This window comes from Scomber scombrus, chromosome 22 (assembly GCF_963691925.1).
Source record: "Scomber scombrus chromosome 22, fScoSco1.1, whole genome shotgun sequence".
NCBI classification, from domain to species: Eukaryota; Metazoa; Chordata; class Actinopteri; order Scombriformes; family Scombridae; genus Scomber; species Scomber scombrus.
This window is the reverse complement of record NC_084991.1, coordinates 21,925,475-21,997,563: the sequence shown is the minus strand read 5'-3', so window position 1 is coordinate 21,997,563 and position 72,089 is coordinate 21,925,475. Positions and strand designations below refer to the sequence as shown.

The 72,089-nt window shown below is 39.5% G+C and overlaps 3 protein-coding genes across 3 annotated transcripts; 2 read left to right on the top strand and 1 right to left on the bottom strand.

The window, feature by feature from the left end:
- Positions 1 to 1,149: 1,149 nt before the first annotated feature.
- LOC134004343 (interferon gamma-like) lies at positions 1,150 to 5,553 on the top strand. Its single transcript, XM_062443575.1, has 4 exons — positions 1,150 to 1,344; positions 2,041 to 2,112; positions 4,162 to 4,446; positions 5,407 to 5,553. Exons 1-4 carry the CDS (start codon positions 1,225 to 1,227, stop codon positions 5,551 to 5,553), a joined length of 624 nt encoding a protein of 207 aa, XP_062299559.1. The 5' UTR covers positions 1,150 to 1,224.
- Positions 5,554 to 39,924: 34,371 nt separating this feature from the next.
- dyrk2 (dual-specificity tyrosine-(Y)-phosphorylation regulated kinase 2) lies at positions 39,925 to 60,424 on the bottom strand. The gene is made up of 7 exons (XM_062443701.1): positions 60,364 to 60,424; positions 51,140 to 51,243; positions 45,164 to 45,506; positions 44,129 to 44,292; positions 42,152 to 42,541; positions 41,962 to 42,052; positions 39,925 to 41,161 (listed from the first exon to the last, which is right to left on the bottom strand). The coding sequence occupies exons 1-7, from the start codon at positions 60,401 to 60,403 to the stop codon at positions 40,518 to 40,520; spliced, it is 1,776 nt and encodes a 591-aa protein (XP_062299685.1). The 5' UTR covers positions 60,404 to 60,424; the 3' UTR covers positions 39,925 to 40,517.
- Positions 60,425 to 64,399: 3,975 nt separating this feature from the next.
- On the top strand, positions 64,400 to 71,770 carry LOC134004342 (F-box only protein 15-like). Its single transcript, XM_062443574.1, has 9 exons — positions 64,400 to 64,611; positions 66,799 to 66,903; positions 67,503 to 67,739; positions 68,393 to 68,593; positions 68,679 to 68,802; positions 69,133 to 69,215; positions 69,764 to 69,909; positions 70,101 to 70,225; positions 71,504 to 71,770. Exons 1-9 carry the CDS (start codon positions 64,400 to 64,402, stop codon positions 71,768 to 71,770), a joined length of 1,500 nt encoding a protein of 499 aa, XP_062299558.1.
- Positions 71,771 to 72,089: the final 319 nt, after the last annotated feature.

The following is a 72,089-nucleotide window of genomic DNA, read 5'->3' as shown; positions in this document are numbered from 1 at the left end:
TGACTCATAACCACATTGCTGCTAAAATTACTTACTACACCAAAATGGCATCAATCCACTGCTGAAAATATAACCAAAAGATGCACTTTTCCCCCCTTTGGTTGGTGTGTGTTTTATAATTTAACTACATAATTGTTAATCTCCATAAACAGATATCTGCATACGTATACAAAATCTGTAGGCAACGGGGCAAGATTTGACAAGCATTGTAATTTCCCTTTGTAGACTGTTTGTATTGAGTATTATTGACCAATCATGTTTGACTGGGCTTTGGTTGCATGCAGGTAAACATATACACATGGAGAGCAGAAGAGGCATAACACATGCACCGAAATCTTGGAACCCTCATAAATTGAGCTTTTGATGGCTGATGGCTTTAATAGTACCTTAAAATGCTCTGATGTATACAAACCACCATCAGTTCCCAATTACAATTAGAATTTACATGTTCATTGAGAATAAATGTGCTGACAGTATTTCAGGGGTTTCGAATGGCCTCACTGACACCCTAAAATGCTCCGATGCCGGCACAAATCGTCATCACAAACCTTATGAGTTCCTAATGAAGCCACAGATGCAAAAGATTTGCAATAGTTTGTAGTGGTTTCCATTGCGTTTCTACAAGATCTTACGATTTCCAACGCAGGCTGCAACTTAACTGTTTCAGGCAAAGCGGTTTCCAATGACTTCAACTGCAACCTCAATACATTTGGGTTGCATGCACAAACAGGCCTCAACTAGAAACCATTAGAGCTCCCAGTACAACCATTTAAAAATAACCTTAAAACTTAGTTATTTGAAATTCAGCAGAAGCAGATGATTTGTGTTTGACATACGTGTGTAGGAGACCCCTCACCCACTTCTATGAAGTTTGGTGATTTAGAGGAAACAGCACAACCACATTTTCACACCTAGATCATCGCTGCATCACTCTCTCTCTCTCCTCTGTGTCTCTCTATGTGTCTCTGCCCCTTTTACTCGCTCTCTCTCTGAGTTATAAATATATGCTTTCATGACAAGTCAGTCAAACAGTTTGAGCCAACTTCAGGGCAAGAGACACACAGTTGTCAATCAGACAATCAGTAAGACAGGGCAGCTCGTCTCCGTTTTTTGGCAACGCTCTGACAGGAATTGAAATCCAGCAGTCACATCAGGCCCGGACAAGGCTTTGGAATCGAACCAGCAACTACAGTGCAAGGTGTATTACAAACATCAGCTGAGACCATGGTACACGCACTGAGAGCAGTGGTCTGTTTGTCTCTCTGGCTGTCTGTATGTCAAGTCAGAGGCTCTTACATCCCTCAAGAGATGAACAAAACCATCCAGAACCTCCTGCAGCACTATGTGAGTACAGTGAATACTACTACTTTTAGTCCTACTGATGCTGTTATACTGCTGCTGTATCACTGATACTGATACTACAGATACAAGCTCTCTGTTTCCTCCACCTGGGTCTCTCTCATTCTGATGCTTTCACTACAAACACATAGAAACACGAACACACACACACTTTGCATTTGTTGTATGTCTGAAGGACTATTCTGGTGTTTTCCTTTTCTTCACACTTCAGTCAGTTATATACAAATACATCACTATCATACATTAAAAGTTGTAAAATAAAGTGTAAATCATATTATACTGTGGTGATGCAGTGAAAAGCAGGGACGCTGTTCTTGATGGTGCATTCAAGGACAACCCGACATCTGATATTTTAGAGTCAGCTTTGACTATTTTTTCATTATTTGTTTGTTTTTGATTACCTGATAACACAGCTTGTCTCAGATGTCAGTCTGTCCATTAACGCACCACTAAGACAACAAAAACATTCACAAAGTTTTTGGTTGATTTTTTTCATTTTTTGTACAACATGTCTGCCTTTGGTGCTATACAGCAATTACATTGAAATCTCTGATGTCAGACTGTCATGAATGCACCAATAAGGACACATTTGTGTTTTGTGTCTTTTGCATTACATTTTGTTTTTAGATATATATTTTATATCAAACATGACCTGAACAAGCTTTGTCTTTGTCTTTGCAGAAAATTCCAGTGAGAGAGAGGTTTAACGGGAGGCCGGTCTTCTCCAGAGACCTACTGAATGGCAAAATGGAGGTAAATAGAAGTCAAGTTTATCATCTGACCAGTTTAGCTTCTGTACATCTACAACTCCAACCATGGTCTTAACAATAGCCTCAAAGGAACAGTTCAATATGTTTACTTGCTTTCTTGAGAGTTGGATAAGCAGATTGACATTAGTGACATGCCAGTGTGTTGAGTCTGTAGCTGGAGTCAGGACATGGTTCACCTGACTGGAAGCAGGGGGAAACAAAAATACACCCATTAACAACTCTAAAACTCATCGATTTTAACATGTAGTATTGCATAGTATTTCCAGTTTATATGCTAAGCTAATCTAACCACTGCAGTTCCATACTTGATACATGATATTGATATCAATCTTCTCATCTTATGCTCAGAAAGCATGTGAATAAGCACATTTCCCCAAATACTGAACTCTTCATTTAAGATGTGGTGCAGTTTATTGTTGGAGCAAAGCCTGGGAGACATTGCTCAGGGCAGAAAATAACAGCTTTCACAGAGCCCTACACATGAAGGTGCATTAGGTTTATTAGGTTAATTCAAAGTGTACTGGGAGGTATAAATGGGCTGTTGTGTACATTAACACACTGGACTGCTTCAGGATGAGATTCATGTTCTCCCATTAAGCTGATCACTGAGTCAGCAGCTTTTCCTCAGGTTTCTGTCTCACAGTGATGTCGGATGTGATCAGTTTCTTTATTGCATTCCAGTTTGTGTTGTGCTCTAGTTTTTTCACCCTGTCACCCTGTTGGCTCTGCATTGTGCAACCTTTGTGCAACTTTCACTCTTCCCTCACCAACATTGATGCAAAGCCACTTACTAAGTTTCGAGTACTGAGCACCAGAACAAGGAACTACTACTCGCAGATCAAAGTTGTTTAACATGTTAAATTCTACAGCAACTGAGTTGGTTGTTGCTATAAGTGAAGTTGTTTTGTGTGGTTAACAAGATAAGATAGAAATCAGTTCAGGTTTATCTCTAAAGATTTAAACCGGAAGGCCAATATGAGTTGTTTTATCTGTTGTTTTTAACCTTTTTTTACATTTAAGTCTTATAGTTTTCATTTCCATGACTAAGAAGTCAGTCAAAACCTCTCTAAACTCTGAGAAAGTGTTGTGAATATGGTTGAGTTGGACATATTGTGACTGTGTGTTGGCACAGCAGTCTGGGTCCTGGCATCAGACAACCAAACATGAGCTAACTCTAATGTGACAAGATTTTGTTGTTTTGTTGTTGATTTTCGACTTTTTAATCAAATTGCAGCATTTGGATCATATGACACATTTTCTTCTTTCTTTGTGTCCTAACAATTAAAAACATGAGCTTAAACAAGGTTGTTGTTCCAAAGCAAAGAGAGTGGTATATAGCAGGCTTCATTGCCACCCACCACACACTCCTCTTTGGGTTTTCCCATTTTGTTCTTCCCTCACCACAACAGCACAGGTTTACCATTTCATCATTTTGAATTTTTTCCAAATATTAAACACCTACATGACATTTATTTATGGTGAAATAACCTTTTTAGGCCATGATGTCCCACTCATATTGTCAGTGTTCAGTGAAAGATAATTTGGATGATTAAATGTTTCTCCCAGGCTCATACAACCCCTTCAAAACCACTGGAATATACAAATATACAGTTTCATCAGTTTTAACACCAGACTTGTTTTCTAGCTCCTAAAATCTGAGTACAGCATAGCTTGAATTCTTGCATCCAAACAAGATGAAACCTTTTTGTAATTCATGTATAACAGGCAAGTGACCTTCCCCTTTAAGGCCTACTCTAGTCTCAAATTAACTTGTGTGTGGGGGAAACCACAGAGTTTTTCCACTGTGTGAAAGGTTTTCAACACTTTGAGGCAGTTACAAGTCAAGCAGAGAGAAAAGCAGCTCATGTTTTATTTAAAGGACAATGAAATCATGTGCACTCTTGGGTTGATTCGCTACCTTTCAAGCAACACTTTGCTCATGTCTATTAAAATCCACTTGCAGAAACATGAAATTTGGTACAGAAACAGAATACTGTATTTGATACTATCTGTGTGTGTGTCTCTTTCTCAGACAAAGGTGGTGTTTATGGGTGCTGTTTTGGACACCTATAAAAAGCTGATTGAGCACATGATGAAGCAAGTGCCGAGTCCCCACATAGCTGGAACCCAGGTGCCCCCTGCCTCTGCTGTCGCCCCCGCTGTCCCCACCGCCGCCCCTGGCACTGCCAGTAATGCCGAGGCAGGTGGTCTCAGGAAGGAGCTAGGCTACATCCTGACGAAGATCAAATTCTTGAAAAGGCACTACAACGAGCAAGAAACGCTTCTGCACGGTCTGCAGAAACTCAGAGACATCAAGGTAGAGAGACATACACTTAGACTTAGGTATAAGGAGGGCCATTGTAGGTTTATGTAGGGCTCACCGATCACTTGTGTTGGGCATAAAGTAACGCTTACAGTTGATTATTTAGGACTTATGGAGATTTTATGAATTGCTTATGGAGGACTTAAAGTGTAGATTGTTACATGTTTATAAAGGTCCTACAGAGGGCTTAAAGTGAGGCTGATGGAATTCTATGCAGTAATGATGGAGGGCCAATGTATAGCCTGAAGTAAGACCTTTACAAGTTTTATGTAGGGATTTTGGAGGTTTTGTGTAGATCTTAAAGAGAGGTGTAAGGATGGGTTATTTAGGGTAAACAGAGGGCTTATGCAGAGCTTTAAGTGAAGCTTTACAAGGATCTAAGTAGGTCTTCAAGGGGTTTACACAGGACATGTAGAAAGGCTTAAATTAACAAGGACATACTGAGGGCCTATGAAGGCCTGAAAATAATGCTCATTTAGCATTTATGGAGGGCTTTAGGTTAGGCTGATGGTAGGGACTAAAGTTAAGCTTGTGGAAAGGTTGTACAGGGCATAAATCAAGGATTTTAGAAGCGGTATGTATAGCTTATACAGGATTTATGTAGGTCTTGAAGTAAAGTTTATGTAGAGTGTACAGAGGACTTATGAAGGGCCCTAATGAAAGGTTCATGCAGGACTCACTGAGGGCTTTAAGTTGGGTCAGGTTTGGTTTAAATAGGGTTTGTCGAGGACTTAAAGTAAGGCTTCTGGAGTGTTTTTGCAGGGTCTAAAGTCAGGCATTCACCTCCATACTGCCTTACTAAGGTCTTTGTAAGCCCATATAAGACTTCCATACGTCTTACTTATTCTACAACTTCATATAGGGCTTTCTTAGTTATTCACTATTTTGGTTGTGTACTGTAACCAGAACATTTTTTTAAATTAATTCAATGTGTTTTTCTCCCTGTCTTTCCAGATGGATGACATGGTCGTCCAGAGCAAAGCACTGTGGGAGCTCCCGTGGCTGTATGAGGAGGCGAGCACACTCATTACACGGAATAAGGAGCGAAGGAGGCGGAGACGGCAAACACGGAAGTTCAAAACACGCCCTCAATTACATTAATAATGACAAGAAACAGTAAAACAATGATGCAGAATATTTATGAAAATTGATTAAATAACATCATGAGAACCAATACATCAAGAAATAACTGCAGCCAATGTGCCTATTCTTAAAAACAACTTTGTTAAAATAAATTATTTAAGGTTTTATTTAATAGATTATGGAATATTTATTAACATGTAACAGTGAACCAGCAGCCTAAGCCTAGTAGATAATATAGTCTTGAAAATATGTATTTTTAGGGAAGTTTGGTACACAATACTTGAAACCAGCCTTGTGGTTTGATCCTGTAAATGAACGCCACTACAGGATCAAGAGAACTAACTACTAAATGTGCTGAACATGAAGTTTAAGATGTGGTATAGTCTTACCTGATTTCTATATTTGTTAAAAGTATAGATGATTTAATGCTCAGAAAATCTACCAGATAAAAAATGGTATTAATAATTGTTTTCATTATTAAAACAGACAATGAAAACAAATCAATAAAGAAGGAAAATGATCAGATACTGCAAGGCAAAAAGCCCGTTCATCGCTGCTTGCAGCTTTAATTATTATTATTATTTTTAATTTTTAAATGGAAATCCTCTGTGCGCTCTGATTGGACAGTGGTGGAGAGGTGGGTGGTGCCACACTGACATTTTCCTGGTAAATATGCACAAATGGAATTTATGATGTAAACCATTGGATTTTTTTAAAATGGAAAATTCTGAGAAAGTTTCATTGACTATTTTTGTCAATGGTAAAAATAGGACTGTCACTGCAGACCAACACCGACTTCTTCACTGTACCACCTCAACAAAATGATACTGATGATAATGATGATGTTTACAGTACATACAAAGTACACCATACTCAAATGTACTTCAGGTCCTCTGAACATTCAGGTACTGAAGTACTTCAAAGTCGTACTGCTACTGTAGTTTAAGTACTACTGTTCAGGGAATTTTATATTCTACTAACATTTTGTGATATTCTATATTTATTTTTGTATTTAAAATGTTAATTTAATACTGATATTATATTGTTGTGACTGGTTTTGTATTATTTATTTTGTATTTATTGATTGGCACATGAAACTGAATAAAAGAGAATGAACAACATGTCTACTAGTCTTTGCTATTGATTTGTTGTTGCAATGAAAGTTCAGCTCTGAGTCCGTGATTGAGAGAGCATGAGTATGAGTCGCTTTCTTTTTAATTGCCTTCTATCATATCAAAACTATCTTCATTAGCAGATGAGAGTTTGCACAGTTGTTGTACACATGTAGATGCCCAATTTCTTCCGGAGTACTTTCACAACATCATCCTTTAAGCCATCATGAATGAGAGGTACTTAAACTGCTGAGGCAGATATTTGAACGTTTACATTTCAATAACAGATGGGCAATCTTCCACTGCTGATGAAGACCATGTGATGTGATTGACAGCTCCACAATGCTACAACTAAATCTACCTTGAAGTGAAATTGACTTGATGACTGCTGTTGTCAACGGTCATAGACGGACTTTGAAACTGACTAACCGATTTGTTCAGTTCACAGGATCATAGTTTCTTGGCAACAGAGCAAAATACATTTGAGTGTCGTCTGCATAAAATATCACTTTAGATTTTATTGTGTGTTGTAATTTGTTTTGCACAATGAAAGCATGAAAGTGGGAACTCCACTAGCACTGTTAATTTGGAGAGTAGAATTAGATTAGATCCAGCTTTATTGTCATTGCATGCAGCTTGCGGGCGGCTGTGGCTCAGGAGGTAGAGCTCGTCGTCAATCAGAAGATTGGCGGTTCGATGTTAATGTGTCCTTGGGCAAGACACTTAACCCCAAATTGCTCCTGTTGCTGTGCCAAGTTTCCCTCTGATGAGCAGGTTGGCACCCTGCATGGTAGCCCCTGCCATCAGCTTATGAATGTGTGTGAATGGGTGAATGAGACGTAATGTAAAAGCGCTATATAAGTACAGTCCATTTTAGGTAACAGTAAAATGAAATGCAATAAGTATCCAACCAAATAAAGTAAACGGTAGCAAGTGCTTAGATAAAAGCAGATAAATAGGATAGACTAAACATAAACATACATAACCCAGCAGGAATCTCCATGTGGGCCACATAAGGGTCAAATTTGGGCTGCAGTTTTGGTCCCATGTGGGTTTGTCTCTAGTTTCCATGGTGACCCCACCTGTGTTTGCCCATATGGCCTTCAAGTGGGTTCTGGCTGGGTTTCAGGTGGGGCCCAACGAGGTGAGTTACACATTTTTCTAAAACAATATGGGGCCCATACAATTTGCCCTGTTTATGCCTGTGCCGGCTTATCCCACTTACATCCCTTATGGGGCTCATACAATCAGCCAATGTGGACTTTACATGTGGGGCCCATGTTACTGAAACCATGTGGGACCTGCAAAATGTGCCCAGTTCAAGCCTATGCCCACTTAGGACCCACGTAGCCAGCATTTAACCTATGTGGGGCACAGCTGAGAAATAACCTAAACAGAGTGTAACGTTAGATTATGTATCTATGTAGCAGCAGTGGTGGTGGTGGTGTGCAAATGAACAATGCACAGTTTGATGTAATGCAGGTCCTGAGGTGCAGTACAACATGTTATTATAACTGATAGAAATGATGGTCAAAATATATAAGGTAGAAAGTTGTAATAAACTATAATTATCTTATAATTCTTTGAGGCCTTCATAATCAAATGCTCAGTGGCATCTGTCTTTCTCTCTGCAGAATGAAAACACGATCACTGTTATTAATCTTTGGAGCCGTTTCTAAACAAACTAACGTGACAAAACTCTTCGTAATGAAGGATCAGTGCAGCAGTGTGACTCACTGATGTGTTTTCAGTTGTTTTTGGACAATCTACAGCACACAGGAGTAAGATACACACACACAATACTTGTTAGTAGATCAGTTCATTGTTGATTTGACATGAGATTTGTTCACAAGGACAAACAAACAGAAAATTGTCAGCCTTGTCCTTTAAAGTGAAAATAATTATCAAACAGTTTGCAGAGGTGTTAACACACATTGACTGCACAGTGCTGCTGTCAGTTCCCACTGGTTTCATTACATAGAAATGTCAGACTGTCACACACACACAGTTTCTTGGTATTGCACATATGCTCTCATTCATGCACATCTCCCTCACATTCTTTCTTCCTCTTTGGTCATAGATAATTAATTTACCATGGTAACAAGGAGAAGCCATGTGATTGGAGCATCTGCGGTCTACAGTAGGCAGCAGGAAGATTAGCAGGAAGTACACAGCTGCTATTTATAGAGGCTAACACTAGGCTAACAGGTCTGTGAGAAAATTGCAAATCTTATAAATATAAAACACTTTAAGGACAACCCCACCAGTGCTGGAATCTATTTAACAAAAGGCTGAGATCAAAAAGTATCAAAATCAAACATTCACCAAAGAGCACCAAATGCGTATTGATCCCCAACTGAAAATAGTCCCCAATATTTTGGCCTGTTGTTTGCTAAACTGTAGGGATATTTCTGTTGTAGCTGCAGAAATACCTCTACAGTCTCCAGCTGTTGTAGGAAATCACTGAAATATATTAGAAATTACACAAATATATTGTTTCATTATAATAAAAAAAAAAGAAACAATATATTTGTGAGCTGTTTTTAAAGATGTTCAGTGGGAATCAGTAGGCTTGGACTGACAGTCACAGGCGGCGTGGGAAAGCAAGAAAGTATTGAGAGACAGACATGTCGCTTTCAATTGGGTTTGTTGCCTATAAGAAAACTATCAAATAAAACTAGACTTATACTTAAGTAATGGCCAAGTCTCACATGTCTACAACAACATATTCTAGGTCAAGTAGAGTAAGTAAGAGCTTGGGAAAATTAAGAGAAGAAGCAGAATTGTGGTGCTTTAGTTGTGGGTTGCGGATGATTATAGCTGTCAACGGTGTTGCAGCTCTGAAAATGCATTCACACCACCACTGAGGTACTCACACCACCCTATGGCGAAAAAGTGAAGATAAAAGACAAAAACCTTATTATTCCTTTTTAAAAAACCATTCCTATCTCTCTTTGTATATCGTCTACCAGGTTCATAGGGTTTGTGAAGCCCCTTTAAGGCTGTTCACTGACCACACACAAGCTCTGCATCAGCTCTGCAGCTCCAGCTGCTGTGGGGAAGCACAGCGTCGGTTCTTAGAAGTCACAACCTCACAAACACAAAAAGCCACCACAGTGCATTGTGGGTATGGGCTGCAGTTACTGTAACATAAAGCCAACTTCATTTATCAGAAGTGATGTCACAGGAAATGACATCACACGTGTGAGTTGGAGGGAGAGTGGGGGGTCTGGCTTGTTGCAGCTGCAGAGATCAACACAGGCGGCAAGATTAAAACTCACATTATTAACTTTTAATATAAGTTAACACAATGCAAGGACACAGTTCTATTGTCTGTCTGCCGTCTTCATTTCATTTTCAAAGTTGATTTATTTGCACAAATAACAAGATGCAAAATCAAACTCAATATACAAACATATTAAAAAGGATTGTGCTGGCCTTTTACTGAGAAAAAGGAGATAAGCTAAATATTTAAAATTTGAATGCACAACAAAGCCCAAGCAACGACAGTTCATTTTTAAAACTTCACTTTACTTCAAGTCCCCCCATTTATTATTTAAAAGCAGTATATAAACATATAATAAATAGCTTATGGCACAGTATAATGGAGTTATAAGCAGATATACTGTAAGGGATTGTTGTAACCTCTTCTCTAGAGACTTTATATATTATTTTATATTAGTGTATATTAGTGTCTGTTTGCCTGCTGCGGCCCAAATGATGCTATGAGAGCACTGAGAGTGAACCAAAACAGTAAATACAGTTAAACAATGAGCTGAAACTCGCTATAAAGCTCCGTAATGCCGAGAGGAGCTGCAGAGTCCCTGATAATTCTCTGTAGGTTCATCAAAACCACGACCAACATTACACACTGACAGATCATGGTTATTATTATAAAAGTGATTGCCACCAACAAAGCAACCACAAAGTATAATACGATACATATATATAGTGTAATAATGAATCATGTCTTAGTAGTAAGGATGCTGGCTGTTGGATGACACCAGTGCTCTGCCTGGACTTGCCTTTGCCTTTAACCACGTGGTTAGGGAGGGGGGCGAGCTGCTGTGGAGGTAAAGGACACTTTCAGCAGGACAACGATGGAAACCATGACAACACCGAGAGAGGAACTGGGAGTCGACTGTCAACCCCCCCACCTCTGTTTCTGTGGCGGCCTCTTCATTGTGTGTTTATTTGAGTGTGGGTTTCAGTGTGAGTCAGCATGTTGCAGATGCTATTGCAGGAGAAAGGAAATGAGTTTTTGCATGTCTATAAATGACAGATAGTGTTCTGGCAAAATGAGCTCAGAATTCAGCATCAATGCTGCTGCAAACAGGCTGCAGGGAGATGTGTGATGCAGAGATGATACATCAGTAAATGTGGAATATTCAATCATCATTTTTTTCTGTTCATACTCTTAAAATGTGCTTTCAGTGAAGGTGATGGGGCCCAAAACCACAGTGTTTCCACACAGTCATTTAAAAGTAGATGATCAGCTTCTATTGACCTTAAGCAGTCTGAGTTACTCATATCAAGTGATATCTGACACATTTACAGATATTTACATTTAGCATCAAATTCCCTCTTAGTGTTTCCCTGTTGAGCTGTGGTGGAAGTATAGTAACAAAAAGACTAAATCCACAGTCCTCCATCACTTACACTGTAAGTACATTATGAGACACTCTCTACATTTAAGAGTAGGCCTAAAACTTTCCTTTTTGATAAAGCTCATAACTAGGGCCAGCCGGGCTTGCCTTGGACCAGCTCCTAGTTCATGCTGCCATAGACTGCCGGGGGACTTCCCATGATGCTCTGACCTCTTCTCTTCTTCTCCCACTCTCTCTCCATTTACATTCATGTACTACTAATGCATTCACTAACTTAAACTTCTTTTCCGGACTTCTCTGTGCTCAATCGTCTTATAGGTAGCTTGAGGACGTCGGTGTCCTGAGACCCTGTGGATGTTCGCATGTCTGATTCATGTCTCCACTCCTATTATTTTCAAAGTTGATTGTCACTGCGTCTGTCTCTCCTCTCTCTCTCTCTCAACCCCAACCAGTCAAGGCAGATGGTCACCCCTCCTAGAGCCTGCTTCAGCCTGACGTTTCTTCCCATTAAATGGGAGTTTTTCCTTGCTGCTGTCACCTCTTGGTGCTGCTCCGCTCTATGTGTAAAGTGCCTTGAAATGACTTTTGTTGTGACATGGCGCTATATAAATAAAGACTGTTTGTGAATAAGGTGAGTGCAAGTCATCAGTGTGCAGGATCATCAGTCAAAAATCGCTTCACTTCACTTGTTAGGCTTTTTTATTGTTCATATTACCTGCAGGAAATGTCTGACACACAAACACACACTCACGCAATCACATATCTCTACCAAATCTAACCACTGAAAGTAGATAAGATCTTCAGTATACTAGAGAAATTAGAATGAAATTACAGAGAAAGTCAGAAAGAAAGACAGACAAACAGAGAGGAGATGTTTGTGTCTGATTGTGTCTGATTGTGTCTGTGCCTTTATCAAAACAATGAACACAGCTAGCATGACGTCAACCATTGGTTTGTGGACTCCTGTTTTGAAGCCTAGAGTCTTTCATTTTGACATGTTATGACTTTCAGTGCCAACTGTGATAATGCCTTGGCTAATTTTAACTAGTGAAAAACAGGCTTAAGACCATGAAAACAAAATGTACATACCTCAAAACAGATTCTTGAAACAGTCTTTTAGTACACAAACACTGAACAAGACTTTTTTAGGAAACCAAAACACTTCCACAACACTTCGGCACTTCAAAGTTGGACTCATTTTTAACCCACTGAGGTTGCTGCTTGTCTGTGACCTTTAACCTCTTTAGTGCAGGCAGGTATGTAGTCCTGCTGATCCAGGAGCTATAGTCAGTCACTATTGATTATGTTATTGTGCACTGAACATACACAAAAATAAAAATCCTTTCAGCTCCATGGTATCAAGATGGAAGCAGGTGTTACAGAGATTATAAGCATGGTGTAACGTGTAACAGGTACATGTGGAAATATGATAATATGTGTATTAATTTGAGTTTATGTGGTGTGTATGTGTGTGTGTGCATAAAAAAAGATGATTCAGGCATCTTTATGTTTTTTTAAGAGGTGTTTGTCTCCCAGAGTTCAGTGGGGCTGTGAGTATGCTGACTGTTCAAACAAGAAAAAAAGGAAGCATCATGACTTCAGTTTCATTGAACACACAGAGAGAGAGAGAGAGAGAGAGAGAGAGAGAGAGAGAGAGAGAGAGAGAGAGAGAGAGAGAGAGAGAGAGAGAGAGAGAGAGAGAGAGAGAGAGAGACAGCGAGAGAGAGAGCTCATTAACATATCAGATCGAAATGCTCTGTGGCATTTCCATGAAGTTACGTGTTATTTCCTGTTGCAGAGGAAGCTCTGAGTGGGTTCACAGCAGCAACCACACACTCACACACACACACACACACACAGACATACACACACACACACAGACACACACACACACACACATACACACACACACACACACAGACATGCACGCACACACACGCACACACACACACACATGCACGCACACACACACACACACATGCACACACACACACACACACACACACACAGAGAGAGACATGCACGCACACAAACGCACACGCACACACACCAAAACCCGACAGAGTAGAATATAGAAAGTGACACACTGCCAACAGAGACATAACGATGGGTAAGCATGACATAAAATATCCCAACTCAAGATCAACTTACTAGCTTCTCTAAGACAAGGTGCCTCTCGTGGTCTTCCTCAGCTGGAGCTGTATACAAAAACACAGGTTGAAGAACTATCATTGTTGGATTAGAAGAACAAGTCTTTCTTACTTTCAGATCACTACTGCACACCATTTACCATTTTAAAAATATTTTCTGTTCTTTTTTTCCCTGTTAAATGATAAATAAATGAAGTTAATTTTGGATAAACTTTAAGGGCTACTTTAAAAAGCATGCACTGGTTGAATCTTGTGCAGAGTAATTTTGCAGCTCCAAAATGAGCAGAGATGGAGGTGTTTTTCTAATTTCCAAACTTTGACAGATTGGGAGGCCTCTCCAATGAAACACCTGAAGCATTAAATCAGCAGCCAGAGACAGCATGCAGTGTTAAGCTGCAGTTACTCTAATGGCCACTAGATGCTGCTCCAATAATCCTGACTGTACTGAATTGAATGGGAACTTTGATCCATTAAGTACTTACCAATTTGTTCAAAGGTACTTATATTCCCCCCCCCCCCCCCCTAACCTTAACCCTAACCCTAACCCCCCCCCCCCCCCCCCCCCCCCCCCCCCCAACGTACTACAAACACATTTGGAGCATTTAAGTGCTCAGTGTCTTGCCCAATAATACTTTAACATGAGGTAACAAGAGAGAACCACATGATAAACTGTGTGGTGGTGTCACGTGCGTTCAAGTGAGAGAGAACCCAAAGACTCTTGTGACATCTGGTGGACAAACTTTGCAACTACAACCAGAAGAATCAATACATTTATACTCGATAAGGAGGCCGGTAAAAGGCTTCCGTGGAGGCTGCAGGTTGTTTATTCTTGCCCGTAGCTCCTCAGAGATCATCCTCTGTAATCTGGAAGAAATAAGAAACTTTGGACGGCCGTCAAAATGCCGGATCAGAACAACTTGTGGTTCAAGTGAGGAGCGAGGACTGAGGAAATATCACTAAAGAGACTTGGGATGTACCCTGCCTCTGCCTCTGTTACAACCTGGGGCCTGTTTCAGAAAGCAGGTTCAGTGAAAACTCTGAGTAAATTGACTCAGAGTTCAATGAAACTTTTCGGTTTCACAAAGCCAGTTCAGCTTAACTCAGAGTCAGTTAACATGGAAACATACTCCGTGAACCTAACCTGCTCGCTGGCAGGTTTTCTTCAACTAACCCTGAGTTTCTCTTCCTTTTTAAGCTTGCAGACTGAATGAGGTGACAGACATGACGTGTCCTATAGAGTCAGTTAATATTGAAGCACAAATACGAAGGCAGATGTTCGCCCACTTTGAGCCTGGTTCTGGTTCTGAGGTTTCTTTCTGTTAAAAGGGAGTTTTTTCTTGCCATTGTCGCTAAGTGCTGCTCATGTGGGAATGTTGGGTCTCTTTAAAAATAAAACCTGAAGAGTTCAGTTTAGACCTGCTCTATGTGTAAAGTGCCTTGAGATGACTTTGTTGTGATTTGGCGCTTTATAAATAAAGATTGATTGATTGATATACAAATAAAGAATGATTGAAAACCTCTGTATCTGTTCATTTGGACACTTGAAAGCTGTTTTTAATGTGAACTACCTCACATTATATCATACCATATTTATTTTATTATATTATATTGTCTTCTGGGCCTGTGCAATATACCTAAGCTTACAACAATGCTCTAACTTCCCCTTTACACAGGGTTTTTAGGCATTTTTTTATGTCTAGAGTATGTGTATGTGTTTTATGAATGTGTCTTTTTAAATTATTTTGTCTTGACTCTCTGAACAAACCGCACAAAAATTCCTATGTGTGCAAGCACAAATGGCTAAATAAAGTTCTTGAATCTTGAATCTTGAATCTTTAAGTGACGCAAAAAAATAATTGTGAGCCTGTCCTTTAAAACAAACAAGTATTTCTTTCTGCAGTTTCAGCATAAAATCATCCACTGCCCTCCTTCTCGGGATAATGAACGTTTGCCATCCATTACTTGGAGGCGTTTTATGGAAACTTTCTATTCCGTTTATAGGTATTTACACATGTTTTACTTTTTTACTATCTGATTGCTATCTTATGTGTTTATTTTGCTGCTCTGTACACATGTGCGTGGTGAGTATAGTGGAATTCATATGACTGTCACGCTTGGAGTGTAGTGGCAGCTTGTAACCACAATGAGGCAGTAGAGAGTCAGCTGAAATGAACAGCTGATTTTGAGTTTTCCATTACTACACACAACTTTAAACTCTTTGCAAGACAGTAAAATATCATACTGTACTTACATTTCGACAACAGATACCAACTTGACAGCAGAGGAAACCAGGGTCTGTTATAACATCTGTGATTCCTGCAGAAAGCTGACACTCATTCTGCAAGGGCCTGGCATCAGTCACATTTCTCAGACGTTCGTCACCAGTAGCTATAGTTCTAAAATTAGTAATAGTACACGCTGCTCATTATTATCATTATTATTATTATTATTATTATTTATGGATCATTATGTAATATTCACATCAAGCTGCGAATGACGGACAGATCAGACTGAGCGTGTGTGAGAGACAGTTGTGTGATGAAGAGAGATGCTGGAAATAAACTGACCTCTGGCCTCACAAATCTGACACCATCAGAACACACACACACACACACACACACACACACACACACACACACACACACACACACACACACACACACACACACACACACACACAGAGTTTTCCATTTGTCCTGAACTCAGAGACCCTCAGTGCAGATCAGTGTGCGCCTGCTGGAGTCTATATTCAATTATACAGACAGACAGACAGACAGACAGAGAGAGAGAGAGAGGGAGAGAGAGAGGGAGGGAGGGAGAAAGAGAAGCAGGTAGAGAGACAGTTTCCATGACTGATTTTATATTTAGGGTTTCAAAGTGTCTGGAGAAGGTGAAATGTTTCTCTGAGACTTGAAAAGACAAAGCAGCAACTCTGATAGCGTGAGAAGATAATATTTAAAGATGGGTTAAGAAGTACTCTGAATGAGATTAGAGATTTTTTACAATGAGTTTGGATGGTTAGAGAGCTGTATATGGGTATGGATATAAAGCTAATATTGCTATCATATATTTTAAATGAGTTATAATGCGTTTATAATGTGTTATCTGCTCTCAGGCAACGTGTCTTTGGGGGGAAATTTGGAGATAGTTAAATAAGTTTAGTGCAACTCAGAGTGTTTCACAGATGACTGACAAGCTAATAATAAGACAGGACAAATGTAAACACTAAACAGCAAATTCATTTTAGACTAATGAACACAATAAATAAACAAATATATGATAATAATAACTTAAAATAGACTAAGTCCATTAAGCGTTGGAGTAAAAACTAAATAAAACTGGTTAAAAAACAAATAAAACTTAAATAAGTGAATGAAGTAAATTATGACTATAAATCATTCTTTCATAAATCAGGCTGAAGAGGTGGTTTTAAGTTTACAGTTATCAAAACTTCTCTCTGTTCTCAGATCCTCATCAAATTCTTCTAACAGCTCAAAGCATAAAAACTACAAACTTTGGAACAACTGAAAGACTTAGAGGTTGTACTCATTCATACTTTGACAACATCGCTGACAAGTAGACTGGTGCAAAACCATGTTAGCACTTTAAAAAATAAGTCCAAGAATTTGTAATGGTCTTTAGTCTGGTCAACACAAACAAAATGTCTGAACTCTGCAGGTCAATGCAAGACTTTCTCTCAGTTTCAGTATCATTTTTTACAGATTTGGTGACATATTGTGCCCCACATGAGCCTTAAAGTTCAGTTCTGAGTCTAAGACCAAATGCATTGCTTGTTGAATGGTTGAAGGAAAGCAAATGTGTGTCTTGGATCTGAAAACAATGTGACATGAAACAGGTGTTGTTGATGCACAGGTAACCAATCAGTGTCCAAGAGCATTGATTAACAAAGCAGTAAACAAGGTGCACTGCTTTGTTAAGGTATAAAAGTTACATGATAAAAACAAGGGTTACACACACATTTAAACTGGGTTATGATGTGATTAACTTGGATTTAGACTGGATTGTAATAGAATATAAAAGGGCTTAATGGTTCTGTGGTAGATTAAAATGGGTTGAGGGTGGGTTTTGATCAGGTTACCCAATTTCAGGCAGGTTTACTAGACTTTTTGTGAATTTTGGAATTAGTGTCAGGATTAACGGGTTGTGGAGGACAGTGTGGTAGATTTAGGATGGGTGTGAATGGTTAAGACTTGGTTATAACAGATTTAGAATGGGGTTAACGTGTTTAAAATGGGTTAGGATGGGATATAATTGAGTTGGCTGTTTTAAAATGGGTTAGGATGGGCTCATTTTAGTGGCAGAATGGTTTTGCAGAAAGTTAGGATGGGGTCTGAATGGTTTACGAAATGGCTTTAAACATATTCAGAACAGGTCACAATGGGATTAACAGTTTATAATGGTTTTATAATGGTTTTTATAATGGGATACAATAAACTTAAATGACTCTGCAGTGGGTTTAGAACTGGGTTACCTGGGCACTCTTAACCAAGTTAACTAGGAATTAGGGGGTAGGTGTTGGTTAAAAACCCTTAAAATAGGTTTGAGCTGGTACTAATAGATTAAGAATAGGTTATGCTGGTATTAATATGGGTTTAAAATGGGTTATAATGGAATATAGTGGAGTGAAATGGTTTTGAATTTTGGTTAAGTGGGTTTTTATTGGGTTACCCACTCTTAGGCATGACTACTGGATTTGTTTGGTGTTGATTTAGCCTGGGTTAGAATTGTTACAAATGGGTTTAAAATTGGTATAATATCTAGATTGGTTAACAGTGGGATTAATATGGATTTAGAGTGGGTTATAATGGGGTTCAGTTGTTCTGTGGTGGGTTAGAGTGAGTTTAGGATGGGTTTTTAACAGGTTATCCACGAGTATACATGATGATGAGGAGTATACATTTATGAATATGTGTGTGTGTGTGTGTGTGTGTGTTAATGAGGCTGCAGAACAAACAAAGAGACCAGATGTGAATGAAAAGTGATCTGCCTGATATGAAATGTAAAAATACAAAAAGGCCACACAGACAAACTTTGGTCTCCGTGGCAACGTAAACAAGCTGCCTCAGAGCAGGACTGTGGATGGCCAACACGGCCTTCTGTTGACGAGCATGACACCTGCTGCTAATTCATCTCTGCTCTCATCAGCTGACACTTTGTCTCTCTCTTTGAGTCCCTTTCCCTTCATTATCAGGGTCTGTAGGTCGGAGCCCCCCCCCCCCCACCACCCACCTGCTCAGGTGAAAGGCCAGAGCATGCTGGGAGAGCAGCATAGTCAGCTCCATGTCATCTGCTTTTCTGTCTGTCTGCTGACCTTCTTACGTAACAGCGGACTTGTGTCCCTCATCCTGGACTCTCAGGCATTTGTACATTTTACAATACAACAATACGATGGGAAAATATGTACGGCAGCTTTCGGCTTGTTGGTGGAGCTAGGCCAGTTAATTCCCCCTGCTTCCAATCCTTCTGCCAAATCGTCCTGATGCAAGTGTATTTAATGGAAAAAAGCTCTGTGATTGGCTGGCTAAACCACAAAAGTTGGGTTTAGGCATACATACATACAGTACATACATACATACATACATACATACATACATACATACATACATACATACATACATACATACATACATACATATTCAAAAGCTCAGAAACATTAATATCCTAGGTAAAAAAATTAGTTACAATGGCTTATCCAATGTGGTAAACGTGGCATTGATTTTAAGTTACTGTGGGAATAGGGGCATAAAATGAGTTTTGGAGGAGCTATAATGGGATTAAGATGGGCTCCGAATGTCTTTAGAAGGCATGACAGGTTTTAAAAGGATAAGAAATAATTATAAATGAATTGAAATGGGTAAGAGCAGGTTTAAGAGGGTGAAACATGACAATAACACTAAATGATGAGTATATGTTTGTGTATTAATGTGTGTTAATGAAGCTGCAGAACAAACAAAGACACCCGCAGGGGAACATTTGGTTTGAGTTCTTTTACTTCACCTAATAGCAAGCTGTTATTTTTAGTGTTATATAAAACAAGCTTTAGCTAAAAAAACAACAACCATCTGTTCTTGTACAAATGAAATAAAAAAACAAACACATTATTAACAATATAAAATAAATTGTGATAGTTTGAGAAAATAACCCAGGGTGGTTTTCTGGGTAACAATAACCCAAAATTAATGAGTAACAATGTATTTTTGGTGGAGACGAAATCTAACTCATCATGACAGTATCATCAATGTAATAAACTAAAATGTTAAGCTTTGAAAACTCAATTTTATATTCAGATGTCCATCTAGAGCATGAGGTAATCCATAGTGCTGCTCCTCTACTGTTGAGGAAGTTTGTTCAGCTCCACTCTGAGCAGATGAACTTCGAGGTTTACTTTTTCTTTTAACCTTCCTGTCGTCCTCCCGGGTCAAATTGACCCCGTCTTTTTTAACTGTTCCTTCTTTCCTTCCTCCATCCCTCCCTCCTTCTCTCTTTCTTTCCTTCCTCTCTCTTTCCTCCCTTCCTTCCTTCTTTCCTTCCTCCATCCCCCTTCCTCCCTCCCTCCCTTCCTTCTTTCCTCTGTCCTTCCTTCCCCCCTTCCTCTTTTCCTTTCTCCCTCCCTCCTTCTTTCCTCCTTCCCTCCTTCCTTCCTTCCTTCCTTATTTCCTCCGTCCTTCCTCCCTTCCTTCCTTCCACCCTCCCTCCTTTTCCTTCCTTCTTCCTTCTTCCTCTTCTTAAAGCCATTGAAAAAACAGAATAAACTTCTTGTCAATCTGAAAACCTGCACAGATTTGAACGTCCATCAATGCAGCAATACATCAACCATCTTTAGACCCTCGATATGAACAAAGACAAACTCCCCTGAAACCTCAGGAACAGTAACAGAGGAGGGATCGCTCATCCAGGGCAGACATGCAACAGAAGACAAAATTACACCACGGAAAAACAGGATGACAAAATTACAGATAAATTGAGCTACAAGACGGGTTTGATGGGATTAACATTGGTTTAGAGTGAGTTATAATGGGGTTCAAGGGTTTTGTGGTGGGTTAGAATGGGTTTAGTGAAGTTATTTATGTTGTACAGAATCAAGAGATACGTAGCGCAACAAGCTAGTGAAGCTGTAAAGTTCAGTAGAATCTACACAGAACTACTCTCCTGAGACTGAAAACATGATCACTGTTATTAATCTTTTGAGCCAATTCTAAACAAACTAACATAACCAAACTCTTCATAATAGTCCCCATTTCCATCTAGGAAGTTCCGGGTAAAATTTAGGAGGTTGGAACTAATCGTTTTTCGACAGTTTTGACCGCGACGTCACCGAGGCGACGCACCAAAAGTCAACGAACCAAACTCAACAAAGAAAACAACAACAAGGAGGTCAACATGGAAGGAGCTGAGATGGTTGGCCAACAGGACCAACACCTCATACGTCTACGTGTATTAAGCTGTTTGGACCCTAAATTTCCCCTAGGGGATCAATAACGTTTCTATCCATCTATCTATCTATCTATCTATCTATCTATCTATCTATCTATCTATCTATCTATCTATCTATCTATCTATCTATCTATCTATCTATCTATCTATCTATCTATCTATCTATCTATCTATCTACCTATCTATCTATCTATCATCGGTCCACTTATCATACGTCTTCTTGCCCATCTCCATCTTCTACTACTACTCTTCTTCTGCTGGGTTTTAGAAATGCAGCTTATTTTGGCGCTTTCTGTTGATGTGACATCCCACTTTGTGTATACCCAATCAGCACAGAGTACATAGCCTGAGGCAGGGACTCGTTTTGCCCCCTTAAAAGTTCTGGGAGATTGTCATTCAGGGGCGGTTCCTGCTGTGGAGACACGTGCCAATGGTCACGGCCCATAAAGTTACCCTGAGGTTCCTGCAGTGGAAACGGTCCTAATGAAGGAACAAGTCAACCAGAGCAGCGGTGTGGCTCAATGATGTGTTTTTAACCCTCCTGTTGTCGAGTCAAGGAAGGAAAGGAGGAAGAAGGAAGGAAAGGAGGAAGGAAGGAGGGAAGGAAGGAAGGAAAGGAGGGAGGAAGGAAGGAAGGAAGGAAAGGAGGGCAGAAGAAAGGAAGGAAGGAAGGGAGGAAAGGAGGGAGGAAGGAAGGAAGAAGGAAGGAAAGAGGAAGGAACGAAGAAGGAAGGAAAGGAGGGAGGAAGGAGGGAAGTAAGGAAGGGAAGGAAGGAAGGAAGGAAAGGAGGTAGGAAGGAGGGAAGAAGGAAAGGAAGGAAGGAAAGGAGGGAGGAAGGAAAGGAGGAGGAAGAAGGAAGGAACGGACGATGGAAGGAAAGGAGGGAGGAAGGAAGGAAGAAGGAAGGAAGGAATGAAAGAAGGAACAGTCAAAACAGACAGGGTCAATTTGACCCGGGAGGACAACACAAAGGTTATAACATCCAACCTAACCTGAGACCTAACCCTTTATACAACTAAACTGCCCAAATATGACAAACAATCATCCTCCAACCCTCTGGGGACGAGTTGGGTTCAGATCAGGTGTCTGCAGGTGAATACAGAAGGTCCTACTGTGGTAATAAATAGTGCTCGAATTTATGGTGAACAATAAATGACGTGTAGAGGTTGTTATATGAACAGCTGCGACAGTATACGGTGTGTATATGCAGCCTGTGTTGTGAGTGAAGGTGGGTTAACATTTGTACAGTAAGTGGATATTAATTTGGACCCATAATCCCTTGCAGCAAGTCACACTCTATCAGGTTACCAGTGTGTGCATGTGTCTATTTAAAACTGGATGTAGCTCGGAGCTCAGCAGGAGATCATGATGGACGTAGACACAGACGGGCACACACGCACACACACACACACATGCACATGCACACACACACACACACACACGCACACACACACACACACACATGCACCCACACACAGGTCTGAGGTTGTTTTCCATCAGTCTGATTTGTTGAATCTCATTTGTCCTCGAGTCAAGGAAGGAAGGGAGGGAGGAAGGAAGGAAGAAGGAAGGGAAGGAGGGAGGAAGGAAGGAAGAAGGAAGGAAAGGAGGGAGGTAGGAAGGAAGGAAGGAAGGAAAGGAGGGAGGAAGGAGGAAGAAAGGAAGGAAGGAAATGAGGGACGAGGGAATGAACGAACGAAGGAAGGAAACGAGGGAGGAAGGAATGAATGAAGGAAGGAAGGAAAGGAGGGAGGAAGGAATGAACGAAGGAAGGAAGGAAAGGAGGGAGGAAGGAATGAACGAACGAAGGAAGGAAAGGAGGGAGGAAGGAAGGAAGGAGGAAGGAAAGGAGGAAGGAGCATGTGTCTATTTAAAACTGGATGTAGCTCGGAGCTCAGCAGGAGATCATGATGGACGTAGACACACACACACACACACACACACACACACACACACACACACACACACACACACACACACACTCTGATTTGTTGAATCTCATTTGCCTCGGCAGGAAGGCGTCACACTGTGAAACGCCCCCCCCTTCTCCGCTGGAAACGGCCCAAACAGTCCAGATTAACCCACATCAGCACGTCACTGTTCAGACGCCTTCACTGACTCAGCAACAAGTGTTACTCATGTTCATGCTTTCATGAGTCGGAGGTTTGATTCCTCTGATCCGTCCAGACTGTAAACGAACCTAAAGTAAAGTTTTCTTGATTTTATCTAAAAAGGAGGAAGGAAGGAAGGAAGGGGGGAGGAAATAAGGAAGGAAGGAAGGGAGGAAGAAGGAATGAAAGGAGGGAGGGAGGGAGGAAAGGAAAGAAGGAAGGGAGGATGGAGGAAAGAAGGAAGGAAAGAAAGACAGAGGAAAGAAGGAAGGGAGGAAGGAAAGGGAGGAAGGAAGGAAGGAAGGAGGAAAGGAAAGAAGGAGGGAGGGAGGAAAGAAAGAAGGAGGGAAGGAAGGAAAGAAGGACAGAGGAAAGAAGGAAGGGAGGAAGGAAAGGGAGGAAGGAAGGAAGGAAGGAAGGAGGGAAGGAGGAAAGGAAAGAATGAGGGAGGAAGTACAGACAGAAAGAAGGAAGGAAGGAAAGAAGGAACAGTCAAAACAGACGGGGTCAATTTGACGGGGAGGACGACAGGAGGGTTAAGCTGCTAACTAGAACCTGGACATCACACATGAATAAAGCTAACATTTATTATAAACTTAAGCATTAATAATGTTAGTCAGCAAAGTCAGTGATGAATGCAATGTGTGCAGTAACCCTAACCTGGGGGCCTGGAAGGAAGAGAAAAGACAAAGGTTAACAAAGAAGCCAGCTAATTACACCGTGGCCTTAATGACCAGCTGCAGGTAGTTTCTAGTCCCGCCTCCTGGCTCCTGGGCCAAGGAGCCAAATCAGTCTCTTACGCAACAGGAAGAGAAGGACGTCACAGTATTTACTAAGGAGGAGAAGAGACAATACTGCCAATTATTTAAATATATTTATCTTTTTTTTAAATAACTGTGTTAATCTGTGATAAAACATGATCAAATTTCATGTTTGTTAAAATTGGTAAAAATAAGTTTGTTTGAGAAGAAAAAACTTGTTGACTTGTGAAACTCTTGTGAGATTTTAACGCTACCCTTAACTTTTGGCGCTTTTCCTCCACACAGTTCCAGCATGACTCGCCTCGGCTCGGTTTTTTTTGCGTCTGCATCAGGGATAGTACCTGGTACCTGGTACTTTTTTAGTACCTGCTCTGCCGAGGTTCCAAGCGAGCCGAGCCGATACTAAATGTGACGTCGACAGACTGCCGGCCTCTGATTGGTCAGAGAGTCACCGGAAGAGTCACACAAGAATCAAACCCGGCATTTTTAAATACCAACAACAGCGTTACAGAGATTGGTTTCTCTTCTCTTGCTTTGTGTGAGACAGAAAGCCTCATACAGCAGCAAGTACACCATCACCTCCATGTCCTCCATTGTTTATGTGTTTGTGTCGCGTATAAAACGAAGTGACGGCAGTTTCGCGGAGCCGTGCTATGACGACCCCGCCCACGTTGAGTAGGTACTTTTTTGTAATGGAAAAGGTTCCTGGAACCGTGCCGAGTCGAGTACGTGCCGGAACTGTGTAGTGGAAAAGCGCCATAACTTTGTGTTCACCAGCTAGTCTGCAGCTGTGTCTGTTTGCAGTTTGGTGCTGAGCAGGGGCTTTTCTTTTTTTTTTTTTTTTTTTTTTTTTCACAGCTTTTTCTCTGAAAACGACACTAAGAGCACTGAGAGTGAAACAAAACAGTAAAGTTGCAGCCAGACAGTTAAACAATGAGCTGTAACTCACTATAAAGCTCTGTAGCCGAGGAGCTGCAGAGTTACTCCAACACATTACACACCGACAGATCAGACATTATTATCATAAAGAGATCGATTTAAGCAGGACACTACTTTGTGTTCTAATAAAGAAATATTATTTCTAGTTCAACCAAATGTTAACATCTTCAAAAATATGTAAGAAAGTGAAAAATAACAAAAAATCCAAGAATTGAAACATATTCCAGGAAGTTTTTAGTTTCAAATATGTAAGATAGATTTTCAAAAGCATCCCAGAAGATGATTTTTCCCATTTTTGAGACTTAAAATCCTTTTATTTCAACAGTGATTAATGATTTAAAACTCCACGAAAGTAGTAGAAGAAGATAGTTTAGATTCTGTATTTCTGGTGAGAAGTTTGGGAGCTTTTGTGAATGTTGGTGTCTTTATATGGTTGTCTCTTTTATTCTGCAGCCATGATGCAGCTTAGCACTTAACCCTCCTCACCTGCTGAGTCACCTGAACTCCTCTCAGCTACAGGTTCACACTGTCAGATTAATTTAGGAGTTTAATCCGTGACAGATGAGACGTTGAGGCTTTTCCTCTGCTGCTTTCCAAACAGCTGACGTTGTGTTGTTTAGAGGAGATATTAAAACATTTTAAAAGATAAATAATATAAATATAAAACATGAATATCTCACAGTGAAGGTGAGAAGATGTGTATTTATAAATGTGCATAAAATGTAAAGAATATTTATACTTATTGGAAAGGTGTGAACACTGTGATATTAGCACTGTAGCTGCTCTGCTGCTTTCTATCATATCACATGATCTTCATCAGCAGACGGACTTTGTTTCAAAACAATTCAGATTCAAGAATAGACTTCGAAATGCTCCCTTTAAGCCAACATGGGCCTCGAGTCAAGGAAGGAAGGGAGGAAGGAAGGATGGGAGAATGAAGGAAGGAAGGGAGGAAGGAAGGATGGGAGAATGAAGGAAGGAAGGGAGGAAGAAGGAAGGAAAAGAGGGAGGAAGAAAGGAAAGGAGGAAGAAGGAAGGAAAGGAGGAAGGGAGGAAAGAAGGAAAGGAGGAAGGAAGAAGTAAGGAAAGGAGAGAGGAAGGAAGGAAAAGAGGGAGGAAGGAGGGAAGGGAGGAAGAAGGAAGGAAAGAAGAAAGGAGGGAGGAAAGAAAGAGAGAAGGAGGGAGAAAGGAAAAGAGGAATGGAGGAAGGGAGGAAAGAAGGAAGAGAGGAAGGAAAGAAGGAGGGAGGGAGGAAGGAAGGACAGAAGGGAGGGAGGAAAGAGAGAGGAAGGAAAGAAAGAGAGAAGAAGGGAGGTAAGAAGGACAGACAGAAGGAAGGAAGGAAGGAAGGGAGGAAAGAAGGAACAGTAATTGGTCCTACATTTGCTATAAATAAAGTGAGAAGCATCTTTCATTAGATGTCAGGGCCCGGTTGTGTATTTTTTTAGGTTTGGTTTTTGTCTTGTCTACTTCCTGTTTTATTTTGGTGTGTTTTCCCTTGTCTTGTCTAGCTTCCTCTCCTCCTGTTTGCCTCCCTTCCCCTAATGTGTTACACCTGTGCCTCGTTGTTATCCAGGGTTTATATGTGGAGTGCTCTTTCCGTTCTGTGCCAGATCGTACTGTCAAGCACAGACCAGGTGGACTCAAATACAGAGACAGGGATGAAGAGTTCTCATGTTGTTTAATCGGTCCAAAAGTCAAAAACCGGGAAATCCAAAACACAGGGCAGAAGTACAAAATCGCTAGGCAGAACTCGGGATCCAAACGGCAAAACTGGTCAATAATACTAAGACAATATATAGATATGAATGTTGGAACTCTGACAGGAAACTAACAAGAAACTGACAAGACAATCTGGCACAGAAAGGAAAGAGCACACCACATATATACTCTGGATAACAACCATAGACTGTATATAAAATGGACGTAACATCCGTGACGTCACCCATTGGTTTGTGGACTCCTGCTCGGAGGCCAATAGTATCAGATCTGAGCAGCGGCATCTTGAAAATTTCAGGTGCAAGCCGGGAAAAATAAAAACATGGATTCTACTTATATGGGCATCAGGAGGAGCATGAGGCGCCCTCCTGAACCTGTGAACCAATCAACCTGTCAATCACGACGTAGCCACGCCCTAATGCATACCCTGCTTTATCGTCACATATAAAATCAGGGAGGCCAAAATGTCCCAAATGAACATCATACTGCATTGAAGAAGGCTTTAAACTAGCGATTGAGACCATAAACACATTTTGAAAACGTTTACTGAGGTTAGAAATCAAGTGAGAAGTTGGTGAATTCTCCATTGACTTGTATAGAGACGGAAGTCCTTTTGACACCAAAACGGTCGCCCCCTGGTGGCCTTTTGATAGCATGCCGTTTTAAGTTACTTCCTCGTTGGCATCATTTCAGAGGACCAGAACTCCCCGCCTGATAACAACGAGGCACAGGTGTAACACATTAGGGGAAGGGAGGCAAACAGGAGGGAGGAAGCTAGACAAGACAAGGGAAAACACACCAAAATAAAACAGGAAGCAGACAAGACGAAAACCTACAAAAATACACCACAACACAACCGGGCCCTGAAATTAGAGGCTTTTCAAATAATCCCATGCATCTGTTTTTAGGTACATTTTCAGTTTCAGCATAAAAAAGACCTGTGTTTCCATCCTCCTTTTTAATTTGTTAGTCAAAGCAGTGGAGAACAACAAACAGTAATTTGCATTTCTTTTGCATATTTTCTGAAAATTCTGCTAAAATTTGCTCCATGTGTACAGAAACTTCTAGTAAACTAAAGTTCATATTCAAATCAGTGGATTCCCCCTTTTTAATGGAGCACTAATTAGCCTGTAGTTTGTAGACCACCTGCCCTTGAGCCAGGCAGCAGACCTGCTCTGAGCAGTTAGCCTCACGGTAGCTTCTATAATTAGCAGCCGTGTCCTTCCTGCTAATCTCCCCGCTGCCTAATATGGACCACAGCTGCTCCAATCACATGGCTGCTCCTTGTTACCATGACAAACTAATTATCTTGTCAATGACGGGAGAGGAAGAAAGAGTGTGAGGCAGAAAATGTGCATGAATGAGAGCAGATGTGCAAGGGCTGAGAAATTGTGAGTGTGTGTGAGAGTGTGTGTGTGTGAGAGTGTGTGTGTGTGTGTGCTAACAGTCTGACGTCTCTATGTAAAGAAAGTGGTGGGAGCTGACAGCATAACATGAGAGCTCACTGTGTGTGTTAACACCTCTGCAGACTCTCTGGTTAATATTCACATTATAGAGGAAAAGGCACAATATTCTCTATTTTTCTTACTGTCAACAAAAAGAGTCAAACTGACAATGAACTGATCTACTAACAAGTATTGTTTGTATCCATCAGTGTTGGGGACTAACTAGTTTAACGGCGTTATGTAATCACTAAATAAATGTAAGTGTAATCTGTTACAGTTACTGATGAAAATGTTGATGATAACAAAGGTTACATCTGAAGTCAGACCTTTATGATTTTGCTCATTTCTCATTTTTTAATATTTAACATGTTACTGAATACATATATTGCTGTTTTTAATTCTTTGAAATCAATATTTTTTATTATATTTAGTAAATAAATCATGATGTGGGCTTATTTGGAGCACACATGGCCTTAAATTGAGTCACAGTACCAATTAAAAATTAGACTCTCTGGAGACTAAAACATGACCAAACAGCAGCATTGGTCAGGGTTAGACGGGTTGTTCAACAGAACAAGTCAATCAACTGAAAATGTCTCTGCACCTATTCTGATATTACTGATGATTTTAATCACTTTTAAAACGAAGATGTCAAACATTTGCGGGTACAAATGGATAAAACATTAAAAAAAATGGTTTATGGTTTTCCTTATTTTCAGTCATACATAATAGTACAATGTCAAAGGTAAACATCTGTAGAAGTCTGAACCAGGGTTAACCAAGACTAAAACCAAAAACTAGCAGTTAAAAAATAATTTCGTTAACTGAAACACAAATAAAAACTACGATGAACAATGCAAAAACGAACTGAAACGAAGCAGAAGTGCAGATAAAATCAGCTTAGATTTTTTACTGTCCTGTTCAATTTGACTTCTTGAGATAACAGGCTCGTTCCAGTAGGGGGCAGCATAGCGGTAACTGACTGCTGCATAATGAACAAGAAGAAGAAGTAAGTAACTTAAAACTGCATTCTATCAAAAGGCCACCAGGGGGCGACCGTTTTGGTGTCAAAAGGACTTCCGTCTCTATACAAGTCAATGGAGAATTCACCAACTTCTCACTTGATTTCTAACCTCAGTAAACGTTTTCAAAATGTGTTTATGGTCTCAATCGCTAGTTTAAAGCCTTCTTCAATGCAGTATGATGTTCATTTGGGACATTTTGGCCTCCCTGATTTTATATGTGACGATAAAGCAGGGTATGCATTAGGGCGTGGCTACGTCCTGATTGACAGGTTGATTGATTCACAGGTTCAGGAGGGCGCCTCATGCTCCTCCTGATGCCCATATAAGTAGAATCCGTGTTTTTATTTTTCCCAGCATGCACCTGAAATTTTCAAGATGGCGCTGCTCAGATCCGATACTATTGGCCTCCGAGCAGCAGTCCACAAACCAATGGGTGACGTCACGGATGTTACGTCCATTATACAGTCTATGTGCTTGACGTGCAATTTTTCTAGAAGTTCCAGGCACCTGAAAAACTAAATAAAAACTAAACTAAAACTACTTAATCATTTGTTAAACTTTTAAATTGTAGACAGATATATGATCATGCAAAACCCCACCAATGAAGTTAATGAGTATTAGACAATCAGAGGCAGAGCAAGGCGGGTTATGACTTTGCCATCCTAGGGAAAAAAAAGAAGCATTAGGGAAGATTACTGCAAAAGCAAAAGAACAGAGGGAGCTGTGTGAAATCTGATAAATATAAAGAACATGACAATGGAAACAAAAAAATCTGGTGGTGTGGAGTTAGAAAGAAGTGAGGTTAGTCAAGTTGCATTGTGGGTAACGTAGCCGCCACATAAATAAAAAAAGACTATCTATCCCTGGGGGATTTTGCAAGTGAATTTCTTTTACTTAAATTCTTTGAAAATTAAGTTATTTTTACTAAATGACACTTCCTGTGTGTGTGTGTTGGACTCAGCACCATCCTGCTATGTGTGTGTGTGTGTTGGTTTGGTTGTCATGGCAGCGTGATGAAAAGGAGACGTTTCCTGGCTCCTTGTCATCGAGCTGTGATGTCACATCCTCCTCCTCCTCGTCAACGCTGCATTCATTAGCACCTGTGGGCCTGTGTTGTCATGGTAACCCAATGTATTTTAGCTGCTCAAGAGTTCAGTACAGGAAACCCCCTGCTTCCTCTGTGTGAAGATGTTTGATGGGGTTTAATGTTTTTTCTAGCTGGGTTAGTAGAGGAAGGTCTGTGACTATTAAGCAATATTTTACTCTTTTAAACACCCAACAACTTATTATTAAACAGTAAAAAAAAAAAAAAAAACACAGCACCCAGTACCTCCCAGTAACTCCCACTAAAAAAGACTGATGTTGTCCTTACCATATAAATCCCAGGAACATTGCACACATGTATATAACCTGACGAACTTCTGCATATTGCACATTTATATATTGCAGATTTATTTACAAGGAGATTTTACTGTATATAGTATTTTATTTTATTTGATCAATTTCACTCTTATGCTGCTACTTTTCCCTCCCACTATACTGCTGAGTCAACTTGAATTTCTCCCAAGGGAGCTCAATAATAATACATCTTATCTTCTTTTGGGTGAAGCTAGATAACAAAAAGGAAAAATTGCACATTGAATGTTCCAGTAAGTAAATCATGTCTATATATAATATCCTGTATTATACATTATTATAGTTTTTTTTTAACAGGCTGCAAAATGCTGAGATTGCATTCACACTGGATAGGCTTTGTATTTGTCCCTTCACCTTCATAAATCATCATCATAAATGATTAGGAGTCATTATTAAAAGAGTTAAATGTTATTAATTAAGGATTTGTTCATCAGGTCTGCAGGTATAAATGTTCCTTTATGTGCAAGAGCAACACAAATTTCACTGTAAAACATCTGAGGTGAGAATAAAATGTGGATTATCTGAGTTTCTTCCATAATATGGAGGCTATGTGCGTTTGAAGTTGGTAGGCAGCATGTTAGAGATGGATATGTATTTATAGTTAGAGAGAGGGGGAAAAAATCTTTAATTTTAGTATTCACGTCATATCGGGTGGAAGACTGTGAAAGAACAGAATTGGTTGTGTGAGAGTTAGAAATTCAGCTCTGTGATCATTAAATTACCTTTAAAGACAGCATTTTTGTTGTTGTTGGATATCAGCAATGATCATCATATATCTTGGTCTTTGCTATAATACTAAATTACTGGGGTACCTTTAAACAACTAACAGATTACATTTAATCCCATAACTATTAATGAGGAGGGATAAAAATTAAATCTTGTATTTTTACAATATCTCATTAATAAAATAAAAAGTTATGAGGTAATTAGAAACTGTTTTTAAGCCTTAAATATGAGATATTATGTAAAAAACTGTTTTTAAAGCCTAAAATTTGAGGTATTAACTCAAGAGTATGAGATACTACCTGAAAACCAATACAATAACTCTTATTACATGAACTAAAATAGAATATTTTGGTCTCTCCAATAATATAAAATCACTGAACCTTCAACAACTAATAGACTAAATTTTATTCCATATCTTATAATTATGGGGGATAAAAACTAAATATTTTACTTTAACAATATCTCATTAATATAACTAAGCTAATATTGAAACCATCTCATTTTTTGGGGGGGCAGTAAAATTATATTCTTGTAAATAATATTCCCTGTCCTCCATTGGCTGATATATTCAAGTCATATTATATTATATCATAAACTCATGTTTTTCTTTGGTGGTTTTTATACTGATACTGTGGTTTTACCAGAAACTATTAACAAACCTGAACTACAGCAATATCTATTTGCTAGTAAGCTAACGTTACCAGCTACCTTGCTAACGTTACCAGCTACCAAGCTAACGTAATAATATAGTAAGTTAGCTAAAAAATGTTGTAACGGTAGTTTTGTAGCAGAAAGCCGACTCATTTTAGATTGCTTTTATACTTAATCCATTTGCACAATTTTCTTGTCTTTTAAGGTCAACAATATTTAATTTTGTTATTTATGGAAGTGAAAATTACAATAAAGGAAATTTTGAATCGTAAAAAAATACGATATAAAATCAACAATAAGGAATTAAAATTGAATCTTCATCAAACAGACTCACTGAAAGAACAATACATACAATGATCAATAAAACTGTTTTATTAATAATAATAATAATAATAATTTTTCCACCACAATAAAATGTAACAAAGGCTCACTAGAAAAGTGTCGACTTCTGTGTTCTGTACAGTAGATACAGTACGTTGTAAAACTGGCCGCGGCGTGGCACAGCAGCGCATTCAAACCCAAAAAAAAAAAAATTATTATTCAAACATCTTTCCACATTATGTACAGATAAAATCCACATTAAAACCCAGCTGGCAAACATCACAGAAATACAGCGCAGCTTCACGCTAACAGCGGCTAACCTCCATCTGCTGAGAACTTCCGATAGAAGCTAAATGGCTACACGAGCTAGCCGGCTAACTCGTTGGCTATTTAACGAGCTAGCAGGCTAGCTAGACTACAGCTGCTTTCACACAAGTTGAAAAAAACAAACATTTGTGAATGCTACCAAGAAGTCAGATAAACCAGATTATATGTTTTCATATAACTGCAGCCTTTTAGCAATAATCCTTTTTTATAAAAAAAAAACAAACAAAAACAAAACACCACTGTTTTTTCTCTCCTCGCTGTCTGAAAGGCGGCCGCTGCTTCTTCTCTGAATGCTTCTTTATTCACTTGCTTTACACTTTACGTCTTAAGGCCGTCCACACCAAGAACGATAACTATGACAGTAACTATAATGATCACGCTGCTGGTTCCAGCTGTGTCTGCAGCTAATGACAATATTGATGAGTTACTGCTGTTTGTTGTACAGAGATAAAAGATGGCTGCTGATTCAGTGTGTTGATCAGAAGTATTTCAGACACTAGTTGCTGTGTTTAAACTGAGCCACAGCAGCATGTTGAAGCAGCTTTTATTGCGCTGTGGCAGATCTAAAGTCTAAAAAAGATTCACTAACTTTGTTGTTTTTCACATTATAAGCGAGAACAAAGCTCCAGCATCTTTGTTTAATAAAGAGACAAACATCTCTTGGTCATTCTGCTTCAATCTGTGGTGAGAGAGGAGCAAAGCTACATTAAAATAAATTAAATCATCAGTCAGATTCCAGAATAAAGATGATATTTGCAGGTTTTTAAGTTTTACTGTAAATGTCAGGCTGCTGTATGATTCATTGGAAGGATTTTGATTGGCTGTGAGTGTTTCTATCGTTCATTGAATTACTCTGAAAGTGATCCAACGATAACGTTCACCAGCGTCGTTATAGTTCTTGGTGTAGACGAGCCTTTACTTTCTAACTCCGCGTCCATCTGTTTGAGCAGCTAGTTATATGCTAGCTTTGTAAAGGAATGCACTTTGGTAGAATCAACCAAATGCCCTGGGTGTTAGTCACAACAATGACAACAGTAATGATCATAATAATGATAACTGAGCAGTCTGAGGTACCAACATGAAAAAAAAAATAACGCTTTTAAAAACCACATTAATGCTAATGCTAGCACAACTGTACAGCACAGCTAGCAGGTAAAAACTTGCTATGTGCTACTAGCGGTCAGTTAGCAGTAGGCTAGTGTTAGCTTCACTGTAGAGAAAACAAACGTCAGTGCAGCAGCTAGCGATCGGACGCTAGCGGTCGATTGGCTAGTGTTAGCTTAGCCCTGTCGTCAGCAGGCGTCGCCCGTCTTTCCCCGAGGCGGTGAGCGGTGACAGTTGGCTGATATGTCTCTGTACATTGTGCAGCCATGTTTTACAACCCCTCCTCAGCCCAACGCACACACACGCACACACACACACAAACAGATGTCAGTGCTAGTCAGTTTAAAGCTACAATCTGTGGTTGGTGCATTGGCCTGTTCTGCTGCCTCTGTAAACATTATGGAAGACCACGTCTGCCAGGAAGAAATAAACTAATAGATTAAACGTTAAAGACTAACAATTAAAAAAAAAAAAATACTTGCGGTAAATCAAAATTATGGAGGTAATTAGAAATGTTTTTACGCCAAAAAATATAAAATGTTAGATCAAGATTGCGCAATACAAACAGTTTCGAAAGTCTAAAATTTGAGATACGATGTAAATAATGAGTTTTCTGTTCTCTGCAAGATATTAGGTCAAGAATATGAGATACTGAGTAAAAATTATGATTAAGTTTAAGTTAAAACCATGTCAAACTATTACTCAAAAATTACACCTGGAGTTAAAAATGTTGATAAAATTTTTTAGAAAGTACATTTTTGTTTGTCTTTGTGTTACCTGATTTTTTAAAATTGTATTTTAAAGACATTTCCGACCTCAATATTTATCCATCAAGTAGTAGTATATATATTCTAACTACCATCCTTCATACTAACTTACAGTATATCACAGTTTTGATTCACCATTAGTATTTATATTTATATCTTTCCGACTGCTATCAAATTTTTCTTTTTCTGGCAGATACGGGCTTCCACAAAACAGTCCTCTAGCATCTGTTATAATGCTGCGTTCAAGACAGCTGGGATAATCGAGTATCCAACCTCCTGCTAAGAAAGGTTCCACAAAGAGTCAAAAAACATACTGTCATCTTATTTCATGATGTGCATTTCCATTCAGGCTGGATTAAGAACTACATACCACGGCTGTCTGTTCATTTTCCATCCACAGAAACGTAGTCTTGGCACCATCTTAAGCAACATTACTGCAATGTTCATACTAAGCCGATTCCGAAGTTTTTCTTTTTAGTTTTTAATCAAGTTTTTTTTTTTAAACAGAGCCAGTGTTGGTACAATTTTTTACACAACTTTGAGGAAGACTGAAGAAGCCGATTCAAATCCAGCGTTCTCCTTTTCACCCTGTTGTAGAATATACTTTTAATAATAGCATCCTTGTTAATCATCCACCAATCAAATGCATTTCATTGGTGGAGCTTTCTGGGGGGGCAATACTACCTGAGAGACTCAGCTCAGGGCAAAAAAAGCAAACACCACACCACACTAACTACCCTCTATATTACTCTTGGTCTCCATGTTCACACTTCTCTCAGGGGTTTGGAAATCAAGACGTCGGAGGTCGAAGGGGATTCACATGGCGTCTTTGGGGCGTAACTCAAACAAACCAGGAGCCAATCAGCACGCAGACTTTTGGCCGCCGAAACTCACCGGACACAAGTATCTATGACATCATAGTGAGTTGCACTGTAGGATACTAATATTTCCTAAAAAAGAAAAAAAAAAGAAAGTTTTTTTTTCTAACATAGTGATTGTTGCCATGGCGTTGCCACTGTTAGTGTGTACATCAGTGTGTGTGTGTGTGTGTGTTAGGTGGACGTGGCATGGCGATGAGATACTGAAGGCACAAAGTTACGACTCTCAGCACTCCTCACTAAAAAAAACATTTAAAATAAAAAAAAAAAAAACCACAATCAACCAACCAACCAATCAAATCTTTAGAAAACAAAAACATCATAGGACCCCCCCCCTTTCACACACACACACCCAATCACACACACACACACATCTTCATCCTCCTCCTCCTCCGTCAGTTACTTCCTGTTTCCTGTTTAGGTCCAGGAGAGGGCGGGGCTTACCCTGAGATGGGCGGAGCAGGTAGTGTCTGTGTGCTGTTGTTTGTTTTGTTTTTGTTGTTTTTTAAAACATTTTTAGTTCCTTCTGTGCATTTTCGTCTTCATCGTCGATCCAACTTCCTGTGTGCTACATTACGTCACGGTTGCCAGGCCAACGGCACACATGACTATAATCCTCCTCCTCCTCTTCATCCTCCTCATCTTCATCGTTATCCAGGTGTGACTCAACTTTTAGCGGGTGGAGCCGAAATGCAGAGTGCGTTCAGATACGGTTGTGTGTGTGTGTGTGTGTGTGTGTGAACATATGTGTGTTTGTGTGAGGGAACAGGCTTAAAAAAACATTGCACATACAAACTTCTACATACAACACACACAGACATACACACACACACAGACATACACACACACACACACACACACGCACACTAACACACACGCACACATTCAAGTATACGGTATAAACTGCACATTATAGTAAATATGTAGATTCGATTAATAAATATTAATTAAAGTGTAGTAAATAAATAAGAAGTATTTTCTAAACCCCCCCCCCCCCCCCCCCCCCCTCCATCACATTGATAGACCTGTTTACCAATACTGACCTTTGATCGTCTATCACCAGTCAGTCGATGCTGCACCGACTGCTCGTCTTGTGCTCATTTTAATTGGTTTTGGCTCTATTTTGTTTACTTTGTTTATTTTTATTTTAAATTTTATACTTCTTTTCAATCTGTGTTTCACTTTCTAGAAGATTCAAGCTTGTTTGAAGGTGTTTGGGGCCCAGTCACACCAGAATAATATAATAATGTTGCATAACTCTTCTCCAGTAAAGTCCAATGGATTATATATATATATATATATATATATATATTTTGTTTTAGGTGGATATTTGTATTTTTTAGACATTTAACTGAAATCTGAAAAACCATGTTCGACACAGTATTACTCTTCCTCATGTATTACTCAAAGCAGAGTACTTTTTTTTTTTTTTTTTTTTTTTTTTACATTTTGAAAGCATGTCAGGAGGTGATTTTAAAGGACGGATAAAGCAATAAAAAAAAATCAATAAAAATTGAGAGATACAAGAGATTCCAGTAAACTGTGTTTTGAAAAATTAAGTTTAAAAGAAAAAAGAATTTACTGCTTTCTATTAAAAAATTGAGATTCAATGTTTATGTCAATTAATTTAAAAAAGACTGCATTTAAAATCTTATTTAACTTTTTTTGTTGAATTTAATTGTTTGAATGTTTCTTTTGTTCTTGTAACTTTAACAACTGGAGCATTAAATTCGAAGTCTTTTCTTACCTAAAAGCTCAATAAAATAGACTTTTGAGTTGAATTTGCTCCACAAATAAAGAGTTTATAATATTATATCACAATACCTGTCACTATGATTCATTTACTATAAACTCAATTAAGAAACTGAGCTGTATATGGAGACAATAACAACAGAGATTCATGTATTTCTTGTTAGTCCAGTGAATTAAATACCTGCGCTCTTCATCATCATATTAATGTGAATATCATCGACTTCTACTGTTGTCAATAAAGTTTTAACACACACACAGATATTAAAGGGATTGACAGGATATTGCAAAATCCCTGCAGATAGATTAATTCATATTGTCTCAAGCTATATTATATAAAGGGTATTTATTCATATATTTGTGACGCATGTAGGAAGCAACTAATGATTATTTTTTTTATTATCGATTAATCATTTAATCTATGAAATGTCAGTAAAAATTGAAAAAAGACCAAACTACAGTCTTTAAATGTCTTATTATGTTTGACCAACAGTTAAAAACCTAAACATACAGAGTTTTCTCACATTTGAGACGCTGAACGCAGCTTTTTTTTTGGTGTTTTTGTTTTTAAAATCAAGAAAACGACTATCAAAATGATGCAACCCATGCTACAGGTTGTTTTTTTTTTTTAAATTGTGCAAATACTGGTGTGACTGGACCCTTAATGTTAATATTTCTCTCATGTTTTAGAGGCGACATTTATAGTTACTAGTCTAAATCTTCTCTTCAAGTCTTCATGAGGCGTTTGAACTGTGATATTTCTATTTATATATATTTATATATGTTGCTGATCCCTCCAGACTGAGCTCCCAGTAACACACAGTTACAGTTTGTAGTGAAATATGACACATTTCTCTGTACTGGTTACCTTCAGGCTATCGCTGTTCTGTATCTGATTATTAAAAAAGGTATTTTTATTACTCTCCACACACACACAGACTCTTCTCTCTTTAATCGAGGATGTAAAGAGTCACAGCCGGGAGGAAGAGACATTCAGCTCTCGATGCTATGTCGCCTCTTTTCTCCGAATTTAACAAATACGACTCTATGCTTTGACTTTATAGGAGATATTTTAGTGTCATGTGGTGGTTTAGACCTTTTTTTGCCCTCCTTAACCCTCCTGTTGTCCTCAAGTCAAGTAAGGAAGGGAGGAAGGAAGGAAGGGAGGGAGGAAGGGAGGAAGAAGGAAGGAAGGAGGATAGGAAGGAAGGAAAGGAGGAAGGGAGAAAAGGAAAGAAGTAAGGGAGGAAGGAAAGGAAGGACAGAGGAATGAAGGAAGGAAGGTAGGAGGGAGGGAGGAAGGAAGGAAAGGAAGGAGGTAGGAAGGGAAAGAAGGAAGGTAGGAAGGAAGGAAAGAAGGACAGAGGGAAAGAAGGAAGGGAGAAAGGTAGGGGGGAGGAAAGAAACAGAGAAGGAGGGAGGACAGAAGGAAGGGAGGAAGGAAGGGAGGAAAGAAGAAGGGAGGAAGGAAGGGAGGAAGGAAGGAACAGTCAAAACAGACGGGGTCAATTTGACCCGTGAGGACGACAGGAAGGTTAAAGCCTGGAATTTGTTCTACGATGGTAAAAATGGAATAAGTTGATAAAAGGAATTATTTAAAATGGCTTTTCTTAAAATGCGGCTACAATTCAGATTTTTTATTTTTTTTTATCCAGGAAACTTTCCCCATCTTATCTTTTCATGTTGACTGTCCAAATATAACTTATATATATATATATATATATATATATATATATATATATACCGTATTTTCTCTAATAGTGGCCCAGGCCTCTATTGGAAACAGGCTTGACTTCCACCCTGAACGCTTTAGCTTATATTAGTCTCCTCCACTGCATGTATATTTTTTGAAATTACTAAATCAAAGTGTTTGAAATGTGGCCAATGTTACTGTAATTATCAGAGACCCAGCTTTTAATTGAATACTGGCCACTATTAGAGAAAATACAGTATATGCACATCTGATTTTGCTAATTTAATGCTCTAATTTTCAGTCGGCAGCCACTTTTTTTCCCTCTTTTCAGACAGAAAGTACTGAGGTTTCTTTTTTTAAAATATCAGAGCCCTTTGAACAATATTTATAACTTCTCCCCCCTTTCAGTCCACCTTCCTCTCCCTCTTCACTACTCCCTCTGCAGCCATTTTATGTCCTTAATAATCCCATCTGAGTCATTAAACAGGGAGATAAATGGTGCTAGTTACATTTAACCCAAACATACTTCCCTTCCTGTTGTTTTTATTTCTTTCTTCACCTTTCTCTTTTTATATCTTTTGTTCTGCTTACCTTCTGAAAACACTTTAAAAACATCTGAGAAGTTGCATGAAATCATTCTGTCTGTGCTTCATAAGGCCGGGCAGTGGAGAGCTAACAGGCTATGGCTAAAAAAAGGCTAAGGCTAGCCACCAGACTGCCAAAAAAGGCAAGAAACAGTGAGCCAGCTATAGCTAGCTGACTTATTATTTAAAAGTTTGCTAGGCTAACTGCTAGCCAGTTAAAAGGTAAACAGGTAGCAACACGACAGCTACGCACAAACAGATAGCTGTGTAACAACTAACCAGTGCTAACAGTTAGCCAAAGCTCAGGCACAGAGCTAACAGGTAGATGCTTCAGTAAGGGGAAGCTGGATTTGGTTTTTTTCTTCTTTTTTAGTGTGTTTTTTTTTCAATTTGGGGTCAAAAAATAATGACAAGTGACCGCCAACGTTCCCCAAACTGACAAAGACTAGCAGGCTAATCTTTGCTGTAATATGAAAATCATAACTTTTAGAATTATAAAGATATATCCGACTATAGATATAACTTTGTAATACTTTAAAAAGCCCCTTTCACACACGCACCGCAACCTGGAAATTACTCGGAGGAGCTTTGTTTTGGATAGAAAGCAAATATCCGAACCAGTTGAACGCAACATTAAAACGGACTTTAACCAGCCAGCTAACGGACTTTAACCAGCCAGCTAACGGACTTTAACCAGCCAGCTAACGAACTTTAACCAGCCAGCTAACAGACTTTAACCAGCCAGCTACATCAGAACAAAGTCTGTGTAATGTCAGATTGAGCCCAAAGCTTTAAAACAACGCTCCTGCTTTGTGCTACATGTGTGAAAAGGGGCGACTGTCTGGAGTTCATGTGTGAAAATGATTTTTTTGGTGTCTAATCGATCAACTTTTTAGCTCATTTATATAAATTATGTGTTTAAAACATTAAAAAAACAAACGAACCCCAGCCTTGTTCCCTCCGTCAGCACCATGTATTTCTGATTTAAGATGTGTTAGATGTGTTTTGCAGCTACAGAGCGGTGCGGTTGTGTTGTTTTTTTGATTGTCTGAGCAGCTCAACAGTCTGTTTAAAGTGTTAATGTGGTCGCTGCTCACATTATGAAACAACTGCTGCTGTTTTCAGACCGGACTGAGGTTTTTTTGAGGAGTCTGAATACACCACAGTTTATCATCATCATCATCAGATTTCCTTCAGCTCACCTACATGAACACATCCCCCGCCTGGCCCGTTCTGCATATTATATACTACCCGACGCCACGTTTCCATGGCTGCATTTGTCCTGAACGCACCCCAACGCTGTGAAAACCAGCTTTAAAAAAAAAAAAAAAACCCAAAACAAAACGCTCTTCAAAACTGGACACACCAGTTTTATTCAGGTCCAAGCTGGTTTTAAGCTCACGTTTCATTTCCCACCACAGCGAGCGGGGTGCATTCACTCTCAGCTGACCAGCTTTGGCAGAACCGTCCTAGGCTGGATGTTTCCGTTGGCGTCGGTAATCGCTGCCAAGTTAGTCCTGGTTTTGGAGGAGGAGGACGTTGTGGTTGCAGAGGTGGCGGTTAGTTTGGAGATGGAAGTGATGCCGCCGTCTGTGGTTCCCCGTTTGGACGAGGAGGTCTTCTCCCCCGTGGTGGTTCCCGCCGGTGGTTTCGGGAGTCGCCTCCTCAACCACGAGTGGCGCAGCGCCTGGCTGGGCGTCATCCTGAGCGCCGGGTCCCACTCCAGACACTGTTTTAGGAAATCCAGGAACAGCGGGTCGTCGCAGCCCTTCAGCGCCGCGCTCCAGTCCTTGCTGCCCGGCGGGCCGCGTACCTTCCCCCGCCGCGACCGCCCGCCGTTCAGCACGGTGGTGCCGTCGGGCAGCGTCGTAACAGTGCAGTACCGCGGGTAACCTTTGGACGACACAAAGTTCTTTGCTCGCTTGGAGGCGTCGAGGAGCTTCTGACTGGGCATGCCCACCAGCTCGATGATGCAGGCCAGCTGATCTGCTTCATCTTCGCCCGGCAGCAGCGGGTAGCCAGTCAGGAGCTCGGCCAGGATGCAACCCAGAGACCACATGTCGATAGGCATCCCGTACCGTGAGCCTGGAGGACAGAGCAGAGACCGACTAGTCAACATCCAGAAAAACCACGAAAACAAGACAATAAATAATTTAAAGTAATATCACAGCAAAGTCCAAAACTATTGCCAAATAATCTTCAGCCATCGACTCGTTGATTAATAATCTGAAGCCAATGAAGCATAATGTGAATGTGGTTGTTTTTACATTAACCTTCGTGTCGTCCGGCCGGGTCAAATTAACCCGATCTGTTTTGACTGTTCCTTCTTTCCTTCCCTCTTTCCTCTCTTCCTTCTTTCCTCTGTCCTTCCTTCCTTCTTTCCTCTGTCCTTCCTTCCTCCTTTCCTCTTTTCCTTTCTCCCTCCCTCACTCCTTCTTTCATCCTTCCCTCCTACCTTCATTCCTTCCTTTCCTTCTTTCCCTTCCTTCCTTCTTCCTCCCTTCCTTCCTCCTTTCCTCCCTTGTTCCTCCCTTCTATCCTTCCTCCCTTCCTTCCTTCTTCTTCCCTTCATTTCCTCCCTCCTTTCCTTCCTTCCTCCCTCCTCTCCTTCCATCTTCCTCCTTTCCTTCCTTCCTCCCTCCTCTCCTTCCATCTTCCGCCCTTCCTCCCTTCCTCCCTCCCTTCCTTCCTTCTTTGACTCGAGGACAACAGGAGGGTTAAAACAGTTGAAGTTTAGCAATGGACCCTTCAATCTGTGCTTCTGATGCATCCTTCAACTCACCAACAGGAAAGATTTCAAAAGCTTAAAGTTGTCTATGTTTGCTGTGATTATCATATATAAGTATTAAGTCTACAATGTTCAAACCAAACTTTAGTTTTCTTACCTAGAATGACTTCCGGCGCTCTGTAGAACCTGGACTGGATGTAGGTGTAAACTCTCTGATGTTCATAACAGCTGGAACCAAAATCTATGACCTGGAGACAGAAAGCAAGACGTTTTATACATGAAGTAACACGCCTCTTTTCTTTTTCTTAGAAGATGTTTCAGCACACACACTGAGATGCCGTTGATACCTTGATGCCGCTGCGTCCCTGCTGCTTCAGTAAAATGTTCTCGGGCTTGAGGTCGCAGTGGATGATGCGGTTCTTGTGCAGCGAGTCCAGACACTGCAGGATGGAGTGGGCGAACTTCCTGACCAGCGGGAGGCTGAAGCCCTGGAACTTGTTCTTCTTGATGAGCTCGTACAGGTTCATGCTGAGCAGCTCGAACGTCATGCAGATGTGGTTTCGGAAGGTGAAGTTCTCCAGCATGTGGATGACGTTCATGCTCGAGTCTTTGTCCTGTTTCCTCAGGTGCTCCAGGATGCGGATCTCCTCCGCCGCCTGCCGGTGGAAACGCTTCTCGTTGCGGACCATCTTCAGAGCCACGTGGGTCTGCGATCTGTGGTCGAAGGCCTTCACCACCTGCAGGGAGAGGAATAAACAATGCTCTGATTAATTGGCCCATATTTGATTCTCTAAATTACATTTGAAAAGTGGGACTGCTACATGTTCATAAACCCAAATGCACACTACAGGACTTTTGCCCTGATTTCAAGTACCAGACAAAACCCAGACTTTTTCATTTTCCAGTCACTTTATAATCTTGAAAAACATCCAGAGTCAGTTGGATAGCACAGTCCTGTAGTGTGAGATGCTCGATGATGTAATTATTTTCTGTCCCGGTTCAGTCTGGAAGTCGTCCGTGACGACAGGATCATTTCATAATGTTTAGATTTTGTTGGGAATCTGTGGGAGTTCAACGACTGAGTGTACAACAATAAACATCAATGGCTGGAAGATGGTGGAGCAGCCAGCAGGTGTAAAGTTGATGGAGCCTTTTTAATGTCTCCACAGATCTGTATCATGACAGGGAGGAAAAGAGCAAGAGGAGGGACAAGACTGCGGATTCTCTTCAGCCTCTTCTACCTGGTGAGTTAAAACATTTAACATTAACGTCCAGCAAAAATCCTGTGATGTGCGACCCTACTCTGATTATCTGTCATTTATCAGATCAAGAGGATTTTTAAAAAACACGTGAGTCGTGTCCTGTAGCACAGTACACTTGGTTTAAGATGAGAGACACCTACAGTGTGCGTCACATTATGGGTTGTTAGTAGTCTAATTCTGCAGGGTGAGTGAGTTTCTTCAAGTCTGTTTACACTGTTTTTTCAGCCCTTTAAGGGTTTCGCTCCTTCAGTTTAACCTGTGGGAGTTTCTGAGGGCTCATTTAAATTGTTTTGCTGAAACCGTGTGAAAAAAAAAAACACTCTAAAAATAAATTCCTGACGCCTTCACTGCACTGCTGCACAACATGCAGGAAAAATCACCTGTCACAAAATGTTACGATGGACAGAAAGACACATTAAATCAAAAAAAAAAGCTTCTTCTTTTGTCTGTAGGTGAGCTGACGTCTGTGTTCAGATCATGAGGCGATGTTAACGATTATGAAACAAAAATAAAGACAGGCAGGATCAGTGGTGGCAGTTCTTAAAGAGTCAAAATCAAGCTATAAATGTTGGTATTGTCCTTGATCCAGACCTCAGCGGTCACAACAAATCAGTAACAAAATCAGACTTCAATCACTTTAAGAGTGTCACAAGGATCAGATAATTGACGTCAAGGCAACATAGAGAGAAACTTGTAGAGGCTTTTAACTCCTGCAGGCTGGACTCTCTGCTGGAAGGACCAAAACCCTCAGCATGTAACTCCAGTTCTCAGATCGCCACACTAGCTACCTCATCAGCTTTAAAACACCATCCCTCTTCCATAAAACCACTGTAGGATTTACGTATAGATACCTTATCAGATCTCCTGAGTCTAAACTAAAGATGGTGAAGCTGCCAAATTGACAAAAATTACTACTTTCGCATCCAAACTAAAGATCTACCTTTTAATTAAACTGTGTAATGTATTTAATGTGGTCCAATTGACAATTTTATATACCAACTTGCCCTTTTTATTATTGGTAAATCAGCAGCAGTATTAAGTAGTGTATTAAAATAGTTGCACCTGTCCAAAGCTGCCCTTGCCGATGACTTTCAGGACTTCGTAGCGGTAGGCGATGTGGTCATGTGGGACGTGGATGTAGGATCCCTGATCATCGTCGTAGCCGCTGTTGTTGGCTCCGCCCATGACTCCTGATCTCTTCTTGGCATTCGGACCAACAAAATACACTGAAGGGAGGATGAAGAAAGAAGGTAAGATTAATCGATTATCATTCATTCTCAATAGAAATCATTAAAATCTGCTTTATGTGTATTTTATCTTGGCTCATTTTATGGATTGAACTTCAATGACTGCAGATAATTGTAGGAAAGCAGCACATTTCTGATGAACTTATCTTAATTATTCAATTTTTTCTAAAAAAATATAGAAAAGAATATAACATCATTTCTTCCATCATGTCCCCTGGGTCTGGACCATAGACTGTATATAAGAAATGGACGTAACATCCGGGATGTCACCCATTGGTTTGTGGACTGCTGCTCGGAGACAAATAGTATCGGATCTGAGCAGCGCCATCTTGAAAATTTCAGGTGCATGCCGGAAAAAATAAAAACAGGGATTCTACTTATATGGGCATCAGGAGGAGCATGAGGCACCCTCCTGAACCTGTGAACCAATCAACCTGTCAATCACGACGTAGCCACGCCCTAATGCATACCCTGCTTTATCGTCACATATAAAATCAGGGAGGCCAAAATGTCCCAAATGAACATCATACTGCATTGAAGAAGGCTTTAAACTAGCGATTGAGACCATAAACACATTTCGAAAACATTTATTGAGGTTAGAAATCAAGTGTGAAGTTGGTGAATTCTCCATTGACTTGTATAGAGACGGAAGTCCTTTTGACACCAAAACGGTCGCCCCCTGGTGGCATTTTGATAGAATGCAGTTTTAAGTTACTTCCGTGTTGGCCTCATTTCAGAGGACCGGAGCTCCCCGCCTGGTTGATCTTCTAATCCATGACTTAATCAGTTTTTTCAGTTGTAGATGATTGGTTTGTCATTATCAGCATTAATCAATATCAAACCCGCTCACCTTCAGGATAGTTGAAAACCTCGTGGTGTTCGAACGACGACATTTTGGCCATGAACTGCTTCATGGACTGGTCCGGCGTCAGGGCGGCGGGCTTTGGCTTAGTGTCCGCAGACTTGGTGGAGGCGGCGCTGCCCTGGCGGAGGTGATGGGAGGGCTCCGAGGCCGAGGTCTGGCGGTCCGGCAGGGGCAGGCCCGGCCGGGTGGAGCTGAGCGGAGCCAGGCCGTTGGGTTGGGAGGTCAGGACCGGACGCTTGTTGGTGTTCTCCTCGTATAGCTGGGTGACGTGGACCTGCGACTGCGACGACAGCTGCACAGCGTCCGACATGGCGGCTTTAGAGCCTCCCTGAAGAGAAACACACCGAGATGTCAGAACAGAGAAGCTACAGATAACATTCACTTAGTGCTGGGCAATTAATAGAAACTGACATTTAGAAACTCTAATCGACTTAATCTTGCTCATTTCATTTAATGGTGGTGTTCACTGTTGCCATGACAGCAAAGGTTGCATATCTTTAAGGAATTTGAAAACTTGTCTCCAGTGATCATTTTAACCCAAACCATGATCTTTACATAGTTCTGATCAAGTAAACTAGACATTAACCACAGCGTCACACCTTAAAACATCATTATTTTACCTCCCTAAAGATCCTCATGTGTGAGGGCAGCAGTGTAACATACAAAACTAAAGAAACTGAGGGAGGAGATAATCGTTTATTAATCGTAATCGAGGTTAAAAGTTCAATTAATCGCCCAGCCCTGCATTCACTCCATTTCCTTCACTTTTACTCTTTTAAATATTTTAAAGGCATGTATTATTTGTTATTGATTATCTTTTAAGCTGACTAAGAATGTACTCGAAGGACCGTCTGAGTGGTTTTCATCTCTTCCACTTTCACAATTCAGCTGCTTTCAGTAAAGGTCAACCAACAATTCAGTTGCTTTTAAGGGTTAAACCAGCGACTGCCTTTTCCAGTTGCCAGGGGTTACGTGGAAATACTGTAGAGTAGCTAGTAACTAGAAAATATGATTCGATTTTTTTTTAAATCTGCAGTGTTGAGCCAACTATAAAACATCTTCTCAGCACATGCTGCACAACTATCTAAAACTAATGGATAGATTAAAATGTTATTGTGCAAATGCGTTCAGGTTCTGTCGGACATTTCAGTTGTTGTGACTTCTTGCACTTGAGCTGACACTTTTAAAAAACAGACCATTTTCAGACTAACTATAGACAAAAAATAAGAGTAGGAGAGGTTTATTCATAAGTGCTGACTGTGCAGAAGACTATTTTTAGACTTTAGAATTATAGACAAAATGATTAAGTGCCTCACTGAGTAAAAACAACAAACAGATTAACTGATAATTAAAATAATTGTCAGCTGCAGCCCAAAGTCCAAACATCTGAGATTTGAGAGTCAGCTGAGGTTACGAGCTGCGTCTGAAAACCAAACCCAGAAGACAAACAACTTACATGAACTTACTAAAAAGATATTAATCTGTTGGTATAAAAACAAAAACACTTCCTTGAATGCAAGAGAGAGAGAGAGAGAGAGAGAGAGAGAGAGAGAGAGAGAGAGAGAGAGAGAGAGAGAGAGAGAGAGAGAGAGAGAGAGAGAGAGAGAGAGAGAGAGAGAGAGAGAGAGAGAGAGAGAGAGAGAGAGAGAGAAACGTTTCCTGGAAGATAATTCATGCTCACAAATTAGTGTTTGTACTTTGGACAAATAAACAGACACACTCGCATTCTCTTTTCTCATTCTGTCTCTGTCTCTCGCTCTGTGAGTCACTCCCTGTTGCCGTGGTGACCAGCACACCTGGGTCCTTTCAGAGGTGCATTTGGTTTCAGCGTACACACACACACACGGCTCAGTTCAAAGACCTAATAACAATAATAATGAGGGCTGAGCGATGTATTTACATTATATTGATACGACGATAGATCTGAACTCACCACACTGTTCCAGCCGTTCCACTATTTGCCTCTCGAAAATCCCATTGTGTAAATATTTTGAGACGTCAAAGCCGTGGCAACATTGATACTTAGGTATTTTGTCAAAAGTATTGTGACATTTGATTTTGTCGACATCACCAGTGCGTGTGTGTGTAAGCCGACCAGCGCCTGTGGTGTAACAATAAGGAAGTGAATCAAGAGGTGAAACAATAACACACACACTCCCTCATTATAGCTTGACTGTGTGTGTGTGTGTGTGTGTGTGTGTCTATGTGTGCCACCTGAGAGCGAACTGTTTGGCTCTGCTGACTCCTCCCTTACCTGAAACCACCTTGACACACACACACACATTTGTACTTCTATACTTCTGAGGACCCTCACTGACATAATGCAGTCCCCAGCCCCCCAACACAACCTTAACGGCACTAAACTAAACATCTCAACCTCAGTCCTGAACTCTGACTGAACCCTAACTAGGGCTGGGCGATATGGACAAAATCAAATATCACGATATTTTAGATCAAATACCTCGATATCGATATCACAACAATATTGTAGAGATGACTGTCGATGCTTTCACAAAATATTTACACTAAGACATTTTTGATAAATAATCACCAGTAATGTGGATAAAATGATAAAGTCAGTAAAAGGTAAATAACAGAACAGCATACTTTACTGTAATGCAGCATTTAAAACCAGGAAAAGATGACATATCGAGATATTACGATATCCAAACTCGAAAGATGATATCTAGTCTCATATCACGATATCATCATATCATATAATATCAATATATCGCCAAGCTCTAACCCAAACCCACCTCTGAAACCAATTCTGAACCATCAAACAGCACTTTGAAGGTAGGTCACAAATCCTCACTACTAAGATCTAAAACCAGGCGGGGAGTTCTGGTCCTCTGAAATTATGCCAACGCGGAAGTAACTTAAAACTGCATTCTATCAAAAGGCCACCAGGGGGCGACCGTTTTGGTGTCAAAAGGACTTCCGTCTCTATACAAGTCAATGGAGAATTCACCAACTTCTCACTTGATTTCTAACCTCAGTAAACGTTTTCAAAATGTGTTTATGGTCTCAATCGCTAGTTTAAAGCCTTCTTCAATGCAGTATGATGTTCATTTGGGACATTTTGGCCTCCCTGATTTTATATGTGACGATAAAGCAGGGTATGCATTAGGGCGTGGCTACGTCGTGATTGACAGGTTGATTGGTTCACAGGTTCAGGAGGGCGCCTCATGCTCCTCCTGATGCCCATTTAAGTAGAATCCGTGTTTTTATTTTTCCCAGCATGCACCTGAAATTTTCAAGATGGCGCTGCCCAGATCCGATACTATTGGCCTCCGAGCAGCAGTCCACAAACCAATGGGTGACGTCACGGATGTTACGTCCATTTCTTATATACAGTCTATGTCTTAAACTCCAACTGGTCCTCACAAAGATAGACACACACACACACACACACAAACAACTGAAATATGTGTTTTTGTTTTTCCATGATGCTGCCAATTATAATAATTTCATTAATAATTAGGGTTGAGTATCAGAACTCGATACCTTTAAAAAGGTATCAACTGAAATAAATCAATACCAAGTAGTATCGAAACGTCTCCCGTCAAATGATCCCTACAATCAATCCTTTTTGCACTCAGGGCTAGAAAATATGACTATTTGTATTGACTTGCTCACAGCCAATCAATGCAAGCCTTCTTAGATTCCATTACAGTCTGTGGTGGTATTTTATACATTTTAATGCTTCTAGTCACATGATGGTATCAAATGAAGTACTCAATAGGTATCGATATCACTTTAATGGTACTTGGATTTGTGCTGGTATCGTAATCTTGTAAACGATACCCAGTTTTACTAATAATCACCATTATTGTTTGGTTCAGTTTGGAGAAATTCAGCAACTCTTTATGTCAAACATTTATTAACATGAAACATTTATTGTTATTTTGTCGGACAATCGCCAATCAATTGACGGACTATTCGCTCCACAAAAAGAGTCTCACGCTCTTTATCTAATTCTTCTAATCTCCTTCAGTTCCTCAGATACATAAACACAAATGCCGCACAGTACTTGAACGTGACATAAACAAACAGCATGGACGCTTCATTGATAACGTTCTGTTTGACATCAATTAATCAATAATAATACTCTATGTTCACTTTGTAGTAATGATTCATAGGAGCCTGATGACATGTCCGAAAAAAGAAAACCAAGTCTTGACATTGAAAACACATTGAAAGTAGTTCTACTGTAACTTGAGCTGCAACAGCAACTATTTTACTAATCGTTTTTCATATTCAAAAAGTAAAGAGTGCCAAACATTTTGTGGTTGCAGCCTCTGAAATGTGATGATTTGATTCTTAAACTACTACTTTCTAACATTTTATATAGAAAAGTAGCACTGAGTCCAACTGGCACTATCAATTATTAACAATCCCACTGCTGTTAATGCTGCTGATGGATCATCTAACCCCTTTTCTCTGGAAGTTAATATCACGAGTCACTAAAGCATCTACTATAATATGCTACATCAAACCCTGCTAATGCTAACAGTAGTAGTGATATAATAAAAAGTAATGATACCACTCAAGAGGATGGTGTCAGTTCCTTTATACCATTAGTCTTCTGTGTGTGTGTGTGTGTCCTTCAAGCCAGCCTATAAACCAATCAGCTGTTTAAAGCATCCTGAAGCAGCAGGCTATTATTAGCTGCGTGGCTACAGCTGACCGTTTCCAGAGAACTGCTGCTCAGGTTTATTGCTTCACAGATCAGCTAACACGCTAACGGCAGGTAACTGTCGGCTAACGCGCTAACGGCAGCTTGCCGGTCAAACAGCAGCTTACTACAGTCAGTGTGGTTCTGATACGGTGTTGATGTTTTATATCCAAACACATGACGATTAGCTGAACTGATTCACCAACAGGTCAAAACATAGTCGGGCTGCTCCAGCAATGGTAAAAGTGAATTAAATTAAACGTTTAGCGTCATCAGTAGAATCAAACAAACACAATTTTCCTATTATGGTAAATAAAACAGCACATGTGGCTCAGAGGGAGACTGATTGAGTTTACTGATGCTTATCAGCTGATACTCGACTTTCCACCTGAAAGCCAACAAAATAAAAAAGATAAGCGAGCTGAAGCCTAATCCAGTTCATATTTCAATGTTTAATATATAAGTTGATTTTGTTAAAGTGCATGTTGTCTTTATTCAGACTCTACAAGGTGAACACATCTTGTGAAAATGGCTTAAAAAAAACAAACGTACACCGTATTTCAGCAGACACGAAAGTTTAAAATGTAACGTTTGAGTAATAATTAACCCTCCTGTCGTCCTCGAGTCAAGGAAGAAGGAAGGAAGGGAGGAAGAAGGAAGGAAGGGAGGGAGGAAGGAAGGAAGGATAGAGGAAAGAAGGAAGGGAAGAAGGTAGGGGGGAGGAAAGAAAGAGAGAAGGAGGGAGGGAGGAGGGGAGGAAGGAAAGGAAGGAAGGAGGAGGGAAGGAAAAAAGGAGTGAGGAAGGAAGGACAGAAGGAAGGCAGGTAGGAAGAAGGAAGGAAAGGAGGGAGGAAGGAAGGACGGAGGAAAGAAGGAAGGAGGGAGAAAGGAAAAGAGGAAGGACAGAAGGAAGGAAGGAAGAAAGGGGGATGCAGGAAGGAAAGAAGGAAGGAAAGAAAGAGAGAAAGAGGGAGGAAGTTGCAGCCGGACAGTTAAACAATGAGCTGAAACTCAACTATAAAGCTCCATAAAGCTCTAGAGGAGCTGCAAACTAAAAACTGCAGGATTCAGGAGTGAAGGAAGGAATGGTGAAACAGTACAAAATATTGATCATAGCTGCTCTAATATGATCTGTTCCATTTGTGCAATGGTCAGTATTTTCTTCAATAGTTAGAGTTGCACTATTAAACCTTCAACTGTAAGAACATGATGAATTTAAAGAACTCTGCATTGACCCGTGTTGTATATAAATTAAAGCAAAGTGTAAAAATAGATGCTGGTACCGTCAGGGGGTTGTGGTTGATGTTGCGTAGCGGAGGTAGAGCGATGGGTGATGTCGTCTGAGAGCCGCTGTGACCAGGAGAGTAGACCGGCTCGCCCACTTTGCCTGAGAGAGACAGAAAAACAAAAAACAGATTTAGCTTTAATTCTTAGTCAAAAAAGAAAAATCAATATCCGTTTCATTTCAGAGACGGATTGAACACGGGGGAGGAAACTTCTGTCCTCTGTAAAAAGAGAAAAATACACTTTCCAACACCTCCAGTTTATGAGCTGTATCTTGTTTATTGAACGAGAGCAGGAATAGAAATGTAAACATCGGCGCTACATGTTAAAAAAAACCCGAGCAGTGACTCACGTTGACGCTGCCAAGTCTGAACTCTACACTTAGTAGTGATGTTATACTGACAGCAGAATATAGACCTTTCAAAGTACAACGTGTATCGATGCCTCTCTTTAACATACCAAATATAACATGACACGACCGCTGCAGCCACCTAAACAGCGTCTTATGTAACCCACATATCAGGAACATGCTCGTGAAAAAAGAGGAACCTTCAACACTTTGGTGGACTGAAAGCCAATCAGTTTTAGTTTAGATGAGTTTAGAAATGACCGGACAAAGACATCAGACAGAGTAATGCAGGTGACATCATGACAGACAGTAAACTTTAATAGTCTTGTCTACAGATGGGCGATATGGCCTGATAATAATAATATCACGATATTTCAGTGTTGTTTCGTAGTCAACCGTCTGCTTTTGCGCGAGGCGGTAGAGTAAGATGTTGTTGCTTTTTGTCGCACTAACATATGACTGTGGTCTATTATCTGATCTTTTGTTACCAAACCACTTCCACGCTACTGAAGCCGCACCCTTTTTGAAACTTCCTCCACCATGGAGCCGACAGCCATGTTACTTTCGCTTTTAGTCAGGCTCGTTGTTGTTGTTGTGCATAATGGTATGAATTCAGTTCATCAGCAAGTTATTATCAGGATATGATCAAAAAAAAAAGTCCGATAATTACTCCGGCGCTGATCGCAACAAAATCACCAACAAAAAAAAGTAGATTTTCTGGTGAACCTGGAGGGTTCAGTCGGAGTTGGTCGCACATGTTGGGTCAAAAAAACAAACAAACAAACAAACAAACAACAACTGTAGCAAATCTCTAGAACAATCATTTCATGTCTCCTTGTTAGTAGCGGTGCAACAATATTAGAGCTGCAGCAATTCATCAATAAGTTGTCAACTATTAACTATTCTGTTGTCAACCATTTTGACAACAGTCTTGAACCAGACTAATGGGGCTTTTCCATTATACAATTCTAGCACTACTCGACTTGACTCTACCTCTATGGTACCAGGCACGTCGTTTTTCATTACTTCATAGTACTTCCACAACATGAGCGGGGTCGTCATAGCACGGCTGCACGAAAACTGCTGTGACGTCGTTTTATAAGCGACACAAACACATAAACAATGGAGGACATTAAGGCGATGGTGTACTTTGTACTTTTTGTCACACACAAAGCAAGAGAAGAGAGCCAGAGACGCTGCAGCAACTCGCTGTAACGCTGTTGCCGGTATTTAAAAACTGCCGGGTTTGATTCTTGTGTCGGATGTCACAGTCATGACTCTTCCAGTGACGACACTCTCTGACCAATCAGTGGCCGGCAGTCTGTTGACGTCACATTTTTGTATCGGCTCAGCTCGCTTGGAACTTCGCCAGAGCAGGTACCAAAAAAGCAGCAGGTACCAGGTACTATCCCTGATGGAAACCCACAAAAAAGGCTGGTCCAGACTGACTACAGTGACCTGGAGCCGGTCTGCAGGCTTGTAGGTTCCACAGGTTCACTCAGTCTAAGGAGGATAAAGGTTTTATTAAAGCCTGATAATCCCTAATACAAAGCGTACCTTTCTATACCTGTTCACTGCTTGTCTCTCTGCAGCTTCACCTCTTTAAAAACGGCAGCATAACAACAAGACAGGTTAGAGGTCAGAGGTCACAGGAAACCATTATCTTACAACAGCAGTTACCGACTTGGCTTTTTTTGTTTTCTGAGGTTTCTTGTCTTTCCCCCGTAAGAAAAAACAGCAGAATGAAAACTGGCCAGAGTCGCTTTAATCCAGAAAACCGAACTGGTGTTGTAGCTGGGAGAAAAACTTCTCCACATTTAGTTTACTGTCATAGAAAACTAAAGAAACCAGAAAATATTTGCTCATTCACTCAAATCTGGAAAGCTGGAAACAGAGAACTTGCAGAGAACTTCATTTATTTTAAAAACTGACTCAAAACTATAAATTGATTGTCAAAATAATTGGTGATTAACTAAATCAACTAATTGTAGCAGCTCAGACGTTTTACAGACCAAAACAACCAATCAATTAATCAAGAAAATAACGGACAGATTGTAATTAATGGGGGGCAGTGGTGGCCTTCCTGCCCTCATTACTACCACTGAGGTGCCCTTGAGCAAGACCCTTAACCCCGACTGCTCCAGCAGAGCTGCTCAGTGGCAGCAGGTCACACTGTGGTTTTACTGGGCCGCTTCCAGAGGTGAAAGAGTCTGAACAGTCTTAATGTGATCAGGGCGTTCCTGCAGAAGAGGCTTCCTCCTCTCAGCCAAACTTCCCTAAATAAATAAGAGGTTACTGCATCTGCTTCTCTCTGTCTCTGAGTCGCATACGTCATCTTTACTTTACTATCAGCGTGACTGCATCAGTAAACAGTGAAAGCAGCTTATACAGGGTATCTGCCATTATACAACGCAGCTCGCCACAGAACATGCTGCTGTTGTCTGTTGTCTGATTGCTGTAACCGTTGAGTAATCTGCCGCAAGAGAGTATATAAAGACAATAAAAACTTCTGTCCTGATCAAAGTCCAGCCGTGCAGGTAGAACTGAAACAACTAATCTATCAGAAAGCCATAAATATAACTCAAATGTCAAACGTTCATTGTTAAGATTTGCTGCCTTTCTTTGACATACACAGCAGTGAAGATTTTTGTCTTTTATTCTGTTGGTTGGACAAAATAAGTAACTTCAAAACATCATCTTCAGTTATCAGGAAACTGTAATGACATTTCCCCCCATTTTCTGACATTTAATAGACAATTAATTGAAGAATTGACAAAAATCTGTGTAATAACATCTGTGTGTTTGTTCACTAAACTGTCATTGTAGTAACTAAACTGATAAAATGCACAAATTACACTTCTTTGGCGTCTCCGGCTGCCTCCTAACACTATCAGGAGAATATTTTCTTTGCTTATAGACAATGCACATCAGCACATCTACATCTGCTGTTACTTTTCTTGCCTGTAAGCGGCGCTAGTTTGACCAGAGCTGCACATGAGCCGGACCAAGGCCTCATGTTTTGGAGATTACTGGCACATTTTTCTGATTATCGCAGCTGCTGGAAACATGTCAACAACTGTCCAGTTATCCACCGGAAGAATAGACTGATATGAAACCCCTGCAAGGAGACAAAGACTGTGCTGCTGTCCGGCTCTCAGCAGCTTCCTGTGTCGGTGTGGCAGGTTCAGGCAGACAGATGGTCTCCGCTGCAGCTCTCCGCCTCTAATCTGAACGCTCACAGTAATCCTGCTAATGAGGACGACTCGGAGACACAAACCACATTTAACAACTGCACAGATCCACATTGCAACGTGCTGTTAAACTCGTACAAAACTAAAACTAACAGCAGCACATGCAAACAACACTGATGAGTCTGCATCTTCGCTTCGATCTTGCTAATGAGTCGAGGCTGGGACAAATAATCAATATCATAATACATCCTGTTGCAGTTTTATCAATGCACTCAAATCTTTTCACTTATTTAAGTATATAATAGTGCACATCAAACACTCCCAACAAAAACAAACTCCATTCAAATTAGAGCTCCACCAAAACATCATCGCTCATATTACCGTAAAATAGTGCCTATTCACAAAGATATTGATCAGTGGTCAGTGTTCATCTTAGCAAATATGCAAGAGGAAAGTGCAGTGCAGTCAACTTTGGCAATACATTTTTTTTTAATTACTTTTAATTGGCAGATTTAAAAAGGATACTTAGAAAAATTATTGTTTTTATAAGAAAAACGAATACCAGCACGCCTACAACTAACTATTACTTTCATTATCCATTCCTTTGTCACTTGATTAGTTGCTTGGTTCATAAAGTGGAAGTCAAACTTTGAGCCCTAAAATGTTGTTTTGTCCCGACCGACAGTCCACAACCCAAAGATATTCAGTTTACTGTCATAGAAAACTAAAGAAACCAGGACACATTCACGTTTAAGAAGCTGGAATCAGAGGATTTTGGCATTTTGTGACTGAAAAAACAATTATTCCATGTTTACAATAGTTGCTGATTAATCTTCTGTCGATCGACTAATCATTGCAGCTATAATTACCAGTCAATACCACATGACTGTACAGTTAATATGGTAAAATACCGGTGACATCAGCCTCACTGGGCTCTAATTGAAATTGTCTGTGGAGTTTGTTGCTGGCTTCTCAGCCCTTCAGCTCTACAGTATGTGACAATACTGTACTCTAACTCTCCAGTACATACTGATAATGTAACAGGGATCTATAACTGTGAGCACATACAGTGTTCCACGTTGCGAGCCTGATACATGCATACTAACAGAGTGGAACAGCGGCGTGCTGAATGTGAACTCGACACCGCGCTGGAAATGCCAGAGCGCCGGCGAGCACGCTAGGCATGCTGCTCGACAGGACGAGTGGGAAAATCTGCAGCAACGTGACCGTACACACGCAGCGGCGTGACAACCAGGAGGGTTGCAAACGAACAGAGGTGCTGTGGGGGGAAAAAAAGAAAACAAAAAACAAAAAAACCCAGCTGTCAGAAAGTCACCTGGAAATTACAGATGCAAAGACAAAATGCCCCCCCTCCCCTTTTTCTTTTTTACTGGCTGACATTTTACTTCTGTCCCTCATGGGTCATCGTAGGTGAGTCTATTTGGATCCCAGCTGCATACTCTACTAATTCGAGCAACATTTTTGTACTGTAGTGACTTAACACTGTAAGAACAACTACACTGAGTATAATGAGAAGGTCAATACCGGTTCATTTTAAAGGCCTCAGTGTGGCTCAAACAGAGTGCCTGTCAAATAGTCCAACATCATCTGAAATGCCTTTTTCAATCGCAGGTTGTCAGAGGTTGCATCCAACAGTTTTTGCAAATTTCTCAAACAGACAGTCTGCTGCACAAAAAACAGCAAATATAAAATCATATAACCACATATAACCAATTCCAATAATGTGAGATAAAAGAAAATTAAAAAGAAATGAAAACGTGAGCAAGGTTTGAATTGGAACCAAATGCAGCATCAAGAAACTGTCCAAAAAATGTGCACTGTCCCCATTTTACTGCGTCAAGACTACAAAGAGAACCAAAACATCCTATAAACCAGTTCCTTTGAAGCACACTGAGGCCTTAAAAATCACTGTAATTTGTGGCGAATGTCATACTGGACATATATATAAAGAGGTTGCTCACAGCTGGACAAAAGTCAAAAATGTTGGACGTTGGTCAAATTCTTCTAGACAAAAACCCCCAAAAACATCCACTTATAAATCATCAGTGGAAAAACATTATTTGTTCTGAAATTTGAAATTGGACTGCATTGTTCCAAAGTCAAGAGTTTCATTGACTATATATTACACACCGATAATAGACGCTTTCTGGTTTATAGCATGAAACTGGGATCCAAACTGAAGCACAACTGAAAAGGCAGCCTGAAGCAACACAAACTGTGCGGAAAAAACAACAAACACAATTTGCTCTACAAATACAAACCAATGACAAACTAGTTATAAAACCGCCAATATGATGAATACATACAGTAAATAGAGGGATTCAAGATAGAAATAGCGGACGGTGAGTTGTATGGGGGTTCCTGCATACTGCTATTACAAAACAATGACAAACAAGATGTTATCGGCCCTTAGGAAATACTTTATAAATATCCCTAAAACTAGCATGACGAACTGATGATAAACATTCATATTGACATTACATAACAGGCTAGTTGCTTGTGTTTACATTAACGTAACTACATGTGGGTCTACACGCTGACAATGTGGTGCAAACATTGGAGCTACCTGTTTACATGAAGATATTCAGTATCCAGGCTACACTAACGTTAATACTTAAGCAGGCCAACAGTAGGCTGGAAGTAGCCCTGCTGCTATTAGAAGGGCCTTTAATAATAGCCTGTATTTAAACTGACATTCAAAGCTCTTGCAATGGGCGAGTAGTGGCCATGCGTACTTAATGATGATGCTTTCAGTTAACCTTCTTGTAATTAAATTATCCGTCAGGCTATGTTACTACTTTAGCCCGACCAAACCAATTAGAAAGTTTGGAAATCTGACAACTCATATTTACAGCTGCATTGATTATTCGATTTTTGATGGCCAACAAATTAATCGTCAACTATTTTGATAATTTACTAATTGTTTCAGTCATTATTTAGGCAAACATTTGCTGGTTCTAGCTAGATTAGCTTCTTTTTTTCTGATTAACCTGGATATCAAACAAAACAAGACATGCGCAGACATCGTTTTACAGGCTAAATGATTATCAAGAAAAAATGGGAATAATCGTTAGCTGTAGCCCTGTTTATATTGACTATTTTAAGAATAAATGAGATCTCACGTAGTGTAGTGTTTTACAATGTTGGTCGGCCACCTTGCGTAAAACAAAGACCACCTCTGCTAACATCACTGAAAATAAACAAACTTTTATAAAACAAAATTAACCTTTAATTCAACATAGTAACTAGAGCTACGGTACAGCTAACACGGAGAAAAACATCAACTTATTTGTAGTTCGATGTAGTTATTAGTGCTCTCAGTTTAACTGCCAGTTTCCGATTCAGCGTACACCCTTACTGTGGACCGCTAGGATATAAGAACGTTATATTTTATCTTGGACTTAGATATGTAGATATACTTTTAACACAACATTATCTCTGAGATCCTTTATAAAATCCTGTAGGATATGTTTACACACTGTCGGAAACACTTTCATGCTCCTGCAATTGTCATCCAGTTCATCCAAACTCTTAATACATCCATGGTTGTGGAGCACTTCCTGTCTACCTTGGATCTACCTTGGATCCAGCTTGGATCAGTAACTGTAGTTAAAAAGGGAAAATGTCTTCTTCATTGTTTTCTTAAAACTTCTTGAAGACTAAATGCATCTGGTGCGCTTTACATGAGGGGAACAAGCAGAATAGATTAATAGAGAGCACAAATTAGTTATTTTCTTCACGGTCTCTTTAAGAAACACGTAACTCTCAAGAATAATTACGTAACATCCCATATAGGAAGAATTAGAAAAGATTTTTACTTCCGTAGCCAAAGTTGTGAAAATATTTCCTCTGACAATAAATTACTAAACCCAGAGCACAAATTAGTCATTATTTTGATCCAATGCCCTTTGCGGTGTCCGTAAGAATCACGTAACGTCCCATATAATCAAAAAACGTACTAAGATTTTTATTTCCGTAATCAAAGATTTGCAAATATCTATAAATTACTGAACCTGGATCACAAATGTGTTCTTTTTTAAAATCCACTGCACCTCTCGGACTCCATAAGAAACACGCAACTCTCCGTAAGAAACATGCGATGTTCCACATAATAAGAAAAATGTATGCGGTTTTTACTTATGTAACCAAAGTTTTACGAAATATTTCCTCGGAGCATGAATTGCCAAACCAAGAGTATAAATTACTAAACCAACAGCAAAAATTACATAGTGTTTTTGATCTACTGTCCTTCCCCGTCTCCGAAAGAATCACGCAACTCTCCATAAGAACCATGTTACGTCCCTGAATAGGAAAAATTACTACAATTTTTACTTTTGTAAACAAAGATAAGCAAAATATCTCCTCTAAGCATGAATGACTAAATCAAGAGTATAAATTACTACACCAAGAACGCAAATTGGCCATTTTTTTGGATCCACTGCATCTCCTGGACTTCGTAAGAAACACGCAACTCTCAGTAAGAATCACGTTAAGTCCGATGTAATAGGAACATTTTGTACGATTTTTATTTCCGTAACTAAGGTTGTGCAAATATCTCCTCCAAGTATAAATCACTAAACCGACATCACTAATTATTGTTTTTGTTTAATCCACTGCCCCTCCTAGTCTCCGTAAGAATCACGCAACTCTCCGTAAGAATCACGCAACGTCCCATGAAATACGAAAAAATTATTGCGATTTTTATTTCCGTTACCAACATTGTTTAAATATATCCCCCCAAGTATAAACTACTTAACCAACAACACAAATTAGTTATGTTTTTGATCCACTGCCCTTCCCCGTCTCTGTAAGAATCACGTAATGTACGAAATACAACAAATAAATGCGATTTTTCTTCTGTAATCAAAAGATGCCGATATATTGTTAACTAAATTACATGTCAGCTGTCTGTAACCAACGCAACTTCACTTGTACATTAATATTTACATTTGAATTTGATCACAGAATTCAGTGAACAACAACATTAGCCTTCTAAGCTTGCAGAGGATAATAATAATAATAATGTCATTTAATGGTATTTAAAGTGACATTAACCATTTATAAAACTGCAAAACAGTCACTCCCAATAGTTGCAAGCTATCACAAATCCACAGCAGCCACTTTAACATGCATATTAATGTATTATAACCCTTTTTAACAGTCCATGTGTCTATTTTAGTGCTGACAGCAGGAAAAAAAGACATTTTACCGATGTTAAAATACCAAAGTGTAAGCAACTGACCTCTGACTGAACTGAACTGAAGCTTTATTTCTGTCTGTCGAGGTTGAAGGCCTAAAAATTACCCAGCAACCATAAAAACACACAAAACACAACCAAATACCACGTCTAGCTACAGTCACACACACACACCAAAATGCGCAGAGAAATACGTAAAAGTCGCCATTTACATCTACTGCGTTGCTTTTCAGGCTTTAAAAACAGTAAAATTAGAAATAAATAAGCAGTAAACAGCAGCAGAGGGAGAAAGCTGTTTCTTTACTGCTAAAAATAAACCTGACAGACAGGCGAAGAAGACGCCTGCTGCTGCTTTCATGTTTATCGTTTACACCGGATTTAACGGAGGCTGAAAGTCAGCGGTGTCTCTACGTTAGACTGGCCGGGCTCAGGCGCCCTCTGGCCGGCTACAGAAGCTGTGCTCACCCGTCGGGAGGACCGAGGCTCCGGGCTTCTTGGTTAACATGGCGGCCGCTCCTCTCCTCTGGACACAGACGGACAGGACGCCTCCTCTTCCTCCATGCACAGCTCCTCCTCTTCCTCCTCCTACTCCTCCTCTTCCTACTCCTCTTTTCTAAGTTAATCCTTTTTAAAAAGATGAGAGGGGCTTAATAGAAGTCAGGTTATAATGCTTATTTATGGAACAGGATCACAGATTTATAATGCACAGATCTCCTAAAGACAAGATCATTAACTATATTCACGTGTGTGAAGCAAATGATCCTTTATTAATGATTTATAATAATAATAATAAGTGCAGGCCTGATGGCTAATCAGTAACTGTAAGTATCAAGTAATTATTAACTATTTACAACACCCATGAACTTATTACAAAACCTTCTTGTGAGTGAAAAATGTTAAAATAAGCATATTGAATGTTTCTTTAGGGTAAATTAAAACATCTGTTATAGCATAAGTCTCGTTTTATCACAATTATTAATTATAAAGAGTGTTTTTTGAGTAGCCTGCAAAATGTTGAGACTGCATTAACACTAAATAGGCTTTGTGTTTGTCCCTGAACCTTCATAAATCATCATAATAAATGATCAGGAATCATTAATGAAGGCCCACATGTTTCACACTCAATGATAAGTCAGTAGGTCTGCAGTTATACATGATTTTAAGTCATTTATAAAGAGTTAATATATCACATGTTCTAATTAAGTCATCGGGTCTGCAGGTGCACTTATTAAGTCATTAATGAGAATAATTAAAGCTTGCAGTTGTAAAAGTTAGTGAATTGTTACTGAATGGATTCTCTTTATGAGCAAGACCAGCAAGAATTTCACCGTATTACATTATAAGGGGGGAAACTTGATTAGCTGAGCTCTCTCCATTATATGGTGCCTGTGTGCATTACAAATAAACATGCTGTATGTTAAATACGGCATCACATTTATCGTAAATTACATTGTGTGCACAAGATAACATTTTAAAAAGCACCTTTTGGGACTTTAGAGGCTCGATAATAATGAATTCTGCAATGACATTATATAAAATATGATGAAAGAGACCCAGCAGAAAGCAGAATAAGACAAATGCTTCAGGAATAACACCGTGCTTGTAGTCTATAAGCTGTTAGTAGTTAACCATTGTTGGGAATAAGCCTCAAAGGAATATTATACTGCAACAATACAGAGGCTTCTCACTATAAATCATGTGTTACTAATGAATGAAAATGATGATTAAGTCGAATATACTCACCAAAAGGAGGTTCAGGGGATGATTTATCCCGTTTAAACTATGGAGGGTGACCTTTTTTTCCTGCGTTGTAAACCTGCCAGTGATGCTCAGGGTGCAGCAGTGTCCTGTGTTACCCAAATGAGGACATTATCAATTACAGAGTGTGCAATTGTTTATCATGCTGCTTGGAGACCAACAGCAGGTTTACATCATAGCCAAAGCTGACAGCTGTAGGTTCTCTGTGTTGCTCTTCATGTTTGTTCATTCATGTGTGTGTGTGTGTGTGTGTGTGTGTGTGTGTGTGTGTGTGGTCTCAAGTTTCACACCTTTTAGTTAAATTACAGAGCGGAGCAGGCTTACGTAACACACACTTGCAGAACAACCTCGTAAACATACAGCTGTTTTGTAGAATCACCATTATGTCATGTTGTTTTTAGAAGATAGACTTGCCACTTTTTTTACATGGTGTAAATTAACAGTAAAGTTTAATTTAAATTGTACAATCAACATCATTTCACTTCGGCATTAGATCATTTGGTCATAATATTCAGTTTTTAATGTATGTTTACGGACATAACATAAATGCATTCATGTTGTATGATCAGTGACCCCATTTGTAAGAAAGATTTATAGGTTTCATTGTGAAATTTGAATGGGAAATTAATTTCATGGTGTGTTTTTACTAACAAAACCTTGTAAAAACGCTTATTCTACATTCAAGTTGTAGAATAACGAGTGTCAGCCTTTTCTTTTAAAGAGATTTTTGACTGGTTTGGTGAATTATAGAATTTCATGGCAGAAAATCTAGAAAAAGAGCCATTGACTGTAAATTTACTCTAATGCAATATTATTTAAAAAATGGGAAATGCATGTAAAATAATGAGTTTTTACCACATAGTGTATGTAACTATCTTTATGTTGTTTATTTTTTTGACAGTGTGAGCAGAGAAAAAAGTGTCACCTCATCTTTTTAAACTTGTTAAAGATATGAGAACACTAGTAGCAGCCTATTCCAAGAAGGTTTGGATACATTTCCTTGTTAAAACTTGTGATATGATATATATATATATATATATATATATATATATATATATATATATATATATATAAACATGTTCCAGGCTTGATAGGGTTCAAGGTTTTACTTCCAGATAAGTATGGATTCATTAACAAATGGGTCTTTTGTGCACATGACCAGAAGCCAAAGTGTCTGTCTGGAGTTGAAAAGTGAATAAAGCTCAGATAAAAGGGACATAATTTGAAAAGAAGATAGTAAAGCAAGTTAAATATGTTGCAAACCTGCAAAATAGTGCTGCAAAAGAACAGGCTTAGGTTGGGGTGGTGGATTGTTGTTTGTGCTCTGCAGCTACAAATAAATGCTGCTGTGAAATTGCTTCTTGGAGCAGACCCATGATTGAATGGGCTGTAAATCAACCCAAAACTCAGTCTGACGCACTGATCTGCTGCGTCAAAGCTTTTCAATCAAGAGTCTCTGGTTTTGGAACAGGGTGGATGTTGAACGTTACCAGATCTGCATCTATTTTTGATGGGTCGAAAAGTTTGGACACTTTATTAGGAACACCTATGCGATATCATGCAAACTAATACAACAGCTCTGCCATAAATTCAAATTTAATTAAGCTTGATGACATTGTCCAGTTGAAGAGCTCCAAAACTGAAGCAATTTTAGTTGGCACCACATACCAGATCCAGTCAGCCTCCATTACCAGCATTATTTTTCTAGTCAGGACACTCCCCTCTTCTCATTAGTCACAAACCTTTTTCACCATCTCAGAAATATTGCCAAACTCACCTCATCTGATGCTGAAAAGCTGGTCCACGCCTCTGTCTCCTCCAGACTGGATTACTGCAATGCACTTCTCATTGGGATCCTTAGCAAGAGTCTTCATTGACTACAGTATGTTCAGAACAGCGCTGCAAGGATCCTGATGAGAGTGTGAAAATATGAACACATCACACCCAATCTTGATTTACTTTATTGGCTCCCCGTCTCTGCCAATATTGAATACAATCTCTCCCTCCTGACTCACCAGTGCATCTATAGCAATGCCCCCTCTACCTGAAGGAAATACTCCCCCCACTAACCTCAACAAGATCTCTACAAGCTCCAATCGCCTCCTCCTCCCAGGACTAAGCTCAGCACCATGGATGATCGGGTCTTCTGTTGTGCTGCCGCTCCTCTATGGAAAGCCCTTCCTGACCAACTGAAGACACCACAGACAATTGTTTTAAAAAAGACATAACATTTATTTTTAGCAGAACCTTTGACTTCTAATTAACCTTACTGGTTGCTGCTTTTATGCTCTTATTTTAATGATGTTTTATGTTAGTTTTTTTGTTTGCTGTCAAATGTAAAGTGCATTACGAATAAAATGTATTATTATTGTTATTATTACTATAAAAAACTCCAGTAACAATTCCAAATACAATCTCATTAATGGGATGCAAAGAAAAACAAGTTGCATTGGAGTGAGAGATGGTAAAGATTGATGACTAAACTAACTTGGTTGTGGCCTAAACAGCATATATAGGCTTTACAACAAGGTATTTCATTGACAAAAGCAATAATAAAAAAAACTGTTTATATGTACAGAAAAGTAATTGTATTATCTTAACTTTATTGGTGATCAAAAAAAGCAAAAGGATAAATTACAAAAACAGAAACATCCCTCGGCTGCCACCTGGTGGTCATCTTTAGTAACGTCACACAAAAAAGTGGACAGGAAGTGGAGAGTGGCGGTATCTTCAAGAAATTGCAATGGCGGCAGGTCGAGGCGAGTTTTTCCGGAGCTTCCTGGCAGGTTTGGATATGCAACCCGGCCAACCTGCTCCAGGTAGACGACAGCCAGTTCGTGGTAGAGGAAACCCGCGTCCAGGTGGAGGATTGAAGGGCGGGAAGAATGAGAAGAAATGGTCGAAGGCAGCAGCACCGAGCATGGCACCGAGGCAGGTCAACGGGATGGATAACAGGTGAATTCTGCCATTTACACTTTTATTAAAAATTTAACTTCACAAAAACGTTCTAATTTTTCCAAAATTTTGCATCCCAGTTTCCAAGAAGCAAAAACAGAAGAACCCAGAGAAAATGTTACCAAAGTGAAATCATCTCTACCAAAGGAAAACTTAGTGGAAAGGTAAGCTAACCTAGCAGTCGCAACTGTTTTTAACCCTATAATGCCTGAACCATCAAATAATTGCCAGAAAATTAAAATTCTTTGAAACTAGAGTTTATTGGACCTTCTGACAAGTAATTAAAAAAGATTAATTAAATAACACTTTGCATCTATGAGTTTTGTTTTGTATCATATTTGATACACTGAGAATTTTTTGCAGTTTATTTTTCATAGCATGATTTTTTTAAAACACATGAAAACATATTGAATACAACTTTTTTAAGGTCCTGCATAAAGCTCATAACAACACCTTTTAAACTTTTTTATGCATGATAATAATATAATATAATGCATGAAATGAAATAAAATGAAAATTGACAGATTTACAGATAAATGACTTCTGTACCTGCTGTGTTTAATTTGATTCACACATTTTCAACAGGAATTTACCATAAAATAAGCTACTAAATATTTATTAATTCAACATTGCATTGGTTTATCTTTGTACTACATGTATCTGATTGTATATACATCAGGTTTTCAGGAATGAAATATGATCACACTGATGATTTAAAGGTCTCTAAAACTATACAGGCGATACAGGGTTAAGTGTTAATCTAAAAAAAGAAATCTGCTCATTCTACCATTGGAAATAGACCTATCACTTTAGTTTGAAGGGAATAATAGCCATTTTCTGCAGAATTTAAGCAATAAGGAAATATCACTGACTACCCAGCAACAAAAAATGTTTCACATAGGCCTAACATTATTGTTTATACTTAATTAGTGTAATCATTAGCCAATTAAACCTGTCATTATGATATAAGAACCACATTTTTAACTTGATAATTGACCAAAACAAAGAATAAAATGATTAAAATCGGTTAATTTTATAAAGATTGAGTAATTGACCTATTTACTTATTGTTGCATGAAGTTGATATATGAACAGTATTAATCTGTTAAGTAATTTGTCTATCTAAGTAATAAAACTGGCACCATATTTGATATTTTTTATTATTTTTGTAAGTAATTTTTAACACTGTGAACAAACAACAGTAATAAACAACAATCTATTGACCTTTATATTAATCCTTTACTTCCCAGTTTTGCTTAATATAAACATATATATCTTAATAGTAATACAGTGATGGAAGAAATTAAGCTTTCTGAGGCACTGAATCAAAATGAGGCATTTGTATTGAAAATAGTCTGGACTGTTTCAAAGCATTTAATATAATCAAAATGGCGCCATCTGCTGGGCAACTGTTGGTATTTGATTTGTAAGGCTGAATTATATCCCAGACCTTGTTAAAACAGTTAAACAGAATATAAGTGGCCTACAACTAACTATTGCTTTTCAGTATCAGTTAAATATACTGGTTTTTTTCACAATTAATAATTTGCCCAACAAAACATCAGAAAATGGTGAAAAACAACCAGATGCCTTTTTATTTTATCCACTTGACTGCCCCAAACCTCAAAATATAAAATGTTCTGTTTTGTAGGACCAAATGATTCACATTTTAGAGTCTTCAATCACATAATGTTAGATGTTTTTTCTTGTTTCATTATTGTTATTCTGTAAGTCTATACAATGCCATACAGTGATTAAATGGTAAATGGATTGCACTTGCATTGGGTTTCTCTAGTCTTCCGACAACTCAAAGCCCTTTTACACCACGAGTCACAATCACACACTGCTGGAATCACCATCGGGATACATTTGGGTGTCATTATCTTGCCCAAGGAAAATTGCCGATCTCCTGATTAGTGGATGACTCGCTCTACCTCCTGAGCCACCACCATGAAGTGAGGCATTAGAACATCTTGCTGCAAAACTTTGAAAGATTTGAAAGGTCGACATTGTGTCGCGTATCCTGCTTCGAGTGTAATTCAGCCAATTGTGCAGAAAGGCACTCTCATTCTAGACACTACATCATGGTGCCTCTTAGTGGTCATATAGAGGAACTGTGCTAAGGTTAGTGGATAAAAAACACTGACATCATTAACTCAAGGTAACATCTAATTACCTTTTTTGCCAGGCTGCCGTCTGAGATTCTGATTCAGATCCTGTCGTACCTGGATGCCTCCTCGCTATTCTGCGTCAGCCATGTCAGCAAGCTCTTCCATCAGCTTGCCAATGATGAGTAAGTCACACAGTTCCCCATTTCTTTTTTTATAAGGAAGTCTTAACTGTCCAGGAGATTCCTGAAATATTAAATGCTGAATCTTGTAGACAACACTATTAATGCTTGCATTTCATTTTAGCTAGTTCAGATCATTAGGTGTTACTTTATTAACTAGTGAAATGTATAGATAGGTGTAGAACATCTGTAATAGCAAATTAGCTTCGCAGGTTAAGTAGGGGTGTAACGGGACATAAAATCCATGGTTCGTTTTTGAGGAAGCTTGTTATGATTTTGACATAGCAGAGAAAAAAGGGACCTGACAGCTTTTTTATGCCGATTTTTAGTCTAACTGTATATAAAGTAGTGTAAACTAGCTCCACCTCCAGCAGCTACAACAGTAACATGCTGCTCTAACACTGATGCTTCACTATTAATAATCTAATGATGTCATATATAATAATATATCAGTCAGAATCAGAGTGACATTTCACTCCAGAGATAATGTAGAATACCTTTAGGAATTGTCTTTTGTTGAACAATCTAGAAGAAAATTAGGACTTGATCGCATAGTAGATTTCCCTACTTCTCTGTTCAGCTGTGACTTTCTTTCACTGCAGTGTCATGTGGCATAAGATTTACATGTCAGAATTTGGGGGTCAAACATGGAAGCCGAAGTCGTTGGATGCTGCTGCACTGAAGGAGGAACCAGTGGAGATGGAGGATTGGTCAGCAGGTCACTGGAAGAAGATGTACTTCAGATCTATAGCTGGACAAGAGCTGAACAAGTGGAGGAGAGAGCGGAGAGAAATCAGCCCGTACACGGGGCTGCCCAGGCGGACCGAGTGGGTCCTCAGGTACGATGACAATTTGATTTTTGACATTTTAAACAGAAGATATTGTTCTTTCCTTTTTAAAGTGTCTTCTACTCCAGACAATTTTTCACAACAAAACATCAAATTTTAGATTTATTTCTAACTTTCCAGGCAGCAGCCATCAATTTTATTTCATTTAGAGACTTAAAACTTGTGGTGGTAGAATAATCCATCATAATCATATTTAGTCAACTGTGTGGATGGTTATCATGGCTTTATTGTTTTGAAAGCAGTGGTTTTCAACCGTTTGCCACCTTTTTATCACATTTTTCCAGTGAGCAGTTATACAAAGAGAGTTTCCAAAATTGGAGCTATTACTGTCACTTAACTAGCATTAACTGTGTGTTACCAAGCTTATTAGTTCCTCTCACAGTTATTGAAGACATTTATTGACTGTAAACCAGTGGTAGGCCAGTAGCAGCCGGTGTTACTATTAAGTCCGGCCCTCTAAAAAAATATTTGCCCCCCTGACAAAAGCTAGTTTTCCCTGTGATAGATTGCATCAAATCTTTTACATGACTCTTCATAGGCCTGTACATACAATAAAAACATTTGAAGATTAAACTGCAATGTTACTTTTGAGTAGAAGGTTTCAGTTTAAAAATATTGTGAGTATTATGTTGAATCCTTCCCAGGAACCTGAATGTGAACTGGGAGCTGACAGTGTGTGATCGTCATGGAAAGGAGAGCAGGCTGGAGCAGAGCCGAGCCTACTTCTTCGAGTCCTCTGTGATCGTCCGCTGGAGTGGAGGCAGCCTCCCGTATTACCAAAACATCAGCAACATCCAGCTGCACGGAGTCAGGACGGATGCACTGAAGAGCCCCAAAGTCAGGAAGTAAGAAACACCTTCTCTACCTCCTCTGCACCTCCTTTTTAATTCTTGCACCACCACTCCATTGCAGTCCTTTCTCATTTGTCAGGCCTGGATGGCGCTCCCTGATTTTGAAGCTGGACATGAAGACCCATCTTGGTCGCCTCGCAGGAACAGACGGACTGATAAAACTGATCATTTTTTCATCAGGCTTCATCATTGGCATCTGGAGGGTAAATATGATTCTTTAACACTTTTTTTTCATGGCTGCACCATTCCATCAAATGGAAATAGTTGGCATGTATTTTGAAAAATGGTTATCTCAGAATTTGGACATTTTTCTTCTTCTTCAAATGATCAGTCGATTGTAAAAGTGACTCAGGCACAGACATGAAACTGTTATAGGCCTTTGTTCACAGCACATATTTTGGCTCGTCATAGTAGGAAACACACAGTTGTCACTAATATAAATGATGACTCCCAGTAATCTCAGACAGTATGCATCTATTTTTATAATGTGAAAATAATCAAAAGTACAGTTAAACATGTTTTTATGTGTGCAGGGTCAGAGCCGTGTTGCCTTCATCATGGTCAGTCTGCACTTCCACAGACTGGTGGAAAAGAGTCTGCTGGGATCTCCAGTCTGGTGGGTTCAGTCTTATGGTTCAGTTAGGTTCAGGGCTCCGCCTGCTGATTTTAACACATTACTGCAGCATTATCTATCCAGATCGAAACATAAAAATAATATTAATTGTCTGAAGTATCTTTAAAATGTCTGAACAGTTTTGTAAGAAATGCATCAGTTCAGTGGTGCGTTTAATTTCTGTTTAAAAAGTTAAGCAAATGTTAATTATGTTATAAGTATCCATTGTTATATTTTGTGTTTAGTTATAATATTTTTCTTTAATCTTGAACCTGAAGCATAATGAAGCTTTAATGGGACTTAATAAACAGTCTTTTTTCAGGACATGAATATATCCTTTGTAATATGCCCTGACAGTAAAATTGCTGAGATTTCAATTTTAAAGTGTCCTTTTTAATAGGAAGCTTTGATTTTTAAAAGAGCTAATTCATCAAATTAATTACACAGTCATCAACTCTGTTTTTGAATTTAGGAGAAGTTCAGTGACCTTTTTCATAAGCTTGAGTTCCTCTTCTGAAGTATTCTTCTTTGCTGTTTTTCCTTTCATGCAGCCCCTTCTCTGAGCCTGTGGACAGACCACATGTTGACAACTCAGACCCTGAGTTTGGGCTGCACGGCTACACTTTACACTTTGTCCTGCACAACACCGGCACTGAAATCATGTCGGGTAACTTCCGGCAGCTCTTCTGTCGCACAGGTACAGGAAATGTATCTAACCTTATTAACAAATAATCTAATTACTGTACTTCATCTGAAGTGAACAACTATTGATCTGATTGCCTTATCTAATGGATCAGTAGGTAGTAGTATTTGATTACAATTCCTGACAGAAGGATATGTCTTTGTTACTGTGTAAAAACCTAAAGTCTGTTGTACTGCTGCAATCAGTTCAGATTCAGGAAGGACTGGTGGAGCTGAAGGCCATCAGCAAGACCAACCTATCCCAGCACAGGTGCCTCTCTGGAAACATCAAGATGCCCTGGAAGAGCGAAGGGATGGAGGGATCAGTGGAGGTACACTCAGGACACGTCACACCCCATCCTCTTAATTAACACACACTGTACTAGACCAATCCAAGTAATACTGGTAAGATTTAGCAATGTTGTCCAATACTTCCACAATAAATGTACCTTGTTAGACAGCTGAATGTGCAAGATCACGACCAATCAGCATCCTATGAGAACTCTCACGTAATCTTGTGATATCGTAAATCCAGCTGCCTCGCAAGGTAAAGCGATGATAGATGGTTCATCCGGTCAGTCTTTTTTTGAAAGCGCATGCCCTTTTCTCAGATGGTTATGTGTAACAAGCCATCTGGTATTTCAGGTTAAAAATCTAAAACCAATACTTATGCAATTTTGAAGAATGTTTTGAAATGTTATGTTGTTTGTGTCAGATGGTAAATGTCAAAGCTCCTGTACTTGAAGTTAACATTTAAAAATGCTCCCTGCAAATCAAAAGTCAGGGCTTCAACCTGACTCTTGACTCTGTTTACAAAGTGACTTTAATTCCTCCTTTTGACAACGTCAGCTTGTTCATGCTTGCCCAAAAACGGCCATCTACTCTGTAGCAGTTGTCGCTCATTTCAGATCTGGTTTGGGCTCCAACATGTATGGATGTGTGCGAGTACAGAATGGGAAAATAAGTGAAATCCTGCTGCTATAATTTGTTTATGTAGTCTCCGGAGCCAGAGAAAACTTTCTGAAGCTGACCAATCAGAACAAGGGATCTCACGAAGGGGTCATTGGGAGGGGGCCTTAAAGAGACGGGAGCTAAAATGGCCTGTTTCAGACAGAAGCTGAACAGAGGGGCTGCATAAAGGACCAGTAAAAGATAAAAATGGAGTCTCTAACCGAAAAGAACCCTAGAATGTAAACATAGACCTGGAAATGTGCATGATACATGATCTTTAAATAAGCAGCAGTATTTTTGCTACTATTATTTTACTTTTCCTCTGTCTCTTCATGTCTTTTGAATATTACAACTTCACATTCTCCACACATTCATTAGTGGGGTTCTGTACACCAACTGCTTACCTGCACTAAAACTAATAAGAAAACATTAAAATTAGTATAACTCTGTGGAAATAAGGAAGTGTACACACCACAACAAATCACATGATGTAACAGTATACTAAGCATGTGATAACAGTTCAGCCAGCCAATCTGCATGCATTGCGACTGTCAACGTCTGTTTTGACTGATGACTCTGCAAAATGAGTTTTGGTTTTTGTCAAGAAGGGTCACAACCGTTTATTTTCAGCTCTGATGGTTCTTTCTTGTGCTGTGTAGAACTGCTGCATCATGACGCTGACTCTGCTGGATGAGTCCCAGAAACCTTTCTGGTGTGTCAGCGCACCCATTTGTATCACGATGTCGAAGAACACGCTGTCCTTTGACTACAGTGGAGAGCACTTTCTGATGGAGTACAAAAACCCTGACGGTCAGGTGAAGATGAAGCTGGTGTGGTTGAAGGAGCAGAAGCAGTTCTTTGTTATCAGTCTCACGGTTTCTGTTTCTGTTTTCAAAATCAACAATCATTTTAGCACTGACTACTGAGGTGGACCACAGTTTTAGTTCATGATTTTCACAGTTTTGATGCAGTTTTCCAGTGTTTATTCAGCTGTTTATGAAGTGTCCTACTTTGTAGTTTATTCTTAATGTATTTTGTTATACAAAGCAATTCATATTCTGTAAGAATGTAAGAATAAAAGCTGTTGAAGCTTTATGTGTTGAGCTGTTTTCAGTAGAAAAATATTAACATAAATTTCATCTTGGAAGTAGCGTCTGAAATTCCTTATATTTTGTTTATAATCAGCGAGGTAGCAGGCGTAGTCTGAAAGGCAAGAGAGAACCAAGTGATGCCATCAGAATGGCA

What these genes read in the sequence shown, in the direction of transcription:
- LOC134004343 (XM_062443575.1), top strand. Translation starts at nt 1,225, where the DNA reads ATGGTACACGCACTGAGAGCAGTGGTCTGTTTGTCTCTCTGGCTGTCT. An exon ending in AGAACCTCCTGCAGCACTAT is followed by an intron (nt 1,345 to 2,040) that starts GTGAGTACAGTG and finishes TTGTCTTTGCAG; the next exon opens with AAAATTCCAGTGAGAGAGAG. An exon ending in TACTGAATGGCAAAATGGAG is followed by an intron (nt 2,113 to 4,161) that starts GTAAATAGAAGT and finishes TCTCTTTCTCAG; the next exon opens with ACAAAGGTGGTGTTTATGGG.
- dyrk2 (XM_062443701.1), bottom strand. Translation starts at nt 60,403, where the DNA reads ATGTTAACCAAGAAGCCCGGAGCCTCGGTCCTCCCGACGG. An exon ending in TCAACCACAACCCCCTGACG is followed by an intron (nt 45,507 to 51,139) that starts GTACCAGCATCT and finishes GTTTCTCTTCAG; the next exon opens with GGAGGCTCTAAAGCCGCCAT. An exon ending in GCAAGGGCAGCTTTGGACAG is followed by an intron (nt 42,542 to 44,128) that starts GTGCAACTATTT and finishes CTCTCCCTGCAG; the next exon opens with GTGGTGAAGGCCTTCGACCA.
- LOC134004342 (XM_062443574.1), top strand. Translation starts at nt 64,400, where the DNA reads ATGGCGGCAGGTCGAGGCGAGTTTTTCCGGAGCTTCCTGGCAGGTTTG. An exon ending in CATCAGCTTGCCAATGATGA is followed by an intron (nt 66,904 to 67,502) that starts GTAAGTCACACA and finishes CTTTCACTGCAG; the next exon opens with TGTCATGTGGCATAAGATTT. An exon ending in AAGAGCCCCAAAGTCAGGAA is followed by an intron (nt 68,594 to 68,678) that starts GTAAGAAACACC and finishes CTCATTTGTCAG; the next exon opens with GCCTGGATGGCGCTCCCTGA.